General features: G+C 42.9%; 4 protein-coding genes and 1 pseudogene across 5 annotated transcripts in view; all 5 read right to left on the reverse strand.

The window, feature by feature from the left end:
• Window positions 1–27,095: 27,095 nt before the first annotated feature.
• LOC311229517 (NAD(P)H dehydrogenase [quinone] 1-like) lies at window positions 27,096–29,755 on the reverse strand (the record flags this gene model as incomplete). Its single annotated transcript, XM_084315594.1, has 5 exons — window positions 27,096–27,395; window positions 28,253–28,354; window positions 28,878–28,991; window positions 29,205–29,335; window positions 29,572–29,755. 5 exons carry the CDS (start codon window positions 29,753–29,755, stop codon window positions 27,096–27,098), a joined length of 831 nt encoding a protein of 276 aa, XP_084171720.1.
• Window positions 29,756–40,557: 10,802 nt separating this feature from the next.
• On the reverse strand, window positions 40,558–50,032 carry LOC311229519 (NAD(P)H dehydrogenase [quinone] 1-like; the record flags this gene model as incomplete). The annotated part of the gene is made up of 7 exons (XM_084315596.1): window positions 40,558–40,857; window positions 41,704–41,805; window positions 42,331–42,444; window positions 42,657–42,787; window positions 43,472–43,639; window positions 46,180–46,330; window positions 50,024–50,032. The coding sequence occupies 7 exons, from the start codon at window positions 50,030–50,032 to the stop codon at window positions 40,558–40,560; spliced, it is 975 nt and encodes a 324-aa protein (XP_084171722.1).
• Window positions 50,033–50,710: 678 nt separating this feature from the next.
• LOC311229520 (NAD(P)H dehydrogenase [quinone] 1-like) lies at window positions 50,711–53,528 on the reverse strand (the record flags this gene model as incomplete). Its single annotated transcript, XM_084315597.1, has 5 exons — window positions 50,711–51,010; window positions 51,744–51,845; window positions 52,662–52,775; window positions 52,986–53,116; window positions 53,333–53,528. 5 exons carry the CDS (start codon window positions 53,526–53,528, stop codon window positions 50,711–50,713), a joined length of 843 nt encoding a protein of 280 aa, XP_084171723.1.
• Window positions 53,529–60,141: 6,613 nt separating this feature from the next.
• Window positions 60,142–64,776, reverse strand: LOC311229521 (NAD(P)H dehydrogenase [quinone] 1-like; annotated as a pseudogene). Its single transcript has 5 exons — window positions 64,593–64,776; window positions 63,767–63,897; window positions 63,453–63,566; window positions 62,797–62,898; window positions 60,142–60,440 (listed from the first exon to the last, which is right to left on the reverse strand). The product of its transcript is annotated as an NAD(P)H dehydrogenase [quinone] 1-like (transcript).
• Window positions 64,777–69,755: 4,979 nt separating this feature from the next.
• The window catches only part of LOC311229522 (NAD(P)H dehydrogenase [quinone] 1-like), a gene marked incomplete at both ends in the record, with an annotated part of 7,036 nt that continues 4,702 nt past the window's right edge, over window positions 69,756–72,089 (reverse strand). The window contains 3 exons of the mRNA XM_084315598.1: window positions 69,756–70,055; window positions 70,877–70,978; window positions 71,939–72,052. Of these exons, the coding sequence (XP_084171724.1) occupies window positions 69,756–70,055; window positions 70,877–70,978; window positions 71,939–72,052 (516 nt within the window). The remainder of the gene's footprint in view (window positions 70,056–70,876; window positions 70,979–71,938; window positions 72,053–72,089) is intronic.

A 72,089-nucleotide genomic window follows, 5' to 3' on the forward strand; every position in this document is an offset into this window, starting at 1 on the left:
ATATTTAGTTAACCATAGTCTTCACTTAAAGATATCCATCAAAATGTGTTATTCTAAATATATATAAATAAATGAATAAATAGATAGATAGATAGATAGATAGATAGATAGATAGATAGATAGATAGATAGATAGATAGATAGATAGATAGATAGATAGATAGATAGATAGATAGATAGATAGATAGATAGATAGATAGATAGATAGATAGATAGATAGATAGATAGATAGATAGATAGATAGATAGATAGATAGATAGATAGATAGATAGATAGATAGATAGATAGATAGATAGATAGATAGATAGATAGATAGATAGATAGATAGATAGATAGATAGATAGATAGATAGATAGATAGATAGATAGATAGATAGATAGATAGATAGATAGATAGATAGATAGATAGATAGATAGATAGATAGATAGATAGATAGATAGATAGATAGATAGATAGATAGATAGATAGATAGATAGATAGATAGATAGATAGATAGATAGATAGATAGATAGATAGATAGATAGATAGATAGATAGATAGATAGATAGATAGATAGATAGATAGATAGATAGATAGATAGATAGATAGATAGATAGATAGATAGATAGATAGATAGATAGATAGATAGATAGATAGATAGATAGATAGATAGATAGATAGATAGATAGATAGATAGATAGATAGATAGATAGATAGATAGATAGATAGATAGATAGATAGATAGATAGATAGATAGATAGATAGATAGATAGATAGATAGATAGATAGATAGATAGATAGATAGATAGATAGATAGATAGATAGATAGATAGATAGATAGATAGATAGATAGATAGATAGATAGATAGATAGATAGATAGATAGATAGATAGATAGATAGATAGATAGATAGATAGATAGATAGATAGATAGATAGATAGATAGATAGATAGATAGATAGATAGATAGATAGATAGATAGATAGATAGATAGATAGATAGATAGATAGATAGATAGATAGATAGATAGATAGATAGATAGATAGATAGATAGATAGATAGATAGATAGATAGATAGATAGATAGATAGATAGATAGATAGATAGATAGATAGATAGATAGATAGATAGATAGATAGATAGATAGATAGATAGATAGATAGATAGATAGATAGATAGATAGATAGATAGATAGATAGATAGTAGTACACTAGACGAAAGGTCATGGGGGTCACCAATTGGGGTCATGAATGTTCATGAACTGCCCTCGCATCACTGTCCCGGTGGAGGGCTGTTCCATTTGTTTTGTTTTGTTTATTAATGTACTTTTAGTTTTTTACTGTCTGGGTATGCCCAGCTGCACGACAATGTTCAACTTGTGAGATAATAAAGATGACATTGGACCTTGATGAAGGACTACAGATGGGCATTGCATTCTGGAGCTTGTCCCTGACCAATGGTCGTCTGAAGCAACTGGTGCACGCTGCAGTCAACCACGTCTGTGTGTGTGTGTGTGTGTGTGTGTGTGTGTGTGTGTGTGTGTGTGTGTGTGTGTGTGTGTGTGTGTGTGTGTGTGTGTGTGTGTGTGTGTGTGTGTGTGTGTGTGTGTGTGTGTGTGTGTGTGTGTGTGTGTGTGTGTGTGTGTGTGTGTTTAATCATGCTAGTGGAAGTCAACAGTGGGTGTGACCTTCTAAACTCTGTACTAAGCAATATTCACGGTGATGCTAACAAAAATAATCACTGATGCTTTTTGAATTTATTTTGCACCTTATACTACCAAATGGTTAACCCTTTCACGGCGACAATACAGAAGGTTAACCCTTTCACTGCCACACGACAAAGGCTTAACCCTTTCACTACCACACTACAGAAGGTTAACCCTTTCACTACCACACTACAGACGGTTAACCCTTACCTACTCTTACTAGTTATGCTGCTGGCCAGTATGACTTACTACCATAGTGTCTTTATACCTGTATCACTGTACATAATAATACTACAACTCTGTACATACATCTGATTAGCACTATACTCAGTAGAACTAATTTACATATTTCATACCCAGTTTAATCACCTTTACATTGTGTAAATATTACTATTGCATTTTACTATTACATTTACCAAATGTATTTTCATTGTACTAGTAATAATAATAATAATAATAATAATAATAATAATAATAATAATAATAATAATAATAATAATAATAATAATAATAATATAATAATAATAATAATAATAATAATAATAATAATAATAATAATAATAATAATAATAATAATAATAATAATAATAATAATAATAATAATAAACTGTATTTGTAGAGCCCCTTTCATGCAGGGGATTGCAGTTCAAAGTGCTTTACATCAGTAAGAAATAAGACATCAAATCTATGTAAAACAAGCAGCAAGGGCAAAGCATAAAGTGGGATAAAATAATCCAGATATATTAATCAACATCATATCAGAACCTCACGTTCCAATAGGCTGTATACTGCTGTATAATGACAATGAATTTGAATCTAATCTAATTTAGTCTGGTGACAAATCAGATCAGGCTGTTCAAAATGTGGACTATTCCTTTAAACCGCACCGGACATTTAGGAAGCATCGCACGTCCGTCCTCCCACTCTCACAACCGCTCTCGTACAACCCTCATGTGACCAGGGATTACCCTCGTGGGAGGGGGGCTCGTGTCTCCGCAGATGGCAGGATGACTGACAAGATGGTATGAGTTTGGTATCATGAGAATGTTGCCAACATTTAGCGAAGTCCAAGCTTTAAAAATAGAGCTTCTTCCTGTGAAATCACTAATGTCAAGACCATCTAGTACACTCTGTGCTTTTGTGAGAATGAGATACAGTAGGTAGCTAACGGGTCAGACAGATGTGCGTTGCTCATGGGACGAGGTTGCACGCCAGAGGCATTTTTAGGGTTAGAAAACATTGGGGGCTTCAGCCCCCCCTTTTATTTTATTTTTCTTCACAGAAATACGCAATTTTAGAGTAATTAGAGATGAATACTGAAGAACTAGATTAGAGGTTTTTAAAGTGAGGTCCAGGTCCATGAGAGGGATCTGGGCAGTCCCCATAGAAAATTCAAAGTTAACAGGAACAAATCATCAGTTTCTTATTTATTTATTTAACCTTTATTTAGCCAGATAAAACATTGATCTGCCTTACCCCTCTACATTTCAACAATTGTCTCTCTGAGCGGCTGGGTGGCGTAGCGGAGATTGCGCTCGTCACCAATGCAAGAGACTCCGGTATCGAATCCCAGTCTCAGCATTGCCTTCGGCTTGGGCCGGCCGTCGTACTGGCTCATTTGGCAGAGTCAGCGGGTGGAAGTCGATGGGTGGGGATTGGACGTTGTGGACAGCGACCCCTACGGATCGGTTGGGAGACGCCTGCACAGCAGAGACAGGAAGTGGCGAGGGTATAGTATGAGCCTCCCATGCGTTACACCTCGCCAATGAGAGTCCGCGCTGGCAGGTGAAAAGATGTGACAGGCTGCCTCCTCGTGTGCCGGAGGGAACACGTGATGCAAGGCTTCTATCCTCTCTACAACCGACCAGTGGGGGGCATAGTCGAGCAACGTTCAAGACAGGGGAGGGGAGAATTGGATACACGAAATTGGGATGGGAGAAAAATAGAAAATAAGGAGAAAAAGTGGATAAAAAAAACAATTATCTCTCTGAGTTCTGTAAGAGTGATTGGTCTCCCCAATTGTCTAAGTATGGAGTTTAACTTTTTTAACTATCATCAGTTGTATGTTCATTTGTTCATTGTAATTAGTCTGCAGTGCAGCGTATTGGTCAGCGTATAGTGTTTCAAGTTTAAAAAATAGTTTTTAAATGAGATTGGAAGCGAAGAGTGTGACCTGACTTCTAACAAAGCCCTTTATTGCATTCCATAGGATTCTAGGGTCCTCCACCGTGCCGATGTTAATCCTCAAAAATTCAGCTAGTTTTTCTCTGAATTCCGTACAGAAGTCTTCGTTTTTTAACAAGGATGAGTTAAAACGCCGTCTGGGAGCTTTTGTGGACAGTTTGCCAAACGAAGCTGTAAAAACAATCCCTTTGTGATCCGAGAGAGCTAAGGGAATCAGTGAAACATCAAAGTTGTCAATAAATTTAGGGGAATTGAATAAGTAGTCGATCCGAGAGAACGTTTTGTGTCTGGCTGACAGGCAAGAGTCGTCCTTTAAAGTAGGATTGATTATGCACCATATAGGTCAGTGAGCCCAGTGTCATGGGCCCACTTCCTAAGGGCATTAGAGGATTGTTTTGGTCATGTTTCCGAGGAGCCGGATCTAACCATCATGGAGTCCCAGCATGTATTGAAATCACCACCTACTATGAAAGCGTATTCATGAAGTTCTAACATAATTTTGGTGATTGTTTTGTAAAACTCAGCATCAAATGTGTTAGGGGCGTACAACACGATTAGTGCAATTTTCCGGTGAGAATATTCAAGCTTTGCCATTGTTATCCTCCCCTCCGTATCCGACCACACGTCCAACACTTTGATATCTAGATTACGTCTCGTCACTATAGCGATACCTTTTGTCTTGTTGCTGGCAGAGGATGAGGAAATTATGTGGTATTGTCGGTTCGCCAGTCTTGCTACATCGGCCATCAATAAATGAGTTTCACTAAGAAGAGCTATGTACATTTTCTTTCTCTTTAGTAAACAGAGGACACTGGTACTTTTATGAGGTGTGTTAAGCCCCCCTGTATTCCATATGAATGTGTTCAGTTTAGCCATTGTCGTAATTGTCTGTGTGTATAAAAACATACCAATGCAGCCAAGCTAGGGTCGGGGAATGCTGATCTCGAGAAATCCGGTCGGAGGAGGGACAATCACAGACACAAAACAACAATACAAAAAACATAGAAATATACATCAACTGGACCCCCCCCTCCTAATCTATATACTAATCTGTCAACCACATTGGTCGCCAAAATCGCTTTTCAGCGTTATTGCCCGCCATGCGTTGACCGCCAACATCGCTGTACAGCGTTTTTGAGATTAATATTTAATTTTTTCGCCATGGCATTCATAATTCATCCAGCCAACCTCCGGACTCCAGCGGGACCCTAGATGTGACTGCAACAGCTCAATACAGCCGCCTGGTGGATGGTCGGGCGAGTTACACTCTCGCAAAAACCGGAAGTGTCATCGGTGCATCGAGGAAATTCCTCCGGCAGTCACATCTCGCTACGGGACTCCGACAGACACTATAGTACATATGGATCGCTGCCATAACGCAATAATCGATATGATTTAGGCGTTTATTGTGCCATACAAACCGGAAATGGATGTAGGTGATCGGTGTCGAATAATTGGGATCTTTTTCCGCCAGTCTCATCGGCCCACGGTAAGAGAACAGTAACGTTATTTTCAACCCGATTGTGCGTTTCCTTGTTTGCAATCAGTCTGATCAATATATCCACCCATACTACATAAAGCCGTTACTGATGATCAAGGAATTATAAACGACCCCCCCCCCCCTTTCCTCCACGCATGATGAAGCATAATGTATACCGATCATATACATTTGAATTTTTTAATATAGCGTGTATGGGAAAGAAACGCCAATCGATAATCTATCATATGCGTTTGGGCCTATAACTAGCGTTTTTGGAATTACAGCAGAAAAGCTTAAAAACATACTTATATTCTCGAAGGTATTAACACAACAATGTATGAATGAAAAAGTATAACGTTCCCACATCCTGAACGATAGATAATCGATGTTGAATGGGCCAGAGTAATGTCAATATAGCAATACAATTTAAAAAGTTATAGCCCTGCAAAGAAGGTAAACATCTCCATAGGCTTTTAACGGTGGCAAAGAGGGTACAAAGATGGGCATAACCCCCGGCGGTCAATGGATTTATACTTACCCCATATACTGACCCCACTGATCCATCCGCTACGGATAGTCAGATTTATCCTGATTCCCACTAGAGTCATAGATACCTAAAGACGTTCCCATCCGCTCCCCCCTTATTCAAAAAGTCAATTAAACCCCCATTAGTCTTAAAGTGACCTCAATTGTTAATACAGTCATTGGTTAACCTCTTAAACCCAAGCGGTCCAGTACCAGACCGACAATGACATCACACCATAAATCCATCTCTACAGAATGTATGAATTAAGGTTGCGCTTGAGGCGGCAGAAGATTACATGAAGAATATAAAAAGTGGATGACAAGATTCATCTTTTTTGGATAACTTCACAATCGCATGGGCATCAAAAACAGCATCATACAAGCTTTTGACAACATTGAGGGATAAGTAATTTAATATAAAACGCTAAACACCATAAAGCTAAAAATCTCCTTGTCATTTAGATGTGTAAACATGCAAAGTTATTTAAAAAAGAAAAAAAGGGACATTTTAAGTAGTTATTCCCTGACTTTATGGGTTTTGATATCTAATCCTAAACATCATTATTTCTTATTCTTTATTTCTTTATTCTGAAATGTTCTAACCAATACATGTTAGTAGAAGGTTTAAAAAAAAATACAAATAAAAAAGAGGTTTAAATGAGTATACTAATTGAGGTATATTTTTCATTTTGTTTAATTACATTAACGGGAGAGTGGCTTGGCCACAGGTGACATTCTATTAAATTTGAATTAAAAGTATAGATTCTATGGTATACATAGGAAAGTTTAGGATAAATTGCTCATTCTGGGCTGACCGGAGGTGCAGGATAGGAAGAAGTTGTACGCGAAGGAGGTATCAAATAGGTACCTTGTACGGCTCTGTAAGGGAGGGGGGGGATCAGGGGTTTATTTGTATATATGTATGTTTTTATGCTCGGCTCTCAACGGGACCTCAATAGTAGGATGTAAATCCATTGTGAATTCGCACTCCAGAAGTATTACCAACAACTACAAAACAATATGTATAGATTATGGCTAGTTTGAATATAATGATCTGGAATACTGGGGGAATAAATAATCAACATAAATGCAAAAGCGTGCTCACATTGATGAAAAACAAACAGGTTGATGTGGCTCTTTTAAGCGAAACGCACATTTTAGTGGAAGACAAAGCTACGTTAGCGGACAACATATACCATAACATTAGTCACTCTTCCTTTGGAACGAGAACCCGTGGAGTTGCTATAGTCGTGAAACGGAAGTTGAATATTGAATTGAAGGGAGTATGGTCTGATGCAGATGGTCGGATAACCATAGCTAAGATTGTACACAGGAATAGGAAAATAGCGTTGGTAGCGGTATATGCCCCAAATCTATACGAAGCTAATTTCTACACTACACTTACCAGAACAATGTTAGACCTTCCAGAATACTCATTTATAATTGGTGCAGATTTTAATGCCATTTGGGATCCTGGGTTGGATAAATCGTATCCCACCTTTTCCAACGAACAAAAAAATTCATCTAATGCGTTAAAGGATTGGTCGAAGAATACAGGTGTAAATGATCTATGGCGATCACTCAACCCCACGACCCGGAAGTACTCTTGTCGATCTGCAAGACATAACACACTTTCCAGAATAGATTATGTTTTTGCAATCCCGAGACTATTTGATAACTATGATGTGGAAATGGTACCCAATGCATTATCAGATCACTGTTATTTACTCCTAAAAGGATAATTTGGTATACTGTCATCCCGAGCCCCAAGATGACGATTTAACACGATACTGCTGAATAACAAGGAATTCATTACACAACTCAAAGAAGCTCTTTCAGTATTCCTACTAGAGAATGCGAAATCGGTGCCGGACCCCAGAATATTATGGATGTCGGTAAAGGGATTGATCAAGGATTTTACCAAGTGCTTTTCCTCCAAAATACGCAAGAATCGTTGCTCAAAACTGGCAGGGCTGGAAACGCTTTACTCTACGTTATTTTCTTCCTTACAATACAACTACTCGGTTCGACTGGAAACTCAAATGAATGTGGTAAAAAAAGAGATTAATGCTATTTATAAACAACAATCTGAAGTACAAATACGTAGCACAAGACAACAGCATTATTCTCAAGGTTCTAAACCAAGTCACCTACTAGCTATGCGATTAAGAGTCAACGCAAAATTTGCAGATATAACTACAATTAAAGCACAACAAGGACTTGTTACAGACCCTAAAAAAATCAACAAGACATTCAAAGAGTTCAATTATTTAACCAGGAAAGTTATTTAACCAGGAACCAGTGAACACATTAATTATTATGTGTAGCAACTGCCTGGGGGAGTAATTGACCTATCTCAAACCCTGACCCTTTTTCTTGACACTCCAATCACAACTGTTGCTTGAGGAAGGCAACAGTTGTGATTGGAGCATCAAGAAAAGAGGGCAGGTTTAAGATTGTCAGTTGCAGGTGGAGGGGAAGGCTGGCCAGTACAACCAGTACAACCACAAGCCTCTACTGTTGCCCACTGAGCAGCTCCAGTGCATACGTTGGGCGTTAAGTGCCTTGCTCAAGGGGATCTCTGCAGTAGTTTTTACAGGTTGGGAAAATTACACAGATTGACCTCCTAGCTGGTGCAGGGATTCAAACTGGGATTCACCTTTGAGCCAAAGATTATCTTTAGATTAGATTAAAATGTATTGTCATCATTCAGCACAAGTACAGTAGGCCTACAACGAAAATGTTGGCATCCAACCAGAGTGCAAATGTAACAGTAAAGTGCAATAGTAATATACAATGTACAGGTGATTGAACTGGGTATAAAATATATAGATTAGTACCACTGAGTGTAGATGTATGTACTGTACAGTGTTGTACTATTAATATGTACAGTGATACAGGTATAAAGACACAAGCCTGCTTCTCTAACCTCTAGCCCGACCGTCTTCAAATTACTGTTCAATCGTTCTTGGTGCGGGACACATAATACATTGCAATAAGTATCAGAATTTATTTTAGTAACATTAATCCCCAAATTAATCAAATCACATTAACTGGGAGATGGTGATGTAAGCATGATCCTCCTGCCCTCCAATCAACATGAGTTGTGTAGGTTGAATTGAATTGCTTTCAACTTGAGTGGCACTGCACTTTTTAATTTATGTAATCGGTCCTGTCTGTGTTTGTGTGTGTGTGTGTGTGTGTGTGTGTGTGTGTGTGTGTGAGTGAGTGAGTGAGTGAGTGAGTGAGTGAGTGAGTGAGTGAGTGAGTGAGTGAGTGAGTGAGTGAGTGAGTGAGTGAGTGAGTGAGTGTGTGTGTGTGTGTGTGTGTGTGTGTGTGTGTGTGTGTGTGTGCGCGCGAGTGTGTTTTGTGTATGTGTTTGTGTGAGTGTGTATTTATAAGTCTGTTGTGTGATTACTGATTGAACAAGATATCTTGAATATTAATGGCCGGATTGCCATGACATTTGCTGTGCATATTCATGACCCCAAGAGGAGGAAATGTGTTCATCGTTAGTTAGTCAACACTAGACCTTTCCTCTAGCGCTGCCATCAGGCCAAACTGAGAGCAAGATATCTCGAAAAGAAATAGTCGGATTGCCATAGGATTTGCTGTGCCCATTCATGACCCCTAGATTGATTTTGTTGACCCTGTGACCTTTCCTCTTGTGCCACTATCAGGCCAAACTTTCCATTTTCAAATAAGCGTATCTCCTGACCCGTTAGTGACATAGCCACAAAATCTTTTGTGAACATTCATGGCCCCCAGAGGGAGACACCTGTTGATGAACCTGTGACCCTGTGACCTTTCCTCTAGCACCATCATATGGATTTATAGTCTGGGTCTATTGAGACTGGTAATTAAAAACTAGGGGTGTTTTTGGCCAACAGCTAGGCTGGCTGATCCGTATCTGCTCCCATTCTGACTAATGTGTCTCCATTTTTCAAGATGGCGGCTTGCCCATAAGATCTTTTCTTTCTCTTTTTCCATCTAAATGGTTTACTAACATGTGTTTCTGACAACATTCTAGGCAAAGAATAAGATAACATTTATTGCAATCGCTGGATCTGATCTGCAACACCTAGTTTTACAGTTTGATCTGAATTTTGTGAACCAGGAAGTGCAGCAGCACAGGGAAGAAGGCGTGATTACCAAACCAAGCCGCATTTCTCGGAGACGCTCTCTGATTGAGGATTCGTACCTCTATTCAACGATGAAGCATAACCAGACAGAAGAGGAGAGAAGAGCAAAAATAGAAAAGGAGGTACACAGCGACTTTTATTTCCAAAACGGCACGGAACATAAGCACCTGGCCGTGGGGACAGCGACCGTTCACGCAACATTAACGGCCAATCCTGAAAGAAAGAACAGACCCCCGAATGGCAGAATGGACCGAAAGACCTTTTTGTCCCTTATCCTGCTACTCTCGGGAGACATTCATCTAAACCCAGGCCCGGTCTTGACCAGAACTCAGGCGAGAAGACTTGGTCTGGCAGCGCAAGAAGCGAGGGAGGTTACCATCGCGACCAATATCAACAACTCAACCTGTGGCTACATCCACTGCGCGGACGGCAACTCTTCCCAAATGACGCCGCAGCAGACGAGCACACGTGAGGCAGAGACGAGAGGAGGTGAACCGAGGGTCGAAACCATGACGACCATCCCGACGCGGGATTTAAACATCTCGACGCCCGATAGCCGGCTAGCCAGCGGAGCTAACGGCGAAAACATCCAGGAACAAAGGACTCTGGACCGAGTCCTTTGTTGTACCAGCACGGCGCGGGTCCCGACCCCCCCCTCCCCCCTTCCCACCCACGTCAACAAAGCCCCCCCAACCGGCAACCCCACGGACAAATCGCCTGATAAACTAGCCAACCTAGCCAGGCTGGCTATGTTTACCAGCCCAGGAGAACAAAAGGTTGCCGCCAGAAAAGACAGGACAAAGGACTCCCCCTCCCCACACACCAACACACAGACCTCACGGAGACAACAACAAAGCCCCCCCCCTCCCTCCCCCACAGCAGCACCAGAAGACCATTACCTGGAACTCGAAGACATCAATAACACAGCTAATAAAAACGGACTACACATCTTTCACCTTAATGTAAACAGCATTAAGCATAAGCTGGACGAATTAAGAAACCTGTTTATGAGCGGTAAGGTAGACATAATATGCTTTACTGAAACTAAACTTGATCCATCTGTAACAGACCCTGAAATAGAAATAGAGAACTATACTATAGTCCGTAATGACAGAAACCAGTATGGAGGTGGTGTTTGTATGTACATACATAAGGACACCAAATTCATTACCCGTACTGACCTTCATCATGAGACAATTGAAACCGTATGGGTGGACATTTTATTTGAAAGGGCAAAATCTGTTCTAGTCGGCACAATATACAGACCGCCAGATCAAACTGGCTTTTATGATACTCTGGATGTGTGCTTAGCTGGAGCTGAGGATGCGGAAAAAATTCTTATTGGGGATTGGAACACGGATATGCAACAAAAAAATGCACCCGTCTTCAAATCCTTCAATAGGTTTTGTGATCTGCACGGCCTCAGCCAACTAATCACCCAACCCATAAGGATATGTGAATCAACTCAGACTACCATTGACCTCATACTGACCTCTGACAAGTCCAAGATCTCCAGTAAAGGGGTTATAGCATGCGGGTTAAGTGATCATTACATGATATTCTGTACCCGCAAAAAGCTAAAACTAAAGGCTGGCTGTCACAAAACAGTCACATCTAGAGACCTCAAAACCTACTCTAGCGAGGCCTTTAACCTTGAACTGGAGAGTCTGGACTGGTCAGATGAACTCAATGGTACACTGGTTGAAGAAACTTGGCTTGGCTTCAAAACCAAATTTTCATCAATACTAAACAAAATGGCCCCCCTAAGAACCACCAGGGTAAAAAATCGCGCTGAGCCATGGATGCACACTGAAATACTGACCGCTATGAAAGCCAGAGACAAAAAATGCTCTGAGTTTCGTAAAAGTCAGTCAAAGCTTACCAAAAGCACGAGCAGTGAACTCCAAGACCACGTGACTGAACTCAAACTAGAAAGAAACAGACTAAGAAATGACGTAAACTCCATGATCAAAACTGCAAAAAAAAATTTCATCAATGACAAAACCGAGGAAAACAAAAATAAACCACGTGAACTTTGGAAATTACTCAACAATCAACTAGGCTGCAGTAAAAAACTCAAAACCAGGTTCTCAAACATAAACATAAAGACGGACAACACGCTCATCACAGACAAGCTGGATGTAGCCAATTACTTAAACACTTTCTTCACAAACATAGCCACAACACTGGTAAACAAACTACCCTCCCACTCAGGGCAGTATGGGGTAGAACACATAGTAGCATACTACATGAACCTAGGCGTCCACAAAGACGACTTCAAACTGGAAATAGTAACTACAGATGAGGTACTCAAAAAACTGAGCGCCCTCCAACCAAACAAGGCCACTGGCCATGACAACATCCCCTCCAAATTCCTCAGAGACTCAGCAGCAGCCATCACCCCAGTCATCACACACATAATAAACCTCTCCATAAAACAGGGACACGTCCCCAAGGACTTCAAAATTGCGAGAGTAACACCCCTGCACAAAAAGGGCAGCAAATTAGACCCGGGTAACTACCGCCCTGTTTCTATCCTTACATCCATCTCGAAAGTCATGGAAAAAATAGTATACGAACAGATCGAAAAGTACCTCGCGGAAAAAAATCTAATCTACGAATTCCAATCTGGCTTCAGAACATCCCACTCCACTGACACATGCCTTTTCTACTTGAACGACCACATCAAACAAGAGGTGGACGCGGGCAAATACTGCGGCATGGTCATGCTGGACCTACAAAAGGCCTTCGACACTGTCAATCACACCATTCTGATTGACAAGCTAAAAGCAATTGGTTTTGATAGTTTATCAGTGAGCTGGATACAATCCTACCTGGAGGGGAGGGAACAGATGGTGGAAGTAAACGGTACCCTATCCCCCCCCCTCACAGTGAGCTGTGGTGTTCCACAAGGAAGCATACTAGGACCGCTACTATTCCTAATTTATGCAAATGACATGTCGTCAGCTTGTGACTGCAACTTGTTCCTGTTTGCGGACGACTCAGCCCTGCTGGTCTCTGACAAGAACAAGTTACAGGTTGAAAAAGCCCTCAGCTCGGAACTAGGCAAAATCTGCATATGGCTCGCCGACAACAAACTATCATTACACATGGGCAAAACAGAGTCCATTCTCTTCGGTTCAAATAACAAACTCAGCAAGACCGACGGCTTCTCGGTTACAGTGGGTGACAATATTATCACAAGGAAAGATGAAATTACCTACCTGGGTTCCATCCTAGAGGCTAATCTTTCCTGTGACAAAATGGCATCCAATGTAATAAAAAAAGTCAACCAACGAACGCGATTCTTGTACCGGATCTCCTCTCTGGTAAACAAGAATACCCTGAAGACTCTAGCAGGAGCACTCATTCAAGGGTACTACGACTATGCTTGCACCTCATGGTACCAAAGCACCTCAAAGGCACTAAAAAACAAATTACAAACATCTCAAAACAAGCTAGTCAGACTACTACTTGACCTGACTCCTAGAACCCACCTCACCCCTGCCCACTTTGACAACCTAGGATGGCTTAGAGTAGACGACAGAGTACAGCAACTTGCAATGGGCCTGGTCTACAAGATACACTACGCGACCAAGGTACCCATGTACATGTCAAAATACTTCCCAAAGGTCAGTGAATACCACGATCACAACACCAGAGGGAGCTCCACAAATCATGTAAAACCCAGATTCGGCTCAAACAAGGGACTAAACACGTTTCGCAATTATGCCACATCAATGTGGAACGCCCTGCCTAAAGCTGTAAAGGAATGTGAATCACTACCCACCTTCAAAAACACTCTCAAAAAACACCTACGTGAGACTGCAATTCGAAACTGGCCCCTACAAATGTCCTAACCTAGTTGTACAGTAAATGACCAAGTAAGGCTTTGTCAACATTCCAATGTACAGTGTAAAATGTGTGTGTGTCCCCTACCCAACCCCCCCCCCCCCACCTCCAATGTACAGCCCTCACCCAACCCACCCAACCCCACCCCACCAACCTCCTCCAATGTACAGTTTCTACGCCAAATGTATATACACTCCTTTTCTGGACACTTTTGTATCACAAACAGTACTGTATTTGCAAATCTGATATGTCATAAATGTATAGATGTAGCAGTACTGTCTATCTGTATGTCATGTATGTCATATATGTTATGATGAATTGAAAATGGGGGACCCTGGTGTAAACAAGACGAAAGTCTTTCTCTGGTCTGCATCCCCTTAACAATTGTATGTATTGAGATGTACTGTACTGTACCCATTCTGCAATCTGTTAATAAACTTTTCAATCAATCAATCAATCAATTGGCCGACGCCTGTTTCTACACTGGTTAAGCTTAGGCACTCTTCGAAGTTGGTTAAGGTTAGAGTTTGTCTTAGAGTGTGACGGCAAGTTCTTTCGACAGTTAAGCTTAGGCACTCTTTCGAAGTTGGTTAAGGTTAGAGTTTGTCTTAGAGCATGGCGATAGAACACCAGGTAGTTTGCAGGCTGTTTGACGTGGAAAGGGGCAAAGACACAGCTCATCACGGATTGGGCAAACGCGTCAGTGGCCAATCAGAGAGCGTCAGTCAGTGCCAATCAGAGAGCGTCTCCGAGAAATGCGGCTTGGTTTGGTAATCACGCGGGAAGAAGTGCCCCACTTTCATTTAAAGAGACAGGAGCCAAAAATGTGAGGCTGACTGACTGTTGAGTGTTGAGTGCAGACCACGTGAGCGGATCGGCGCGGGCGAGAAATCCGCTCTTCGCTCTTTAAAGCTTGGTCCGCCATCTGTTGCTTTGGCATTGTACTACATGTATATTACATCAGTGTTAAACCACTGTGAGCGGCCTGGAGTGGATTGGAGCGGAGGAGAACTCTCGCTCCGGACGTCGCGCCGACCCATTTTAAAACCCACTCCTCGCTCGCGTCAAAACCGCCCGCTCCGCTCCCCGCGCCGCTCACATGGCCTGGTTGAGTGACACCTATACTGTACAGCTTCTTTTTTTTTATCATAAAAAACATGCAAATATCTGTAAATAGACCAGGAAAATGTAAATATTAAACAGGGAAATTATTAATATTAATATGGGATCTTCAATGTCGTTTTTGCATATAGATTATATATATATATATAGTTTACCGTCATCTCCACTTAAAATGGGACCGGATGTTTGGTGGTACCCTTACTAAAAAAAAACAAAGCTTGATGTTGTCAGCACCCACCCCCCCCCCCCCCCCCCCCCCCCCCCCCCCAGATGCCTGTGAGATCCTGGTATTGGGACTGGGTTGTGCCATGGCCTCAGCTGTCCATTCAGCTCAGAGATTTACTAGACACACTTTACACCCACGGGATACTCTGCCAAAACTGAAAACACTGGTAACAATAACACTGGGCTTGATCTTCTCTATTATTATTAGCATCTCACTTCCTGGCTCTCAGGAGGCACCTGTTATGCTCATGACATGACATTTAGTTAGTTATTTCCGTGGTATCACGTGTCAAACATAATTTATTAGTAATCATTTGGTTATGTCTACCCAGCAACTGCCCGATTTCCCCATGGAAATTAAGCTTCTCTTCTCTTCTCTTCTCTTCTCTTCTCTTCTCTTCTCTTCTCTTCACTTCTCTTCTCTTCTATTCTTTTCTCTTCTCTTCTCCTCTCTTGTCCTCTCTTCTCTTCTTTTCTCTTCTCTTCTCTTCTCACAAGTGTTCCTTCCTTTCATCTTTACTTTCTACTTTTACTTTTAGTGAACTATACCTCCAAACATGGCAGAAGCTGAAAAATTGGCTAACTGGTAATGAAACTCTTGCGAATACAGGGTGTGTAACTCCTCCTCCGTCATCCGTCTCAGATTTATTTTTCTTAAAAAAAAGAAATATACATACTGTAATGTTATATACATCTTAAATATCGTTTTATCGTTATTGTCACCAACGCATGAGACACTGGTATCGAATCCGGCTGTCAGCGTTGCCTCCGGCTTGGCCGGCCGTCATACTGGCTCAATTGGCAGAGTCAGCGGGAGGGAAGCCGGTGGGTGGTAATCTGGTCGTTGTAAACAGCGACCCCTACAGGTCGGTCAGGGCGCCTGCACAGCGAGGAAGGGAGATGGTGAGGGTAGTGTGAGCCTCCCACACGTTACACCTCACCAATGAGAGTCCGCGCTGGCAGGTGAAAAGAAGTGGCTGGCTGACTCCGCATGTATCGGAGGGGACATGTGATAGTATCTATCAACCCTCCCTAGACCGACCAGTGGGGGGCACATGCGAGCAACGACCAGGAAGGGAAGGGGGGAATTGGCACGACTAAATTGGGATGGGAGAAAAACACAGAAAAACAGGAGGATAAAAAAGTTGATAAAAAAAAGCACCCTTCTCATCCAGAATCTGAGTTGAATGGGAAGACATGTACTAACCTTGAGGCGTCCACCAGAGAGGGTTCAAATATACCTGATGCCATCGCTAGAACCTAGTTAGAACTTCTCACTTCAGTAAAACAGGGGTGCTACAGTATATAGTTTGACAAGACAGCAGATGGTGCTGTTTTCAAAGTACACTGTGTGTGTGTGTGTGTGTGTGTGTGTGTGTGTGTGTGTGTGTGTGTGTGTGTGTGTGTGTGTGTGTGTGTGTGTGTGTGTGTGTGTGTGTGTGTGTGTGTGTGTGTGTGTGTGTGTTTCAAGTTCAAGTTCAAGTTTCTTTATTAGTTGTCAATGCATACAGAAGTACATAATACTTTTATACAAAATGCTTCTTTCTGTTACGCTCCAGAGACTGTGCTAGACAAAAATAGATAAGTATAAAATAAGTATAGCAAGTATAAAATAGAAGTCAAGTACGTAGACAAAAGTGTTCAGTATATACATATATACAATGCAGAGTAGAAGTAACTGAGTTACCATACAATATACTATACAGTGCAAAGCAGAGATGGGATGAGATACAATTTACAGTAAGGTGTAATGAGGTATGGGTTGTAGTGCAAATTCTTTACCAATAAATATAAAGTGTGTTTAGGTGTTCTAAAGTGGGTAAAATGGGTGCTGCAGTGAGCTGTTTGTTTAAAGTGAGTGTGTGCATGTGGATGTGTGTGCTGTGAGTGCATTTGATGGTTGTTACATAGTGTTATTGTTCGTTGAGCATCCTGATGGCCTGGGGATAGAAGCTTCTTCTGAGTCTCTCTGTGCTTGCCATGAGACTCCGGTATCGCTTGCCTGACAGCAGCAGTTCAAAGAGGCAGTTGTTTGGGTGGCTGGAGTCTTTGATAATTATCTTAGCCTTACCCATGCACCGCTTGTTGTAAATGTCCTGGAGAGTGGGAAGCCCCCCTCCAATTGTGCGTTCGGCTGAACGGGCCACTCTCTGTAGTCTGCTACGGTCTTGTGCGGTGCTATTCCCAAACCAGGAGGTGATATTGCCAGTCAGGATGCTCTCTATTGTGCATGAGTAGAAGTTCTTAAGGATCTTCTGACTGACTTGGAACTTCCTTAGGCGCCTGAGGAAGTAGAGGCGTTGCCGTGCCTTCTTCACAACACTGTCAATGTGTGTGGTCCATGTCAAGTCCTCGGATATGTGGACTCCGAGGTACTTAAAACTGTTCACTCTCTCAACCGGTGCCCCGTCGATGCTGAGGGGGCTGTAGACCCTGACCCCCGACCTCCTCAAGTCCACAATCATCTCCTTTGTTTTGCTGACATTCAGGGAGAGGCTGTTCTCTTGACACCATCCCGCTAGAACCTTGACCTCCTCCAAGTAGGCCCTCTCGTTGTTTGCAGAGATCAGGCCCACCACTACTGTGTCGTCAGCAAATTTGATGTTTGTGTTGTTGTTCCGCTGTGCCACACAGTCATGTGTGTACAGGGAGTAGAGGAGGGGACTCAGAACACAGCCCTGGGGGGCCCCTATGTTGAGAGTGATGGATGAGGAGGTGCAGTTGCCTGCTTTCACCACCTGGGGTCTGCCCCTCAGGAAGTCCAAGACCCACTGGCAGAGGTCATAGTTCAAGCCCAGGTCCCTGAGCTTGGCTATGAGTTTGGAGGGGACTATGGTATTGAATGCTGAGCTGTAGTCGATGAATGGCATTCTCACATAGTTCCCTTGCCTCTTGTCCAGGTGTGATGTTGCTGTGTGCAGCACATGGGCTATGGCGTCCTCCGTGGACCTGTTGGGGCGGTATGCAAATTGCAGGGGGTCCAGGTTGATGGGGAGGGAGGAGCAGATGTAGCCCTTTACTAGCTTCTCAAAGCACTTCATGGCTATGGAGGTGAGAGCTACAGGGCGGTAGTCGTTGAGGCAAGCAGGTTTGGATTTTTTGGGTACAGGGATAATAGTGGACTTCTTCAGACAGGTGGGGATGACAGCCTGTTCCAAGGACAGGTTAAATATGTCAGTGAATACCGGGGCCAGTTGGTCGGCACAGACTTTTAGGACGCGGCCGGGGATACCGTCCTGATATTCACTTTCTTAAGGTCCTCCTCACCTCATGTTCTGTTATCAGCAGTGTGTGTGTGTGTGTGTGTGTGTGTGTGTGTGTGTGTGTGTGTGTGTGTGTGTGGGGGGGTGGGGGGGGGGGGGTGGGGGGGGGGGGGGATGTGGAACCAGAGAAGCGGTAGCTCAGCAGTAGCAAAGTGTTAATTTTAGCAGTGTTTTTCATGTATATGAAATGCAGGTAGTATTGTCATAGGTGACTACCCTGTATGTCTTTTTTTAATATGTTTTCATGTGAATATCTGTATCTGTTTGTGTATTGTATTGTCCCAGTAACAGCAAGGACCATGATGGAAATAAGTCCTAGACACTAGACTTTATCATGTTATCCTTGACACTGAATGAAAGTAGTTTTTTTATGACTCATGCTTTTGTCAAATAAACTGAAGCAGACTAAAAACTCTTATAAAGGAAGAAGCTGTTCCATGGAAATGTAACACTTCCTGTCTCCTAAGTGCGCTTTCACACAGACAGACACTGTCGCTAACGCTGTGAGTGTGTGTTAGTCTCAAACAAAAGGCTTTTGTGCTGCATCTACAGGTCAGAAACTGTTCAGACACCTGCGACTTGTAAGATAAGGCCCAGTGTTTACTTCTATTCCTTTGGTAAAGAAAGATGAACAGCCACATCTGGCCAAAGGCTCTACATGTACATCTCTCACTGGGGCGAGTGGAGCTTCTGTTGCTCTAGTCGGGGGAGTAAGCCTGCAGATGATGCAACCTGTGCAGGTCACATGATGCATTACACACCACACACACACACCTACACACACATATAAATATGGATAAACTCAGTCTCCTCATCTCTTTATGTGTGAAATATAGTTTCCTCAACAATTTTTACAGTGATATAAATGTATAAATTTAGATGATTTTTTTGTATAAGTTATTATAGTAAGCACCTGTATAATCAGATGACCTGAAATGAGGGTCCTTTGAGGGAAAAAAACGATATTATTGTGAAAAATAAATTGTCTTTATTTGACCACTGCTTCATACGAGCGTCTGCGACACATGACGTATATCATGCCAGTTAGGCTACCTTGTGTACAGTATACTGCACCTTGTGTATACTGTTTACTTTTACTCATAGTATATATTCAGATTCAAATTATTTATTGCCTATATTTATTGTAATGTATAATTATAACCGATAGGGTATACAGACCCTCATCTGCATATTTGTTTACACTGTTTATCTTGTATATTTTTCTCATATTTTTATATTCAGAGTTAATTATATTGTTTTTTCCCCCTCATATTTTTATATTCAGATCAAATATTTGATTGCCTATATTTATGTTTTTCTACTATTACCTTGCCCATACCTGTACCTCCCCTCCCCCCTCCCCCATGCTGCTATGCTGCCTGAATTTCCCCAAGGGGATCAATAAAGGAATATCTTATCTTATTATTTTATCTCTCATACAGGCCCAGTCCATGGTGAGTGGCGGCTAGGTCCTGGATCAGCATGCACATACCTGCTACGTGATTGACTGCTTACTAAAGCTTTGGCATCTTTGAATCATGAATCTAAAGTGAATCTCTAGTTTAGATTATAAGCTAACATAGCTGACAATGCACCCACTGTTATTCACTGGTACCTAAATGGAAGTTGACTCCACAGAGATATTTTGACTCCAAAGTGATCCTGTCTTGGCTCCTCTTGTGGAGGTTACAGTGGCTCTCTCCACTTAGCTCCTCCTCCTATGCAGGGGGGGGGGGGGTCTCAGCGTTTGCCCAAATATGGACTTCCGGATTGTGTTTCCTCTCTATGGAGTAAATGAATACATAATCATACATACACACTGTGAGGTTAACAAAGGCTTTTTAAACATGGATGTTTTGAAATAAATACATCTCTCTCTCAGTTAAAATTTTTTTTAAAGAAATTAAAATAAGCAGTTGACAACCGGGTCTGAAGCCATTTTGACATACAGTATATCATGCCATTTAGGATAAATCAAATCAAATCAAATCTGTATCTGCACCTTGTGTATACTGTTTACTGTTACTCATAGTATACATTGAATGAATGAATGAAAACTTTATTTAACAGATTGCAGAATGGGTACAATACAGTACGGCTCAATACACACAATTGTTATGGGGATGCAGACCAGAGAAAGACGTTTATCTTGTTTATATCAGGGTCCCCCATTTTCAATTCATAGTGACATTTATGACATAAACAACATACTGTATGACATCATGACATTTATGGCATAGGGACATACATGACATACAGATACAGGTATATAGTACTGTTACATTTGTGACATATACGATATGCAAATATACAGTACTGTTACCCATAGATCCTAACAGAGAATATATAGATAGCAATCAATCAATCAATCAATCAAATTTATTTATATAGCACGTTTAAACATGACGCTTGTCAACCAAAGTGTTTCACATAGCTAAGCTAAGAACAAAGAAAAGTATAAAATAAACAGAAAAATAAAATAAAATCAACGGATAGACAAAGGAAAAACAGAACAACACGTCAACGAGTACGGCAAGAGTCAAAGTGAGTCAGGGAAGGCCAGGCGATATAGGTGGGTTTTGAGTTTTGATTTAAAAGACTCGATGGAGGGGGCAGATTTGATGGACATGGGGATGCTGTTCCAGAGGTCAGGGGCTGCGACCGCAAAAGCACGTCCCCCCCTAGACTTGAAGTTAGACCTACGGGTGGTTAGGAGACCCTTATCAGCCGATCTGAGGGCCCTGGCGTTGGTATAGGGGGTGAGGAGGTCTGCTAGGTAAGCAGGGGCCTTACCATTTAGGGCTTTGAAAACCAATAAAAGGACCTTGAAGTCTATTCTAAAGCGCACCGGGATGGGGAGGAGACTGTACATTAGGAGTGGTGGGTGGGTGGGAGAAAATATATACATACGGTGGGGAGGAGACTGTCTATTAGGAGGGGGTGGGGGGGGGTTTGGACATTTACGGTGGCCAGTTTCGAATTGCAGCCTCCCGTAGGTGCTCTTTAAGAGCGGTTTTGAATGTGGGTAGGGATTCACATCTTTTTACGGCTGTGGGTAGGGCGTTCCACATTGTTGTGGCATAATTGCAAAATGTATTTAGTCCCTTGTTTGTGCCGAATCTGGGTTGCACATGATTTGTGGAACTCCCTCTGGTGTTGTTGACGTGGTATTCACTGACCTTTGGGAAGTATTTTGACATGTACATGGGTACCTGTGTGGTGTAGTGTATCTTGTAGACCAGGCCCATTGCAAGTTGCTGTACTCTGTCGTCTACTCTAAGCCATCCTAGGTAGTCAAAGTGGGCATGGGTGAGGTGGGTTGTAGGAGTAAGGTCAAGCAGTAGTTTGACCAGTTTGTTTTGTGATGTTTGTAATCTTGTTTTTAGCACCTTTGAGGTGCTTTGGTACCATGAGGTGCAAGCATAGTCGTAGTACCCTTGAATGAGTGCTCCTGCCAGAGTCTTCAGGGTATTCTTGTTTACCAGTGAGGAGATCCGGTACAAGAATCTAGTTTGTTGGTTGACTTTTTCTATTACATTGGATGCCATTTTGTCACTAGGATGGAACCTACAGTAGGTATGTCATTTCATCTTTCCTTGTGACAATATTGTCACCCACTGTAACTGAGAAGCCGTCGGTCTTGCTGAGTTTGTTATTTGATCCGAAGAGAATGGACTCTGTTTTACCCAGGTGTAAATTCAGATTCAAATTCTTTATTGCCTATATTTATTGTAATGTATAATATAACCGATAGGGCATACAGACCCATATCTGTACCTTTGTTTACACTGTACATTTTTCTCATATTTTATATTCAGATCAAATTGTATTGCCTATGTTTATGTCTTTCTACTATTACCCTGCCCATACCTGTACCTCCCCTCCCCCCTCCCCATGCTGCTACAACGAATTTCCCCAAGGGGATCAATAAAGGAATATCTTATCTTATCTTATCTAAGTTACCTCTCATGCAGGCTGAGTCCATGGTGAGTGGCGCTAAATCCTGGAGCAGCAGCACATACTTGTGTAGATGCTGGTAATGATAATGATAAACAGCTTGGACATGTCCTCCAGGGTACTGTTGTCTCTGGGACCCAACCAGGACACAACACAAGGCTCATATATTGGAGGCTAAGCCTCCCAATGGGAGATGGCAGTATACGGTACGGCAGTATACGGTTGAGATTGTGCTGGTGAACTGTTGGGGGACCATGCTGAATGGAAATGCAGACTAATTTTTACTGTGCCATGTGTTATATAACACACTTTTTCCACAGGATATAACGATGAAATGACGGCAGCGACATCTCCTCCGTTTTACCCTCCTGGCACACAACCGACAAAGAGAGTTTGAATCATCCCGTTGGAGCCATTCATTTCCTTTCATTTAATTTCAAACCTTTATTTAAACTTGAAAGGCAAATGAGTGACTAATTTACAGTCACCTCTAGTGTACATACATAGTTCAAGGAACACGCCAACATTTTGGGAAATTAGCTTATCGTCTTCTCCAGAGAGAGACAAGAAGATAGATACCAATGAATGGAAGCGGACAGTGACGGGTATGAATGAATGAATGAAAACTTTATTAACAGATTGCAGAATGGGTACAGTACAGTACAGCTCAATACATACAATTGTTAAGGGGATGCAGACCAGAGAAAGACTTTCGTCTTGTTTACATCAGGGTCCCCCATTTTCAATTCATCGTAACATATATGACATACATGACATACAGATAGACAGTACTGCTACATCTATACATTTATGACATACCAGATTTGCAATTACAGTACTGTTTGTGATACAAAAAGAGTCCAGAAAGAAAAGAGTATATACATTAGGCGTAGAAACTGTACATTGGATTGGGTAGGTGGGGGTGGGACTGTACATTGGAGGTGGTTGGGGGGGGGGGGGGGGGGGGTTGGGTAGGAGTGGGGGAGGGGGGGGGTTGGGTAGGAGTGGGGGGGGGGGGGTTGGGTAGGAGGGGTGGGTGGGGGACACTGTACAACTGTACAAACAACACTGTACATTGGATTATTGACAAGACCATACTTGGTAATTTACTGTACATTGGAGGGGGTTGTGTTCGGACATTTACAGGGGCCAGTTTCGAGTTGCAGTCTCCCTTAGGTGTTTTTTGAGAGTGTTTTTGAAAGTGGGTAGTGATTCACATTCCTTTACAGCTTTGGGTAGGGCGTTCCACATTGATGTGGCATAATTGCGAAACGTGTTTAGTCCCTTGTTTGAGCCGAATCTGGGTTTAACATGATTTGTGGAGCTCCCTCTGGTGTTGTGATCGTGGTATTCACTGACCTTTGGGAAGTATTTAGTCATGTACATGGGTACCTTGGTCGTGTAGTGTATCTTGTAGACCAGGCCCATTGCAAGTTGCTGTACTCTGTTGTCTACTCTAAGCCATCCTAGGTTGTCAAAGTGGGCAGGGGTGAGGTGGGTTCTAGGAGTAAGGTCAAGCAGTAGTCTGACCAGTTTGTTTTGAGATGTTTGTAATTTTGTTTTTAGCGCCTTTGAGGTGCTTTGGTACCATGAGGTGCAAGCATAGTCGTAGTACCCTTGAATGAGTGCTCCTGCTAGAGTCTTCAGGGTATTCTTGTTTACCAGTGAGGAGATCCGGTACAAGAAACGAGTTCGTTGGTTGACTTTTTTTATTACATTGGATGCCATTTTGTCACAGGAAAGATTTGCCTCTAGGATGGAACCCAGGTAGGTAATATCTTCTTTCCTTGTGACAATATTGTCACCCACTGGGTAGCCTAGGCATTGTCCAACTAACACCTCTCCCGAAGGCTCCCCGTCACTCTCCGCTTCCATTCATTGTGCTAAGCTAGGCTAACATGCAGACAGATAGATTTCTACTGAACGCACAGAGAGGAAACTGGTATCTATCTTCTTGTCTCTCTCTGGACGGTAAGCTAATTTCCCCAAATGTTGGCGTGTTCCTTTACGCAAAGAAAAAAGGCATATAAAATCACACAGCATATAAAATCATAAAAAGAAGTAAGTAAGGATAACAATCAATTAAAAAATGTACAACTTGATTGACAATGGTTGGAGAAATTCCGCAACAGAGGGGAGAATCTCAAGCTTTAAGGACTGTTGGAGTTCATTCCATGGGCTAGGCCCGGCATCATAGCAAAATGCAGATTTACCCAGGTAGAGGAGGCCTCATGGTCACATGTTTTGTTAGAATCAGCACCCAAGTTTAAGCACTGTTTGATGAACATTGTTACTCAGATGTAAGAGTTGTTGCTTGGGTACATAACCTGTAAGTCGCTTTGGATAAAAGCGTCAGCTAAATGACAACATTTATATGTCAAATGTAAATGTGTGGTTAATGACTATGTAGAGACATTAGTATTAATGTATTAATATCATATTGTCCATAATGATGAGGAATCACATATTTTTGGGGACAGTACCTCCCAATAATTCTTGAGTTAGTTGCTGTCCCCCAAATGGTGGCAGTCTTCATCACAGAGACAGTCAGAGTTTGAGCGAGGGGTTGTAGAGATGCCCCTCTACATTTCAAAACACCACAGTCTTCATCACAGAGACAGTCAGAGTTTGAGCGAAGGGTTGTAGAGGTGCCTCTTTACCTTTCAAAACACCACAGTCTTCATCACAGAGACAGTCAGAGTTTGAGCGAGGGGTTGTAGAGGTGCCTCTTTACCTTTCAAAACACCACAGTCTTCATCACAGAGACAGTCAGAGTTTGAGCGAGGGGTTGTAGAGGTGCCTCTTTACCTTTCAAAACACCACAGTCTTCATCACAGAGACAGTCACGAGTTTGAGCGAGGGGTTGTAGAGGTGCCTCTTTACCTTTCAAAACACCACAGTCTTCATCACAGAGACAGTCAGAGTTTAAGCGAGGGGTTGTAGAGGTGCCTCTTTACCTTTCAAAACGCCACAGCTTTCTCACAGCTCTCCTTGACCTTAACGTAGAGTGAGCCGTTTCACAGTTGACTCATTAAAAAGGACTCAAGCAGTTGGAGAATACGTTGGGGGGCATCATACGTTATACTGGCAAACAGCCAACTGCTTTTTACTGTGTGTGTGTGTGAGAGGGAGAGAAAATATCTGTATAGACAATCTACTAGGTAATTTTGAGTCAGGTCACTGTTGAGTAATTTAACTCATTGACTGCCAAAAACAAGTATAGTTTTTGGTGCCCATGCGTTGAACGCCAAAAATTAGTATATTCGTTTTATGTTTTTCTTTTTTTATTATGATACTAGACACTCTTCCCACACCTTGTGTATGCATTTGGTAACACTGATAACGATCGAATCCCGATAGGTGGCAGTGTCGCCTACCTTGAGTACATCTGGGCCAGTTTCTTGTCCCCCATATGAACTCTGAACAGCAAACTGTTTGTCAGAGACTCTGTAGTGATTGTGTATGGCGAATGATGGAGATTATTATGAAGAGGAAAATCAAGGCGACAATCCATCCAGGTGGTGAGTTTTCACCAGACTACATTGGAGTCGGCATTTCTGGTAAATCATAAAAATACTAAAGCCAAACCGGCCGAGGATGTAATGCCATCTGTTCACCGCGCCACAGTAGTCGCAAGAGCACACCAGATCCCGAATATTTCACTGAAATGTTCGGCGATAGCAACACAGACAACGAGATTACCGTGTCAGACCCAGATGAGACAGAATGGATGCCATGTCGAGAAGCAGGTAAGATTACCCATGGTGGTTTTGTGAATAGAACAATCATATGTTTCAACATGAGCCCTTTGACCTGGAAATGTATAAGTGTTGAGCAACAAGCACGAACTGCGCATGCTTCACAAAAGACGCAATATCTCTCTTCATAGAAAATTAGCAGGGATTTGGGGGGGAAATGGCCACTCTTTAGCCTGGGATTGCACCGGAACGGATGTATGTAGAACTAAACGGTTTGTTCCCTGTTAGAGTATAAATATTGCCTTTCAAATGAGCCATAGTATGTCTCCATAGCTATAATATAGAATATACGATGGGTCTGCTGAAATTCTTTTATGAAGGTGCAAATACTATATTTGACCAGGATGGTCGGTCCATGCAAGCCTGGATGACGCAGAGGCACTAGTGATCCATCATAATCATTCCCCCGAAACTAAAGGAATCCAGGGTTCCACTAGCAGTGAACCCAATGAGACTACGTTAACCCACTTATCTTCAATTCAGATACAGTGCAAGCGATGCTGGAAAACCTGGTTCCTCTTGACCCAATGCTATGAGAGGCCGTTTCTACATGTAGGGGATATTAAGTACACCCCTAGAGGCTTCCTATTCGTTAAAGAGGTCAGACCCCAATTGCTATTTTCACAAAGTGGCAGCAATTCAGAAAAGTCAGGCAACCCACCAAATAATACAAGAAGTGTTGTTCTCTTGGCCGCTAATGGCAAAGTAAACATGGCTGCATTATGTAGATAAGTGCCAACTGCCCTCTACAGTTTATACCATTATGGAATAAAATAATCTTCCTGGGACAAAATCTCCAAGACATGAATTTGGGGGTTGTTGGCAAATACACACACCTAGGAAATTATGTGCAATCAAGAGACAAACCCAAATTAGAATCTCAAGGCGGCATTTTATTTGACAGACTCAGACACCAGCTTTGATCTGGTTGTTGGGGGGGATGCGTTTCCCCAGGTGGGTGCCGACCGTCAGACCAAACTCCTTGTCGGCTTGCTTCTCCTGGACCTCAGGCTTCAGCAGGAAGCCCTTCTCCCCATCGAAGCACTCTGAGGGGGTGAAGGAGAGGGGCGCCTCTCCCAGCAGGCCCGGCAGGCGTGTTCGCCAGGCGTCCAGCATGACGGTGCGGGCCTCCAGGGGAACGTTGGATGGAGCCCAGAAGATCTGGGGAGGCAACACCTGGAAACCACAGTAGTGCAGGATGCCGTTCTGGAGAGGAGAAAATGTATAGCTTTAGGGACTTTATAGTAGCGGTTCTAAGCAATGTAAAAAATAAAGACAAGTTAGCAATTTAGTCCACAGCTTACATCCTACAATACAACCATCATATGGGAGGGATATGGACAACATTTATCAAATATAGACCACTGCACTTCCGCATTACATTTACACAGCGGGCCAAGCAATAGTAACTTTTCCACACCTACTCCCGAACTACGCATGCACAGATTGCCCATGGAGTCTCTGGATTTCTAGGTTTATCAATCTGCGCATGCGGAGTTGATGCGGAAAAGTGAGTATAGCTCAGCAGAGAAAGTGCTGATTGACTTGGGATTGGTCTCTCCCGTGTTCAGGAGACTCCCGGCATATAAAAGTATATTGGATCATGTCTCCCGCACCCATACCTACAACCACTTACTGCATGTCAAGGCTCTCATCCACATTTTCTCCCCACGCTCCCTCCCATGATTTCAGAATACCGGGAGTGTTGTGGTGTATGGCCTTGTGTTGCAACTGGCATTTAAGAAAAGTTATAATTATTTTGTCTCGTCTTGTTTTCAACATACATGAGAAATTCTCCTGGTTTTTGTAAATTACATTGTGTCCTCAGTTGTAGTCAACAATATTTAATTAACTATTTATTAGTCACGTTAGTGTCACATGGCCTTCAATAACGTGACGTCTCGTTGTAGTCATGAAAAAAAAGCTTCGTTGACGAACATCTTTAGTCATAATTTTCGTTGACAAAATTAACACTGGTTGCAAAGTGGGGTGGGGGTCATAATGCCAGAATGTGCGCATGAAGAAGTTGATCTACAGTATGAAAACTGAGGGTACTGAAATACCTGGATTGGCCACAGGGTGACATTCATGTCTCCATTGATTCCATCAGCACTGAACATAGACTCATGGGACCCCGTGGTAAAGGACAGGATGGCCTTCTTATCCTGGTTGAGAGAACATTACACATTTGAACCCTTATAGTACCATAAGAAATTACAGGAGTTTTGCTAAAACCCAAAGCAAAGACATTACAATCTGACAATTCCAACTGCCGAGACGATTATAATCCAGTAAAGACCTTGTAACAGTCAAATGTGCCCATTATATTTGTCATTATTTAGTTGCAGTGCCATGTTTAGTCACCAAGTGGTGCTCCATTGTTTGTACCTGATGTAGCAACAGGTCATTTGATTTAACTTGAGCCAGTGACTTCACTTCCTGTCCACCTGCCATCTAGTAACGATGTGGCTAGAGTCTGAAACCATTATTTGATCCATGTACATTGAATTAATATAACGCTGTATGACCAGGCACCATATGGTCATAAGCCCAACCTTATAAGTATGTACTAAGTCCCAAAAGAGACAACATCCGATTAGCTACTTGCCAAGATATGCTGGTGCAGTCATTTTCATGCCGACAAGTTGACATCACACAGCCAGACACGTTACAACCTCTTGCCCGTACCTTGAAGATGCCTAGACTGTATCGCTTCTCCAGTGTGAAGGCAAAGCCCAGTGTGAGCACCCGATCAATCCAGCCCTTCAGAATGGCGGGGACGGTGAACCAGTACATGGGGAACTGAAAAAAAAAAGTCAGGTCACCATGATGTGGGCAGCTACCCACTTTCTGCGGTTTAGAAAACATTTCAGTATCAGAGTCATTGAGGTTTAAAAAAATAAAAATGGAACCAAGACTAGAATGTAGAGCATTAGATATAGTTGTGGTTCACCTTGTATTACCTCATAGTCGTAAGTAGGCAGTGTCAACTTCATTCCACTAGGATTCACCCACCTGGAACATGATGAGGTCAGCCTCTGTGATTTTGCGGTGTTCTTCAGTGATGTCAGCTGAAAGCCTTCCTTCCTCCAGAGCCAGCCTGGTCTCTTCTCCATACCGGAAATGATCCGGGTTCTCCGGCGCTCCTGGTGAGAGATCAGATATTAGGATTTCAAGATGTCAAGAGAAGGTCCGGCTGACTGTTTAGAATAAAAAATACCATTTACATTTTCGGCAGCAAACGGTTGGCTTTGAGAAACTAGTATACTTGTTTTTGGTGTTCATTGAGTTAAGAGCAGTAGGCAGCCGTGCCGATTTGTTCCTCCTAAGCAGATACGTCTTGAACCAGCAGTGGTTGTGAAGCGCTTTGTGGCGCTCTTACCTGTGATGTCTTCAGCAGTAGCCGTGGCTTTAAACTTCATGGCGTACAGGTCAGACACCTCCACTGAGCAGCCCTGAGCGGTCAGGAGTTCAACTGCAGCGTCTTTAGCAGCGGCGCTGAAGGAGCCGGTGCTCTGGTGGGCGTACACGATCAACACCTTCTTTGCCGCTGCAAAAAGTACCATTTTAATATCATGCACCCAAGGTGCCTAGCCTTCGACTACAGAGACGAGAAGGAACAGACGGATGGAACTCCCTGGCTACTTCAGTCACAAGCTCTGGGAGAATAAGCAGACAAGGGACAATACCATTAAAAAATGTTGCCATGTTTAGTTTTAGAACCCTTGACATTTAAAATGTTTTAGGAGTTTCTCAAATTCTCCCAAACCACACCAAACAAATGGTTCCACCTCTGGGGGGGGGGGGGTGTTACCATTGAATCTTCCAGTAATGTAGCGGAATGTAAAAACACACCAATTACAGTCTACTGCTACCATTATGTTGGTAGAATTAACATGAATCTATATCACAAGACCGGCCAAAAACAAAAGGCACATTCTTGGCTTCCAAGTAAACCTAATTATACCAAGAAAAGATCAACCAACAAGGTAAATACTAGTAGTGATACAATGTTGCTACCAAGAAATACAACTGATTACATTATTATTTTTTTTTTTTAACTCACCCATTCTGAGTCCTGTTATGACAAAGACTAAGCTACAGATTGAGAAAGGATGTTGATGGTGGGAGAAGCACAAATGTTAAAGCTCAAGCTGCCGTTCTTATACTGCTCTCCTCCATGTCACTCCCAATCACACAGCTGTCTGCCAATCAGCTGTCTGCCAATCAGCAATCAACCCCACCCCTGCCTGGGTCTACTTGCCATAGCCCATGGGCTTCAACATGATACTGAGCTACATACTCGTTCCAACCAGGGCCCTCATTTATCAATTTTTCTCAGAAAGTATTCTATTTTCATACGTAAGCACAGAATTTAGAATGTGTGCACGCACAAAAAAAACGGGACTTATCACACGTGCGTACACAGGTCCTACGCACACCTGTCTTGATAAATATGACTTTGATCCTACGTTTGAGCTCGTGCACTGTTTTAAGTATTTGCATACCAGAACCGCCCCGATTAACCATATACGGTAATGGAACACCCCCATGAAATGTGGAAAAGTGGACTAACCCGAGCGAACTCTGAGAGACTTCACTGAGAGCGAGATTTATCACCGAGGTCCAACCAACAAATTGAACGTATACAGCATTTCCCGTTGTGAACAATCTTATTTGGAAACATGACACACAGAATAATAGTATTTAGCGTTTTATTTTAAACAATATTTAATCGTATGATTATAGATATTTTTAGAGAATAAATAAATCCAATGAAGTTGCCAAGTTCACAGACAACTCTGCGCTCTAATGCCTATTATGTGCGCTTGTCATGAGCCCGTTCTGGTCAGAGTCATATGGCTTCAGTGGATAACTATGATCTGCATGTAAGTGAATATGAATGAGACTCCGGCCACCGGCACATTATCAGCCAAAATGCGCATTGCAGATTATCTGTACATTGACCAAGTGGAATCCCTTTCACATTACTGATTACTGATGGAGCAAACTCTGAGAGATTGTTCACAGAGGCGCTGCCGAACCAAGATATAATATGATGTGTATAATATAATGTGTGTAGAGGCATATGATACAATCTATTTTGTTGTTGGTATTAGGCAGCCTATATGAAGTACATATAATAGCAGCCAGCCCATAGCCTACATTATGCAACAGTAACTTGCGCATATAATAACACACAGCCCTGCGAAGCCTGCATACAGTAAACTAACTTGATCATTAATCTAGCTGTTGTATCTTTACGCTTATGAAAACATTAAATAATATGTATAGGCTATAGGCCGTCGCTTTAGGCTATATTCTCAAATTGCATTTAATGGCTGAATGAATGAATGAATGAATGAAAACTTTATTTAACAGATTGCAGAATGGGTACAATACAGTACGGCTCAATACACACAATTGTTAAGGGGATGCAGACCAGAGAAAGACTTTTGTCTTGTTTACCTCAGGGTCCCCCAACTCGAGTCCTCGATATCCTCGCGGACGGACCAGTATACCTTTCATATCATATTCATATCATAGTTTACTCTATCAGCCTACCAGCATGTAATACGTTCTTTGTTAGAACTCAACTCGTTATTATTTTGCGCATAGATTGCAGAAATACAGGAACGTTTTGATTTAGGCTTTGACACAGAATACAAGTCATGATATCACCCACACGATATATGCTCTGTGTCCAGAGCATGTATGCTTTTCATTCATTTAAGACACATTTATTGCAAGGGTTTTGTATACACATACACTCAACAAATAACCTCTGTCTGTTCTCGTTGCAATGCGTTTATATCGTGGGTGTTCATATGACTTGTATTCTGCTTACAGCTTCGGGGTTCCACTTATTACGTTTAACAATGGCAAAGCCTTTTAAATATAATCAAAACGTTCCCGTATTTCTGCAATATATGCGCAAAATAATAACGAGTTGAGTTACGCGGAGCGCAGTCAGTGCTTATTTCCGCGTTGTAAAAATATTCTACCACCGGGCGCCAACTACGCATGGTCCGACCTGTGCTTAAATATACGCACAAAGTCAAGCACAAGTTCAAATAGATAAATCCTACACTTTGCTTAGAAATGATCGTACGCACGGGTTACGCACATTTCTGTGCGTAAGTCACGTTGATAAATGAGGGCCCAGGTCTGATTTTATAAGTCTCATTTGTATGCTTGTAGTAGAGCTATATCATCATACATGGAGCAGAGAGCTCCTATGCTCCACATCCTTACAATCAACATCCCTGCACATAATTGCATCTCTAGGTAGATGATTACTTAAGTACTTGTCTGTATGAACATAATGTGGCAGATCTCACCCCCCCTCTCATGGATATGTGAAGGATGGGAGATATTGCCACGGAAGGAGTAGACAATTAGGTAGCTGATTTAGCACTGATAGAACACACCTGCGCATCATTAGTTCACCCAGATCTCACATGCACACGCCCAGACCCACACACTAAAAAAACCCTAGGTTAGTCAGGAGTAAGGGGGGGTTTTGAGCCTTTGACACTGGAGAGAGGGAGTAGCAGGCCATGCCAGGGGTTCGTGGGGGGCGGCTGTTTGGAGAGGAAGACAAAAGTGCGGTTTGTTCATGTGGGAGGGTGGATTTTGAGAGGTGCGCCGAGTGGCGGCGTCTGCGTCCGTCGGAACTGTGCAGCGAAGACTTGCGTGGGAGTGGTAGTAGTCGGTGGTGGGAGGCGGAGGATGTGGCTGTGAGGGATCAGAAACAGCAGAAACCTATCGATTGGTGGCCCCGGCCTGTGAACGGCTATCCAGGGTATTGGGAGGATCGTGATGGAAGTAAATGGTGTGAGGAGGGCGAGGAAGATAGCGGTAGGGATGAGAATGGCGATGACGACGGGAAGGGGACGGGTGGGGCCAGTATGGAGTGTAGTGGGGAAGAGAGTGGGGGAGAGGAGTGGAAAGAGGTGGGGAAGAAGAGTAGGGAAAGTGAGGGGAAGGGGAGTAAGAGGAAGAAAGAGAGGGGAGATAGCTTGAGTGGGTCAGAGGATGAGGGTAGAGGAAAGGGTTTTGTTTTTTTGTATTTTATTTTTTTATTATTTTTTAAACAAACACATAAACAAACATGACAACACACGATAAGATATACAAGCATTAGTTGACAGTGCACATCCAATGAAATCACATTTTGGTTAATTGTCTTATATAGGATATACCCTTAATACCTGTTATCTAAAAACCTACACACATACTCTAGCTCGTACCCCCCCCCCTCCCGGACCCCCCATTGGATAATCCATCCATTTTCCCTCGCTCCTAACCAGACATTACCATTATATGCTAGCTTTTATTTTCTCCACCACTTCTAACCACAATGTCATTTTGGATTCATTGAGACCCAAAATTCTTGCTGTAGATATTTCTTGATAGCTCACATCGAGATATGTAATAATCCAGACCTTTCGGCACATTTTTTCCGGTTGGAACCATCGTGATGCTATCAGCTTTTTAGCCACTGTGATACCCGATAAAACCAATCTCTTTAGCTGCACACTCAAAAACATCATTCAGCAGTAATACAGAGGGGTGTACAGGTATATTCCAAGTTAAGAGATTTGATAATTGCTGGGTCACCTCTTTCCAGAATATCTTAACTGGTGGGCGGTCCCAGTACATGTGCATAAATGTCCCCTCGTCCCCATTTGTACATAAGGAGCATTTGGAGTCTTGTATAAGACCCATTTTTTTCAGTCTTATAGGAGTCAAGTATGTCCTGTGAATATAGTTAAGATTGATTTGTTGATGGTCCGGGTTCCTTGATGCGAGTCGAACATTTGCCCAGGCTTCTTGCCAATCAAAATCACTTTCCAGGTCTGGTATATCCCTCCTCCAGACGGAGTCTAGGTGGAGGGTTTCATACGAGGACGTTAGTAATTGATGGTAAAAATCTGAAACAAAACCTCTCGATGTCTCTCTTTCATAGAAGAATTTGTGGTATCTGTGGTGTTCAATTGGTTTCTTTAATGGAACACCTTGAGTCTTCAAACATAACAATAACTGTATGTAAAAAAGATGTGTGGACTTGGTGAGATACATTTTTTTGCGTATTTCTTCATAACTACAAAAACCCTGTTTGTTAAAAACATCCCCTAATGAGTGTATGCCTTGCTTTTCCCATATAGGGAATCTTATAGTTCGTTTTCCAATCAAGAGTGCATTGTTATTGAATAAGGGAGTATGATTGTGCCATTTATGTGAGTTAGGATATTTTTTTTGTGTTTCACGCCATATCCGGATCGCATGAGTAATTATGGGGCCAAATTTCCGTTCGCAATGCTTAATTGATAGTTTAGTGCAGGGGTAGGCAACCCTAGGCACACGTGCCTGCATAGGCACGCGGGGGCATTTGCATAGGCACAGGGGGCAGCAGTAAAAAAAAAATATATATATATACTTTTTTTTTTTTGCTTTGAAATATTATAGTGAAATATTTTGCACTGTTGTCGCATTTATCTTGTTGAAATCCTCCCACAGGTTCTTTTTACTACCACATATTTAATTGAGACCCTTTATTTGTTTATTATTTCAATTTAGCTGGAAATACATTGCTACATCATTCAGTAACATTTGCAGAGCCTTATAACAAAAACATTATTACGGTCACCGTTGTGACCAGTGGGATTAATCAACAAATTGTATTATTTATTTTTCTATTTCATTGAACATTGCACATGTTAAAAGCCATTTTTTTTACTCAAAATGTGAGTATTACCAAGTCAACTTGTGTTCTTAAAACAATGACAATAAACATAGTTTTATTAGGTTGAAATAATGTGGTTGTGTACTTATTTTTCTGTTAACTTATTATGGATTGAAAACTGAAACCCTTAATGCACAGTAACTGAACTCAATATTTTTAAGTTCTGGTAACTTATTATTATTATTATTATTTTTACAGTGTAGTCTTGCGATCAATCAAAACTTATTTACACGATATACCTCACATTCACCCTCCATTTACATCCTGGTGTTCTCCTGGTGTTCTCCATTAGGCCTGTAGGTGGAGCTATGACAGCACACGTACAGTACACACACAGATGGTGTGTGATGTGTCCAAAAATGAATGGGCAAATGTGAGTGAAATGGTTGCACTGTATGCAGCTGTTTGTCTGCATTGCATCCCCCCCCCCCAACTCAGATTTAGGGTTGATACAACCATCATAATAATATTGTTAATAATAACAATAACAATAATGATGTAATAATGTAAAAATTATCATTAAAAATACCTGATTATGAGAAAAAAAATTACGATGCATGGAATATTGTTTAGGCACACTAGTTACAACTATATTTCAAACAGGCACTCCATGTCAAAAAGGTTGCTGACCCCTGGTTTAGTGTATGCTATGTCCTTCAGTCTATGTGGGGCTACTATGTTTTCTTCTAATTTTCTCCAGGATACTAATGCTTGGGGATCAAACCATGTTGTCAATGATCTTAAAGTGTACGCCTTAAAATTGTGGAAAAAATCTGGAAATGCCATGCCACCGTCTGCTTTATTTCTCTGTGCGGTGGATCTTTTTATACGTGGTGGTTTGTTATTCCAAATAAATTTGTATGTGGAGGAGTGTAATTTTTTCAAGTAACCCTCTGGAGGGGGTAACGGTAGCATTGAGCTGAAGAAGTTGATTCTAGGTAGTACGTCCATCTTAATTGATATCCGTGCCTGTACTGAGTTTTTAAGTTTTGCCCACCTATCAAGGTCGTCTTTGATTTTGTTTTGGATTTTTGTGTAATTGTGCTTCACCGTTTGTCTTATGGTGGGGAATATTTCCACTCCCAAACATCTAAAGTGTTTTACCATAGGTATCTCTCCTGGGAGGGTTATATCTTTTTTTGCAGGGGCGTTAAGTGGAAGGAAAGCCGACTTCTGCCAATTTATCTTGAATCCCGATAAATCTCCAAAGTTCTCAATCAACTTGAGCAGATGAGGCAGTGTGGTGTTGGGGTTTTGCATGAACAGTATTACGTTGTCCGCATATAAACTAATTTTATGTTGTGTGCCCTTGATTACGATTGGTTCTATGGATTGGGATTGTCTTATATATTGTGCTAAAGGCTCTAATGATAGATCGAATAGTCCGGGACTAAGAGGGCAACCCTGTCTAGCTGAGCGTGATACCGGAAAGATTCCGGAGGTGATTATACCTGTTGTAATCATGGCCGATGGGTCTTTGTATACTACTTTAATCATATCAATGAAACCTTTACCTAACCCCATCTTCTCTAATACTGCCCATAGATACGACCATTCCAGTCTGTCAAAAGCTTTCATTGCATCCAGGGACAGCATCGCCTTAGGTATGGTGTCGTCCTTATCGGCATCTAGTACGTGCAGTAATCGTCTTATGTTATCAGTGATCAGGCGGCCTCTTATGAAGCCAGTTTGGTCCGGATGAACTAAAGACGTCATATGTTTTTGTAATCTGATGGCTAATACCTTAGACTTAGAGTACAGTTTGATATCGGTTCCGAGGAGGCTTAAGGGTCTGTAACTGCCGCACTCGGTGGGGTCTTTGTCTTTTTTGAGAAGGACTGTTATGAGTGCAATATTGTCGTTCTTATGGAAGTTCCCCTCCTTGACTGAGTATAAGATCATATTTAGTAATAAGGGTCCAATTATGTCCCAACAAGAGAGGTACATTTCTGGTGGGATACCGTCTCTTCCAGGAGCCTTACCACTTTGCATTTCGGATATGGCCTTCTTGAGTTCCTCTAGTGTGATCGGTGTTTCTAACTGTTTAGCGTCATCTTCTGAAAGTTTAGGGAGAATAATTTGATTAAGATATGTGTCCATTTTGTTTTGTTTTCTGATTTATATAAGTTGGAGTAGAATTCTTTGAATGTCACGTTTATTTTTTCAGGGTCTGTAACAAGTACTTGTTGAGCTCTAATGGTAGTTATATCTGCAAATTCTGCATTAATTCTTAATCGCATGGCTAATAGGTGACTAGGTTTAGAACCTTGGGAGCACTGCTGTTGTCTTGTGCTACGTATTTGTATTTCCGATTGTTGTCTGTATATGGCATTGATCTCTTTTTTTAGTACATTAACTTGATTTTCTAGTCGAGTTGAGTTGTTGTATTGTAAAGAATTAAATAACGTTGAGTAAAGCGTTTCCAGTTCAGCCAGTTTTGTGCATCGATTCTTGCGCATTTTGGAGGAAAAGCTATCAGTGAAATTCTTGATCGTTCCCTTTACCGACATCCATATTATTCTGGGGTCCTGCACCGAGTTTGCATTCTCCCGTAGGAATACTGTAAGAGCTTCTTTGAGTTGTGTAATGAATTCCTTGTTATTAAGCAGCATCGAGTTAAATCGCCATCTTGGGGCTCGGGAAGATAGTATACCAAATGTTCCTTTTAGGAGTAAATAACAATGATCTGATAATGCATTGGGTATCATTTCCACTTCATAGTTATCAAATAGTCTCGGGGATGCAAAGACATAATCTATTCTGGATAATGTGTTATGTCTCGCAGATCGACAAGAGTACTTTCGGGTTGTGGGGTTAAGTGATCGCCATAAGTCATTTACACCTGTAATCTTCGACCAATCCTTTAATGCAAAGGAAAGGGTTTTGTAGGGTTGAATGTAGTGGTGCGATTTGAGGGAGAAGGTGGAGTTAGGGATATAGAGCCGAAACAGCTGTCAAAGCTCATTAAAGCGCAGTTAGGTGAGGTAAGGTACGGGAAGGTGTTGGGGGATGGGAACTTGTTTATAGGGTGTGTAAGTGTAGTGCAGGTAGAGAGGGCAAGGGAAATGAAGAGCATAGTAGGGGAGAAAAGGGATGGTGGGTGCAAGGGGGTGATTGGTGGAATTCCAATTAAGGTTAGTATGGATCAGCTGTTAGGGGATTTGAGGAGTGACGAACGTAATGGGAAAGTTAAGAGTGTAGAGAGGATGAAGAGAGGGGCAGAGAAGGAGGAGACAGGGACGATAGTCGTTCAGTTTGAGGGTGAGGTTAGTCCGAAAGTGGTATTTTTAGGGTATTTGGCATATAGGGTTAGGGAGTTTGTGCCGAATCCGTTGAGGTGTTACAGGTGCCAGGAGTTTGGACATATAGCTAAGTGGTGTAGGAAGGGACAGAGATGTGGTAGATGTAGTGGGGAGCATAAGTATGGGGAGTGTGAACAGGGAGTGGAGCCAAGGTGTTGTAGTTGTGGTGTGAAGCATAGTGTAGCGTATTGGGGTTGTGAGGCGATGAAACTAGAGGTAATGGTCCAGCAGGTGCGAAGGGAAGGTAGGATTTCATATGCGGAGGCAGCTAGGAAGGTAGGACAGGGACAGCAAGACAAGGGACAGGGGTTTAGAGAAGGGCAGTTGGCAGTAAGGATAGTGCAGGAGGATCAGGGAAAGCAAGATGGGGGGCAGGGTTTTAGGGCAGGGCATCTGTCGGTAGAGGAAGTTCAGGCGGAGAAAGAGAGGGTGTTTAGGGAGAAGTTGGATATGGTGGCCTTTGTGGCAGGAGTGGTGAATACAACAGCGACGGTTAGCAGTAGGACAGAGAGGACTAGGTTGATAGTTCTAGCAGCAGTGGGACACTTGGGGATGAAGGGGTTGACAGTGGAGGATGTTATGAGGGAGTTAAACAGGGTGGCTGATCAAGTAGCGTTAGAGAAGGGGGGTGTGAGTGAGCGAGTAGGTCAGAGTCAGGCCACAGGGGGCGAAGCATGTATCGTAGAGGGGGAATCAGTCAGGAGGAAGCAGTGTTAGCTGCACGCCATTGGACTGTGTGGGGGATGGATTCCAGTAGGTGGCGGTAGAGTAGAAGGAGAAGAGAATTTGTGAGAAGATCAATCAGTTAGGCAGCAATACGCCGAAAGGTGTCTAGTCTGCCGGAAATCACACGAAGAAGAAGAAGAAGGAGGAGTAAGGGGAGCGGAGGTGAGGTTGGAGTTTTATTGAGAGAGAGATATTGAGTTATTCGGAGTTGTGTAAGGTGAGCGGTAGTGAGAGGTGAAGGCGAGAAGGTGTTCTTTGTGTACTGGACCCTGGACTGGCTGAGAAACCCCCTTGTGTACTGACCCTGGACCGGACGACTACCCTGAGTATTGAACAATCCCTTTTTGTCGGCGAGCCCGTTTTGTGTTTGTGACCATCAGACTGCATTACGACCACTCTGCCTATCAAACTGGATTCTGCCTTATTTCAATAACTATTCTTATTGATTGATATTGCTCGTGTGGACATGTGAATTTGAACCGTGGCGAGTACAATAAGTACAGATTTCCTCCTTTGTGAGGGTTAAACAGTCCAGTTTTTCTGTGTTGACACAAATAGATAATGCAGACGACTCTTCCATTTATTGACATAGCAAAAAGGGATATCAGTTGTTGCTGCCACATACAAAATGTGTAAGACTGGTTCTTATACTAAATATGCATTTAAATCAAGTATTGAGATATTGAATATTTAAAAAAAAGATAAATTTGTTCCATCAAAGTTATAGCAAATATTTTGATATTTAAACTGCTGATGGCTAATCTGTGGAAATCTACTTTTTAAATTCACCTGGTTGTTGTAAAAAAAGAGACCATGTGTGACAGTGAACTCTTCCTGAACTTTACGTCTCTACATGGGAGTGCAGGGCCATTACCTCTACCCTGGCTGAGGCCTGGGCATCTCACCCCCCTTTCCCTGCATACCCGAACAAAGATGCTGAGACAAGAGCTGGGCAAACTTGACGGGGGTGACCGTAGAGTGCTGCAATTCTTTTATGAAGGTGCAAATACTATATTTGACCAGGATGATCCATGCAAGCCTGGATGAGGCAGAGGCACTAGTGATCCATCATAATCATTCCCCCGAAACAATAAAGGAATCCAGGGTTCCACTAGCAGTGAACCCAATGAGACTACGTTCTTGATCATAGTTTAACCCACTTATTCATGCAGTGCAAGAGATGCTAGAAAACCTGGTTCCTCTTGACCCAATGCTATGAGAGGCCATTTCTACATGTAGGGGATATTAAGTACACCCCTAGAGGCTTCCTATTCTTTAAAGAGGTCAGACCCCAATTGCTATTTTCACAAAGTGGCAGCAATTGAGAAAAGTCAGGCCACCCACCAAATATAGCAAGAAGTGTTGTTCTCTTGGTCGCTAATGGCAAAGTAAACACGGCTGCATTATGTAGATAAGTGCCAACTGCCCTCTACAGTTTATACCATTATGGAATAAAATAATCTTCCTGGGACAAAATCTCCAAGACATGAATTTGGGGGTTGTTGGCAAATACATACACCTTTAAGAATTATGTGCAATCAAGAGACGAACCCCAAATTAGAATCTCAAGGCGGCATTTTATTTGACAGACTCAGACACCAGCTTTGATCTGGTTGTTGGGGGGGATGCGTTTCCCCAGGTGGGTGCCGACCGTCAGACCAAACTCCTTGTCGGCTTGCTTCTCCTGGACCTCCGGCTTCAGCAGGAAGCCCTTCTCCCCATCGAAGCACTCCGAGGGGGTGAAGGAGAGGGGCGCCTCTCCCAGCAGGCCCGGCAGGCGTGTTCGCCAGGCGTCCAGCATGACGGTGCGGGCCTCCAGGGGAACGTGGGATGGAGCCCAGAAGATCTGGGGAGCCAACACCTGGAAACCACAGTAGTGCAGGATGCCGTTCTGGAGAGGAGAAAATGTATAGCTTTAGGGACTTTATAGTAGCGGTTCTAAGCAATGTAAAAAATAAAGACAAGTTAGCAATTTAGTCCACAGCTTACATCCTACAATACAACCATCATCTGGGAGGGATATGGACAACATTTATCAAAATAGTCATCTATAGACCACTGCACTTGCGTTACATTTACACAGCGGGCCAAGCAATAGTAACTTTTCCACACCTACTCCCGAACTACGCATGCAGATTGCCCATGGAGTCTCTGGATTTCTAGGTTTATCAATCTGCGCATGCGGAGTAGATGCGGAAAAGTGAGTATAGCTCAGCAGAGAAAGTGCTGATTGACTTGGGATTAGTCTCTCCCGTGTTCAGGAGACTACCGGCATATAAAAGTATATTGGATCATGTCTCCCGCACCCCCACAGCTATACCTACAACCACATCGATTAATTCTCCCCATGCTCCCTCCCATGATTTCAGAATACCGGAAGTGTTGTGTGGTGTATGGCCTTGTGTTGCAACGATGGCATTTAAGAAAAGTTACAATTATTTTGTCTCGTCTTGTTTTAGTCAACAATATCAACATACATTTTCGTCCTGGTTTTTGTAAATTACATTTGTGGTCAACGATATTTAATTAATTATTTAGTCACGTTAGTGTCACATGGCCTTCAATAACGTGACGTCTCGTTGTCGTCATGAAAAAAAGCTTTGTTGACGAACATCTTTAGTCATAATTTCCGTTGACAAAATTAACACTGGTTGCAAAGTGGGGTGGGGGTCATAATGCCAGAATGTGCGCATGAAGAAGTTGATCTACAGTATGAAAACGGAGGGTACTGCAATACCTGGATTGGCCACAGGGTGACATTCATGTCTCCATTGATTCCATCAGCACTGAACATAGACTCATGGGACCCCGTGGTAAAGGACAGGATGGCCTTCTTATCCTGGTTGAGAGAACATTACACATTTGAACCCTTATAGTACCATAAGAAGTTCCAGGAGTTTTGCTAAAACCCAAAGCAAAGACATTAAAATCTGACAATTCCAACTGCCGAGACGATTATAATCCAGTAAAGACCTTGTAACAGTCAAATGTGGCCATTATATATTTGTCATCATTTAGTTGCAGTGCCATGTTTAGTCACCAAGTGGTGCTCCATTGTTTGTACCTGATGTAGCAAGAGGTCATTTGATTTAACTTGAGCCAGTGACTTAACTTCCTGTCCACCTGCCATCTAGTAACGATGTGGCTAGAGTCTGAAACCATTATTTGATCCATGTACATGGAATTAATATAATGCTGTATGACCAGGCACCATATGTTCATAAGCCCAACCTTATAAGTATGTACCAAATCCCAAAAGAGACAACATCCAATTAGCTACTTGCCAAGATATCCTGGTGCAGTAATTTTCATGCCGACAAGTTGACATCACACAGCCAGACACGTTACAACCTCTTGCCCGTACCTTGAAGATGCCTAGACTGTATCTCTTCTCCAGTGTGAAGGCAAAGCCCAGTGTGAGCACCCGATCAATCCAGCCCTTCAGAATGGCGGGGACGGTGAACCAGTACATGGGGAACTGAAAAGAAAAGTCAGGTCACCATGATGTGGGCAGCTACCCACTTTCTGCGGTTTAGAAAACATTACAGTAGCCGAGTCATTGAGGTTTAAAAAAATAAAAATGGAACCAAGACTAGAATGTAGAGCATTATATCTAGTTGGGGTTCACCTTGTACTACCTCATAGTCATAAGTAGGCAGTGTCAACTTCATTCCACTAGGATTCACCCACCTGGAACATGATGAGATCAGCCTCTGTGATTTTGCGGTGTTCTTCAGTGATGTCAGCTGAAAGCCTTCCTTCCTCCAGAGCCAGCCTGGTCTCCTCTCCATACCGGAAGTGATCCGGGTTCTTCGGCGCTCCTGGTGAGAGATCAGATATTAGGATGTCAAGAGTAGAAGGATTTGTTATTCTACCAATTCGCCAGGAGTTTAAAAATAAAAAAAGGATTCACAATATAGAAAATATGACACATTTTTCAATAAATAAATACATCAGTAGAGGAGCACCCGATTAGAAATAATGACATCACCATAGTGCAGATGAGTCCCAAGTCATATTGAACGGGGCTAATCCTTCTAACATTTTGCACCGACTTACTAGATCTGTAAAGCACCCCATTCATGTACCAAGGTTTGATGGTGCCATACGTGACGGGCCCAGCGGTAAGAAAATCGTGTCTGGAAGTCAGATCTCCATATTATCACTTTGAATGTTTTAAGATATTTACTGTAACAGCCAACAGTTACAGTATCTCTAAATAGTAAAAACCTTTGCAGTTTTGACACCTAGTACCCGACTGCCAAGGTGTTACTTTCACAATCTTGAAAGATTATGAGTTCACATAATGTGGCTGCCAATGCCAAGTAATGAACAACCTTGACCAGAGACTAGTTTAATGTTGCATTTCATCCAATTAATTTCTTAAATATGTCTTAACTCTGACTGCCACTGTTTTTCCATCTGTACTCCCTGGTGGGAGCGTTTTGACCATTTTCACAGTGTTTGAACCAGCAGTGGTTGGCAGCGCTTTGTGGCGCTCTTACCTGTGATGTCTTCAGCAGTAGCCGTGGCTTTAAACTTCATGGCGTACAGGTCAGACACCTCCACTGAGCAGCCCTGAGCGGTCAGGAGTTCAACTGCAGCGTCTTTAGCAGCGGCGCTGAAGGAGCCGGTGCTCTGGTGGGCGTACACGATCAACACCTTCTTTGCCGCTGCAAAAAGTACCATTTTAATAGCATCATGCACCCAAGGTGCCTAGCCTTCGACTACAGAAACGAGAAGGAACAGACGCATGGAACTCCCTGGCTACTTCGGTCACAAGCTCTGGGAGAATAAGCAGACAAGGGACAATACCATTTAATATGTTTGCCATGTTTAGTTTTAGAACCCTTGACATTTTAAATGTTTTAGGAGTTTCTCAAATTCTCCCAATCCACACCAAACAAATGGTTCCACCTCTGGGGGGGGGGGGGGGTTACCATTGAATCTTCCAGTAATGTAGCGGAATGTAAAAACACACCTATTACAGTAATCTACTGCCACCATTATGTTGGTAGAATTAACATTAATCTATATCACAAGACTGGCCAAAAACAAAAAGCACATTCTTGGCTTCCAAGTAAACCTAATTGTACGAAGATCAACCAACAAGGTAAATAGTGATACAATGTTGCTGCCAAGAAATACAACTGATTACATATATATATATATATATATATATTTCTTTTTTTACTCACCCATTCTGAGTCCGGTTGTGATAAAGACTAAGCTACAGATTGAGAAAGGATGTTGATGGTGGGAGAAGCGCAAACGTTAAAGCTCAAGCTGCCGTTCTTATACTGCTCTCCTCCATGTCACTCCCAATCACACAGCTGTCTGCCAATCAGCAATCACCCCCCCCCCCCCCATTCAATCAGCTAATCTGATGGTCGGATGGATTTTGCCCTACATCTCACACATGGGTATATTTGAGTTTTCTGGCACTGTGGACCAGTGATGCCAGTAACTAGTTACTGTAATCTGATTTTTTCAGTAAATAGTAATCTAACTTGTTACTTTTTACAAGCCAGTAATCTGATTACAGTTACTTTTCCAAGTGGCTGTGAGTTACTATTTAGTTACTATCTCATAATGCTGATGATAAGAGAGCCAGGTGTACAGTCAGCTAGACCGGAGTATGGCCTGATGGCTGATGACGTCTCATGATGACCTGTCTGAGCAGCCAATCATGATTTATGACATTATGCACTTTCAATAAAGCATTATTTAAAAAAAATAAAAACTGTTGTCATTCTTGTGGCAGCAGCAGGGACGACGACGACGACATCGTCACCTAGTTACTTTTACCTAGTTACTAAGTAATCAAGATCAAAGTAAGATTACTTTTTAAAGGGGTAAGGACTCGGAGTAAGGAGTAATCAGTAATCAGATTCTTTTTACAAGTAATCTGTGGCATCACTGCTGTGGACACAACGTCCTTGTTTTATTATTTTGATTTGGACTCATTATAGAACTTTACAAAGCAAATGTATCCAGAGGCTTTAGAGGTTTGGTGGAAAGGTTCAAATTGTCCCTAGATAGTTCCCTTCACAGACTCCTTGACAATTAGAACATAGCAATTCTCTCTCCTCTCACATCCACACATCTGTGGGGCTTAATGTGCATGTTGTCATGTTGTTTCAGTTCTATTTTTATTTAGATCGAGGCTGATAAAATGAGCAGGTGCTTATATATACTCGTTCCAGTGTTAGTAGAAAAGCCAAAACACTATCGACAGCTATCATTATACGGTTTAATAAAGATAATTCTGTCTGACTGATAATAGTAACATTGTTTATATCGAGTGTTTTCGGCCTCTTCTCGTGTAGATGTAGATTCTGCAATCTGTTAATAAACTTTTCAATCAATCAATCAATCAACAACAAACATTTCGCACAAGGCATGGTCATATCCTCCTTCGTTATCTGTGCAACACTGCCACCCAGCGGTTACTGATTGATAGAAATTCTTATTAACAGATTGCAGAATGGGTACAATAGGGCGGACCTAGCACATTTGGCGCCCTAGGCGAGATTCACCACTGCGCCCCCCCCCCCCCCCCCTCCCCGCCCCAAAAAAAGAAAAGATTTTAATTTTTTTTTTGTAATTTTTTTTTGTTCTTTTTTTTTTTTATGGCTTTTGCCTCTTCATAGTTCTCTAACGTTAGTCTTTCTTTCCTCAACGCTCAATTCTATAAACACTTGACCGATACCCATCAATGCACAGCGCTCTAGCATGTTCTGACTGTGAACACCTGAAGCTGAGGCTCAGACCAACTGACCGTTTTAGATTTTTGGCTCATTTTCCCTTATGTTAGAATTTTTTGTATGTAAAAATAATGGTTGCAGATATAGAGGGGGGCGCCAAAACTAAAAAAAAAAAAAAAAAAAAATTAAATACTTTTTTTTTTTTTTTTTTTTTTTTTTGCGCCCTTCTCTGGGTGGCGCTCTAGGCGACCGCCTATATCGCCTGTAGCAAGGTCCGCCCTCAATACAGTACAGCTCAATACACACAATTGTTAAGGGGATGCAGACCAGAGAAAGACTTTCGTCTTGTTTAATTGGGTCCCCCATTTTCAATTCATCATAATGGTAATAATCGATAGATAAACAGATATGTGGATAATAGAAGTACTGCGTGGTTATCTATAGCGTAATTTTGACAAAATGCGGATCTCTTCCAAGTTCCCCTTTCCTTACGTGACCTACAGTACAGTGCAGCGGGCTGTGTTGATGTGGACACTCTTCCAGTTGTCGAGCTTTATCAGGACTCCGACTGCAGGAGGAAGGCTGCTTGGGGAAACGTGAGGAACTCGGGAGACGAGACGCGTCCAGGTGGGATTCGATCCCAGGCCAGCATGGGGTCTACATTGATTGATTGATTGATTGAAAACTTTATTAACAGATTGCAGAATGGGTACAATACAGTACAGCTCAATACACACAATTGTTAAGAGGATGCAGACCAGAGAAAGACTTTCGTCTTGTTTACATCAGGGTCCCCCATTTTCAATTCATCAGGACATATATGACATACATGACATACAGATAGTCAGTACTGCTACATCTATACATTTATGACATACCAGATTTGCAAATACAGTACTGTTTGTGATGAATATGGTTCCAATGGGCACTATCTGGGCACAGTGAGTATTTCAAGACGGACCCAATTCTATACTAGGCTACTGAAAGTGTTTATCGGGTATTTCTACTTCTCCATTACTTCTGCTCCAACCAGGAAGTTATACCCGGATACAAACTCTGTGTGCTTCATTCTATTACATTGGCTTCATTATCATTGATTGATTGATTGATTGATTGATTGATTGATTGATTGATTGATTGATTGATTGATTGATTGAAAACTTTATTAACAGATTTCAGAATGGGTACAATACAGTACAGTACACACAATTGTTAAGGGGATGCAGACCAGAGAAAGACTTTCGTCTTGTTTACATCAGGGTCCCCCATTTTCAATTAATCAGGAAAAAATTGGTGGTGAGACTTCATGATGACATACTAGCTTGGCTTTAAAATAAGACCTTCTTTCTATCTGTGAAAACAGTTTAGTCAAAGTGTGTTATTATAATAATAATAATAATAATAATAGATCAAATTTATATAGCGCCTTTCATAGAACCCAAGGTCGCTTTACAATCAGGACAAAAAATAGGGCAAGGAAAGTAGGGGGGGAGGGGGAAAAGGGGATGAGGGAAAGTAGGGGATAATGGACCTAATTTAATCTAAAACTAACTGATGGGGAAAGCCTTGGTGAAGAGGTGTGTTTTTAGAGCGGATTTGAAGGTGTCCAGGGTTGGGGCGTTGCGGATTTCGGGGGGGAGAGAGTTCCAGAGGGTAGGGGATGCCACGCTGAAGGCTCTGTCCCCAAAAGTCCGTAACCTGGTGCGAGGGATGGAGAGGAGACCTAGATCAGAGGATCGTAGGTTCCGGGATGGAGTGTACTGGTGGAGGAGATCAGACAGGTACCGGGGGGCGAGGGCATGGAGGGATTTGTAGGTGAGGAGCAGGAGTTTGAAGGTGATGCGGAACCTGACTGGAAGCCAGTGGAGATGGATGAGGGTGGGGGTGATGTGCTGCCAGGGCTTGGTGTGAGTGAGAACCCTGGCAGCTGAGTTCTGGACATACTGGAGCCTGTCCAGGGCTTTGCTGGGTACCCCGAACAGGACTCCATTACAGTAGTCCACTATCTATTACTTGGATAATTTGTCTCTCCTAACTTGATATATGCCTGTACCTCTAACCTGTCAATATATCCTGTAGTGTGTACTCCACTAAATAGCAATGTTTGAACTCTGACAAGCTACGTCTGTTTTCTATTTTCTCTTTCTTGTTTTTTTTCTTTTTGTATTTTTGTTTTGTTTGGTTTTCCTTTCCTTGTAGTTATTGTAAAGGTAGAAAATTGTGATAAAACAAAAGTGGTAAAGCCCCAATCCGTGATTTACTCTTTTATTTTTCTTACCATATTGGCCTGGATTAAAATCGACAATCTGTTTATGTTCAACAACAGGTATTGCACAGTTACATTTTTCTCCTGACTTGAATCAATTAGATTTTTATCTTTGTGTGATTCCTTTTTGGTTTTTATCTTCCTCTAAATTAAAATAACATAAATATGAATTATAGCATATGTGTATTGATGATAGTACACCATAAGTCAATGAGACATTTTTGTATAAAGAATTAAAAAAAAATCTGCAACACTATGTTCCCAAGTTTTAATACATAAATAAAAACAATAATAATAAATAAATAAATACACGCATTATGGCACATACCGTACTGTCCCTATTACTCCAAATATCTCTTATGTATGTGCCTATTTCCAGTGGAATGTCCCTTTATGTGTGTTACTGCAGCTAGCTGCGTTGTTACAATGTAACATATTGGTTCAGATAAAAGAGGGGAACCAGTCTTGATGGTGGGAGAAGCACAAATGTTAAAGCTCAAGCTGCCGTTCTTATACTGCTCTCCTCCATGTCACTCCCAATCACACAGCTGTCTGCCAATCAGCTGTCTGCCAATCAGCAATCAGCAATCAACCCCCCCCCCCCCCCAGGGATTGCACCGGAACGGATGTATGTAGAAATAAACAGTTTGTTCCCTGTTGGAGTATAAATATTGCCTTTCAAATGAGCCATAGTATGTCTCCATAGCTATAATATATAGAATATATGATGGGTCTACAAACATCGTTAAAACAGTCTGAAACGCTGGCGCCAGGGAGTAGAGATGGGAAGACAGCATGGCAGTCAGAGTTAAGAACTCTCACTTCTTTCCAAAAAATCAATAACATTGTTTAACAGCTTCTTAGCCATGGAATCGGCCCTCGTGGCTTGCTCTTATTTTTATTTTTTTTAACAAATGAAGCGAATGACATACTTATATCTTGCATTAGTGAGCTTCTTGTGCTCAAGCACATGCCCTTGCCTGGGTCTACTTGCCATAGCCCATGATTTAAAGGCTTCAACATGATACTGAGCTACATACTCGTTCCAACCAGGTCTGATTTTATAAGTCTCATTTGTATGCTTGTAGGGCTTACTGCCTTCATACAAAGCACCCACTATATCATCATACATGGAGCAGAGAGCTCCTATACTCCACATCCCTGCACATAATTGCATCTCTAGGTAGATGATTACTTAATTACTTGTCTGTATGAACATAATGTGGCAGATCTCACCCCCCCTCTCATGGATATGTGAAGGATGGGAGATATTATTGCCACGGAAGGAGTAGACAATTAGGTAGCTGATTTAGCACTGATAGAACACACCTGTGAATCATTAGTTCACCCAGATCTCACGTGCACACGCCCAGACCCACACACTAAAAAGCCACTAGGTTAGTCAGGAGTAAGGGGAGCGGAGGAGAGGTTGGAGTTGTATTGAGAGAGAAATATTGAGTTATTCGGAGTTGTTTAAGGTGAGAGGTAGTGAGAGGAGAGGTGAAGGCGAGAAGGTGTTCTTTGTGTACTGGACCCTGGACTGGCTGAGAAACCCCCTGGACCGGATGACTACCCTGAGTATTGAACAATCCCTTTTTGTCTGCGAGCCAGTTTTGTGTTTTTGACCATCGGACTGCATTACGACCACTCTTGCCTATCAAACTGGATTCTGCCTTATTTCAATAAATATTCGTATTGATTGATATTGCTCGTGTGGACATATGAATTTGAACCGTGGCGAGTACAATAAGTACAGATTTCCTCCTTTGAGAGGGTTAAACAGGTTTCTGTGTTGACAGAAGTAGATAATGCAGATGAATCTTCCAGTTATTGACATAGCAAAAAGGGATATCAGTTGTTGCTGCCCCATACAAAGTGTAAGACTGAATTATTATACTCAATATATGCATTTAAAAAATACAGATGGTTTTCCATCAAAGTTATAGCAAATATATTTTTTTTGATATTTAAACTGCTGATGGCTAATGTGGAAATCCACCTGGTTCTGTTGTAAACAAAGACCCTGTGTGACAGTGAAATCTTCCTGAACTTTACGTCTCTACATGGGAGTGCAGGGCCATTACCTCTACCATGGCTGAGGCCTGGTCATCTCTCACCCCCCTTTCCCTGCATACCCGAACAAAGATGCTGAGACAAGAGCTGGGCAAACGGGGTGACAGTGCTGCAATTCTTTTATGAATGTGCAAATACTATATTTGACCAGGATGGTCCATGCAAGCCTGGATGACGCAGAGGCACTAGTGATCCATCATAATCATTCCAGGGTTCCACTAGCAGTGAACCCAATGAGACTGTTCTTGATAGTTTAACCCACTTATCTTTAATTCAGATACAGTGCAAGCAATGCTGGAAAACCTGGTTCCTCTTGACCCAATGCTATGAGGCAGTTTCTACATGTAGGGGATATTAAGTACACCCCTAGAGGTTTCCTATTCTTTAAAGAGGTCAGACCCCAATTGCTATTGTCACAAAGTGGCAGCAATTCAGAAAAGTCAGGCCACCCACCAAATATAGCAAGAAGTGTTGTTCTCTTGGCCGCTAATGGCAAAGTAAACACTGCTGCATTATGTAGACGAGTGCCAACTGCCCTCTACAGTTTATACCATTATGGAATAAAATAATCCTGGGACAAAATCTCCAAGACATGAATTTGGGGGTTGTTGGCAAATACACACACCTTTAAGAATTTATGTGCAATCAAGAGACAAACCCAAATTAGAATCTCAAGGCGGCATTTTATTTGACAAGACTCAGACACCAGCTTTGATCTGGTTGTTCGGGGGGAGGCGTTTCCCTAGGTGGGTGCCGACAGTCAGACCAAACTCCTTGTCGGCTTGCTTCTCCTGGACCTCCGGCTTCAGCAGGAAGCCCTTCTCCCCATCGAAGCACTCCGAGGGGGTGAAGGAGAGGGGCGCCTCTCCCAGCAGGCCAGGCAGGCGTGTTCGCCAGGCGTCCAGCATGACGGTGCGGGCCTCCAGGGGAACGTGGGATGGAGCCCAGAAGATCTGGGGAGCCAACACCTGGAAACCACAGTAGTGCAGGATGCCGTTCTGGAGAGGAGAAAATGGTATAGCTTTAGGGACTTTATAGTAGCGGTTCTAAGCAATGTAAAAAAATAAGACAAGTTAGCAATTAAGTCCACAGCTTACATCCTACAATATCTGGAGGGATATGGAGGAGTCACCACGACAACATTTATCAAAATAGTCATCTATAGACCACGGCTCTTCCGCGTTACATTGAGCTCACGGGAGAAAAATGAAGAATGTGGATGAGAGCCTTGACATTAAGTGGTTGTAGGTACGGCTGTGGGGTTTCCTGAATACGGGAGAGACCAATCCCAAGTCGAACAGCACTTTCTCGGCCGAGCAATAGTAACTTTTCCACACCTACTCCCGAACTACGCATACAGATTGCCCATGGAGTCTCTGGATTTCTAGGTTTATCAATCTGCACATGCGGAGTTCGGGAGTAGATGCGGAAAAGTGACTATAGCTCGGCCGAGAAAGTGCCGATTGACTTGGGATTAGTCTCTCCGTGTTCAGGAGACTCCGGCATATAAAAGTATATTGGATCATGTCTCCCGCACTCACACAACCACTTATATGTCAAGGCTCTCATCCACATTAATTTTCTCCCCATGCTCCCTCCCATGATTTCAGAATACCGGAAGTGTTGCATGGCCTTGTGTTGCAAAGTGGGGTGGGGGTCATAATGCCAGAATGTGTGCATGAAGAAGTTGATCTACATTCTACAGTATGAAAACCGAGGGTACTGCAATACCTGGATTGGCCACAGGGTGACGTTCATGTCTCCATTGATTCCATCAGCACTGAACATGGACTCATGGGACCCCGTGGTAAAGGACAGGATGGCCTTCTTATCCTGGTTGAGAGAACATGAAAACACATTTGAACCCTTAAGTACCATAAGCAATTACAGGAGTTTTGCTAAAACCCAAAGCAAAGACATTATAGGACAATTCCAACTGCCGAGACGGGTTTTAATTAAAATAAGAGTAAAGACCTTGTAACAGTCAAATGTGCCCATTATATTTGTCATTTAGTTGCAGTGCCAAGTGGTGCTCCATTGTTTGTACCTGATGTAGCAACAGGTCATTTGATTTAACTTGAGCCAGTGACTTCACTTCCTGTCCACCTGCCATCTAGTAACGATGTGGCTAGAGTCTGAAACCATTATTTGATCCATGTACATTGAATTAATATAACGCTGTATGACCAGGCACCATATAGTCATAAGCCCAACCTTATATTTTGATAAGTATGTACCAAATCCCAAAAGAGACAACATCCGATTAGCTACTTGCCAAGATATCCTGGTGCAGTCATTTTCATGCCGACATCACACAGCCAGACACGTTACAACTAGGGATGTTAGATATTGGCTTTTTTACAGATACCGATATTGTCCAACTCTTAATTTCTGATACGGATATATGCAGGGTTTCCCGCCCAAAAAACTGAATAATTTCAGGTAATTAACATTACATATCTCTTGTCGTGGAATTAACACAACATTATGCATACTTTTGACAATAAATAATCAGAATTTGTTCTTACTTGCTTGGGTAAATAAACGTAAAAAATAAAAAAAAAAATAAAAAATCCGATATCACATATGAATGCCAATATCGGCCGATAATATCAGACATCATACATAGTTACAACCTCTTGCCCGTACCTTGAAGATGCCTAGACTGTATCTCTTCTCCAGTGTGAAGGCAAAGCCCAGTGTGAGCACCCGATCAATCCAGCCCTTCAGAATGGCGGGGACGGTGAACCAGTACATGGGGAACTGAAAAGAAAAGTCAGGTCACCATGATGTGGGCAGAGGCCCACTTTCTGCGGTTTAGAAAACATTACAGTATCCGAGTCATTGAGGTTTAAAAAAAAAAATTGAACCAAGACTAGAATATAGAGCATTAGATCTAGTTGGGGTTCACCTTGTACTACCTCATAGTCGTAAGTAGGCAGTGTCAACTTCATTCCACTAGGATTCACCCACCTGGAACATGATAAGATCAGCCTCTGTGATTTTGCGGTGTTCTTCAGTGATGTCAGCTGAAAGCCTTCCTTCCTCCAGAGCCAGCCTGGTCTCCTCTGCATACCGGAAATGATCCGGGTTCTTCGGCGCTCCTGGTGAGAGATCAGATGTCAAGATGTTGAGAAGGTCCGGCTGACTGTTTAGACTATTTACATTTTTGGCGCCAAACGGTTGGCTTTGAGAAACTAGTATACTTGTTTTTGGTGTTCATTGAGTTAAGAGCAGTAGGCAGCCGTGCCGATTTGTTCCTCCTAAGCAGATAAGTCTTGAACCAGCAGTGGTTGTGAAGCGCTTTGTGGCGCTCTTACCTGTGATGTCTTCAGCAGTAGCCGTGGCTTTAAACTTCATGGCGTACAGGTCAGACACCTCCACTGAGCAGCCCTGAGCGGTCAGGAGTTCAACTGCAGCGTCTTTAGCAGCGGCGCTGAAGGAGCCGGTGCTTTGGTGGGCGTACACGATCAACACCTTCTTTGCCGCTGCAAAAAAGTACCATTTTAATATCATGCACCCAAGGTGCCTAGCCTTCGACTACAGAGACAAGAAGGAACAGACGCATGGAACTCCCTGGCTACTCGGTCACAAGCTCTGGGAGAATAAGCAGACAAGGGACAATACCATTAAAAATGTTTGCCATGTTTAGTTTTAGAACCCTTGACATTTTAAATGTTTTAAGAGTTTCTCAAATTCTCCCAAACCACACCAAACAAATGGTTCCACCTCTGGGGGGGGGGGGGGGGGGTTACCATTGAATCTTCCAGTAATGTAGCGGAATGTAAAAACACACCTATTACAGCAATCTACTGCTACCATTATGTTGGTAGAATTAACATGAATCTATATCACAAGACCAGCCAAAAACAAAAAGCACATTCTTGGCTTCCAAGTAAACCTAATTATACCAAGAAAAGATCAACCAACAAGGTAAATACTAGTAGTGATACAATGTTGCTACCAAGAAATACAACTGATTACATTATTATTTTTTCTTTTTAACTCACCCATTCTGAGTCCTGTTGTGACAAAGACTAAGCTACAGATTGAGAAAGGATGTTGATGGTGGGAGAAGCACAAATGCTAAAGCTCAAGCTGCCGTTCTTATACTGCTCTCCTCCATGTCACTCCCAATCACACAGCTGTCTGCCAATCAGCTGTCTGCCAATCAGCAATCAACCCCCCCCCGCCCCCCATTTATATCTTGTAGTGAGCTTCTTGTGCTCAAGCACATGCCCTTGCCTGGGTCTACTTGCCATAGCCCATGGGCTTCAACATGATACTGAGCTACATACTCGTTCCAACCAGGTCTGATTTTATAAGTCTCATTTGTATGTGTCGTATAATCCTATACAAAACCTAAGGTTTATTTTCAGCACAAGGAGGTTGCTAACTGGAAGGAGGAAAGGAGAGCGATGGAAACATGGTCTTCTCCCCTGACTTAGTCAGATAGATAAATAAACGTGCAGGCCAGACAAAAGGAACTATATTTCAACTCAACTGATTTATTTGCCAAAGGGTCAAGGGTGGATAAGGCATCAGTTGCACACAGGAATTATTCAGCATAATACATGATTGTACAGAAGGTTTGATGAGGTTAATCAAAATAGCCCAAAACACGGTGGCTTCCCTACATCAAGACATTGTTGCAATAAAATAGCAGTCATGTTTATCAATGGAATAGAGAATAGTCTGAGCATTTCCCATGAGAAAACCTGGTCAACAGATCGGAATCTGTACATGTTACTCTAACCAACAATAATGGGTCCATGATTTTACTCACATGAAACGGCACATTTCTCTGGTGGTGTGGTGGGAGGCTCAGCCGGACCCCCCCCTGGGGACGGGTAGGTGGGCTGGCCTCCCAACTAACTGAACTCCTCTGATACTTATAGGTTTGAATGACCTCACTTATTTTTAAACTGGTTGAACCAATCACAAGTATCGGTCTTCTTTCAGTAAACAGAAGGGGGGGCCGCCGGTGGCCCCCGTCGGTGTCTTCAGCCCCAACAGGTCCGTGTCCTCGTGTGGGGGGTGGTGTCAATGGCCCCCTCCTTTGGGCTGTGGCTTCTCATGTTTGGACAGAGAGGGGGTCTGTGTCTCCTCTGAATGCATCAACATTCCTTCATGTACCATTTTTGATTTTCCCATATATATGGTTTGTGTAATGACCTATAGACCTCTCATATCATCCCAGTACAGTCATTGCCTCTAGGCTGATACCAGACATCATATAGGAGACCACACCAACCTTTATTTACCAGATCATATAACTGTGATAAATATACCAGGATTTATAACAAGAGTGTAATAACACTATTACTTTCATACTCGGGTGACATTCTAAATGGTATTCTTCTTTGTAAGTTACCTTCTACATTGATATGGTTAATGTAATAAGTTACATATTTTAATACCAGATTTTCCTATATAAAGTATGCTGACTTGATAGTTCCTTGAATGTGTCTGTTAGTTATCTGCTAGACCGGCTGTTCCTCTGCTAGTTAGAGTGAGCCACTGTTTCCTGTGGGGTGTAACTTCCCCTGCGGCCTTTTATGACCGGCAACTGTTGTTCTCTAATCCCGTTTTACCCTGAGCGGGGGTTTGTTTGGAATGTCTTATCTAACACCAATAATCACTTTTGGCTAAGCCCTGTTTTTACATTATGGATTCTCTTTATTCACACATATTAGTTATGAAATTCAATGTCAAATATCACCACATATGCTTGTAGTAGAGCTATATCATCATACATGGAGCAGAGAGCTCCTATGCTCCACATCCTTACAATCAACATCCCTGCACATAATTGCATCTCTAGGTAGATGACTTAAGTACTTGTCTGTATGAACATAATGTGGCAGATCTCACCCCCCCCCCCCTCTCATGGATATGTGAAGGATGGGAGATATTGCCACGGAAGGAGTAGACAATTAGGTAGCTGATTTAGCACTGATAGAACACACCTGCGCATCATTAGTTCACCCAGATCTCGCATGCACACGCCCAGGCCCACACACTAAAAAGCCACTAGGTTAGTCAGGAGTAAAGGGTTTAGATTGTCAATTGACAAAACAAAAAAATATTTTTCTCAAGGAGTATTCCCCGAGAGTTGAGTATATCAATAGGTGATAAAATATTGGAAAGGGTAGAGCAGTTTAAATATCTTGGTGTGTGGTTTGATAAAAGGCTAACGTGGTCTTTACATATATGTAAGATGGTGGACAAATGCAAGGAAGTACTGAATGTGATGAGATGTTTGAGAGGGCTGGATTGGGGAGCCAGTAGAAATGCTATGAGAACAGTCTATATTAGTCTCATCAGATCATTATTTGATTATGGGTGTATTATTTATAGGTCTGCAGCAAAAACTCATTTAAGTAAGTTGGATGTAATCCAGAGTAAAGCGTTGAGATTGTGTTGTGGGGCTATGAAAACTACGCCAATTGCAGCACTCCAAGTGGAGATGGGAGAAATGCCCCTGAATATTAGAAGAGATCAGTTGGGGTTAGTGTATTGGGCCAATCTTAGAGGTCATAAGGAGGATCATATTAGCAAAGATGTATTAGTGCAGTGTCAGGAAAAAGAGAAGGTGCAGCTAGAAAGTTTTGGGTGGATTATAGAGGCAAAAGCTAGAGAGATGGACATTCTGGAAATGAGTGTGTGTCCAACAGTCTGTTTCCCAGTAGTTCCTCTTTGGTTGATGGGTACCCCTGTTGTTGATATAGAATTATTGGAGTTAAAGGAGAGAGAGGGAATTAGTAGTCATATGGTGGAGAGTTATATTAGGTTAAAATATGGTGAAAGACTGGTGGTTTATACAGATGCATCTAAAATGGAGTCAAGCAGAGTGGGTGCGGCATTTACAATCCCAAGACTTGGAATTTCCAAAAAAGAGAGATTGAGTGACAGTCTAGCAGTGTATACGGCAGAACTAGTAGCTATAATGATAGGGTTATCGTGGATAGAGGAGGATAGGCCTAAGGGTGGGATTTTAATTGCGTCAGACTCATTGTCGTCGTTGGTAAGTATACAAAATGTAGTGTCCCAGTCAAGGATGGATATTGTGCTGGAAATAGTGCAGATGGTAGACAGACTTAGGCGTTCAGGTAGTATGGTTGTCTTTTTGTGGGTGCCGGCCCATATAGGAGTTCGAGGGAATGAATTGGCGGACAAGTTGGCCAAAGGAGCTTGTGGACTCAATAGAGTTACAATGAATGTGCAGATTAGTAAGGCTGAAATCCAGAGTATAGTCAAAATAAAGGTTAAGGACAAATGGAAAGTCATGTGGGATAATGAGAGGTTAGGGAGATGGTTTTATGGGGTGCAAAAGAGGGTGGGTTGGAGTAGGGCTACTAGTAGGAGCAAGCAAGAAGAGGATGTGTTTACAAGGATGAGGTTGGGGCATACAGGGTTGAATAGTACGTTAGTAATGTTAAAAAAGCATATTAATGGACAATGTGAGTGTAGTGTTAGTCTAGAAACGGTAGAACATGTGGTAGAACAGTGTACATTGTATCAAAGGCAAAGGATAGGTCTTATTAGGGATTTGAGGAGGGAAAAGATAGCACTTAAAATAGTTGATATTTTGCAAAGGAATTCTGGAGAAGTTTGTATGGAGAGTTTATTTAATTTTTTGAGAAAAGGTTTATTTTATAGGATTTAGGACATCCAGATCCACACTCCTTTTCAGTAGATGGCGGTAATGCTCGTCCAAAGTGATTGCCAACCGCCAATAAAATAGAAAAGAAGAAGAAGGAGTAAAGGGAGCGGAGGTGAGGTTGGAGTTTTATTGAGAGAGATAGAGTTATTCTGAGTTGTGTAAGGTGAGCGGTAGTGAGAGGTGAAGGCGAGAAGGTGTTCTTTGTGTACTGCACCCTGGACTGGCTGAGAAACCCCCTTGTGTACTGACCCTGGACCGGACGACTACCCCGAGTATTGAACAATCCCTTTTTGTCGGCGAGCCCGTTTTGTGTTTGTGACCATCAGACTGTATTACGACCACTCTTGCCTATCAAACTGGATTCTGCCTTATTTCAATAAATATTCGTATTGATTGATATTGCTCGTGTGGACATGTTAATTTGAACCGTGGCGAGTACAATAAGTACAGATTCTCATTTGTGAGGGTTAAACAGTTTGTGTTGACACAAGTAGATAATGCAGATGAATCTTCCATTTATTGACATAGCAAAAAGGGATATCAGTTGTTGCCCCATACAATGTGTAAGACTGAATTCTTATACTCAATATGCATTTAAAGCAAGTATTGAGATATTTAAAAAAAAAACAGATGATAAATGTTTTCCATCAAAGTTATAGCAAATATATTTTGATATTTAAACTGCTGATGGCTAATCTGTGGAAATCCACCTGGTTCTGTTGTAAACAAAGACCCTGTGTGACAGTGAAATCTTCCTGAACTTTACGTCTCTACATGGGAGTGCAGGGCCATTACCTCTACCCTGGCTGAGGCCTGGTCATCCCTCACCCCACTTTCCCTGCATACCCGAACCAAGATGCTGAGACAAGAGCTGGGCAAACGGGGTGACAAGAGTGCTGCAATTCTTTTATGAAGGTGCAAATACTATATTTGACCAGGATGGTCCATGCAAGCCTGGATGACGCAGAGGCACTAGTGATCCATCATAATCATTCCCCCCGAAACAATAAAGGAATCCAGGGTTCCACTAGCAGTGAACCCAATGAGACTCTTCTTGATAGTTTAACCCACTTATCTTTAATTCAGATACAGTGCAAGCGATGCTGGAAAACCTGGTTCCTCTTGACCCAATGCTATGAGAGGCAGTTTCTAAGGTAGGAGATATTAAGTATGTGGTAAATTCCCACAGAACTTCTACAATAATTTGAGGTTATTGTAGTACAGTACAACGAGATTGATTATCTGGAAGGAGGAGAAAGGGATCATACGTGATAGAATTGTTGATCTCCTCATCTGACTTAAGCAGATGAGGAATAAACGTGTAGGCCAGACAAACCATGAACTATAGTCCAATTCAACATTTATTTGATCAGAGCCAGGAGACCAAGGTGAATAGGACAAAAGATTATCAGAGAACATTAACAGGGCTGTCTGTTGTACAGAAATCACAATCAGGTTTGCATTCTCAAACCTCAATAATGTACATAAACAGTCACTTGGTAACATAATTTGAACATACATAATTTACTGTAGGCCCCCTTTTTATATGAGTAAGCCTGGTTTCTAAGAAGTATCTTTACATTCTATTTTAACCAACCAAGGGTCCATGATTTACTCACATAAAAAGCAGCACAGTCTCTCTGGTGGAAGGAGCGGTGGAGCCCAACAGACCCCTGGGGTCGGTCCGGTCTGAGGGCTCCCGAATTACCAATTTGTCTCCTCCTATATACTACAATTTCTAGCCAATAATAGAATTCAGTTGGTCCGTGGGCGTCTTCTGTGAGCGGTCTCCTGTGGGCGATCTCCTGTGGGGGCTGGCAGCCCCCCCCCCCTGGGTTGTGGCGACGTGATGGGACAGAGATGGAGGGGGCCTGTCGGTGGCCCCCGTCGGTGTGGTCCCCCGCTGAGCACAGAGGGGTTCTGCTGGTGGCCCCCGTCCGTGTGGTCGCTGTGTTGGGTCTTGTCTCACGAGGGGGGGTGTGAATACTCTTTGACCTTTTGGGCCTTTACCATACAGTACTAATCTGGTCACATTAGGTGTGACCTTTATCTATTTAGCCCTGCAACCACTTCTGCTAACCAGTATACAAGGTTATTTATGAAATTCAACTCAATATTTACCACAAGTACACCCCTAGAGGCTTCCTATTCTTTAAAGAGGTCAGACCCCAATTGCTATTTTCACAAAGTGGCAGCAATTCAGAAAAGTCAGGCCACCCACCAAATAGCAAGAAGTGTTGTTCTCTTGGCCGCTAATGGCAAAGTAAACATGGCTGCATTATGTAGATGAGTGCCAACTGCTGTCTACAGTTTATACCATTATGGAATAAAATAATCCTGGGACAAAATCTCCCAAGACATGAATTTGGGAGTTGTTGGCAAATACATACACCTTTAAGAATTATGTGCAATCAAGATACAAACCCAAATTAGAATCTCAAGGTGGCATTTTATTTGACAGACTCAGACACCAGCTTTTATCTGGTTGTTGGGGGGAGGCGTTTCCCCAGGTGGGTGCCGACCGTCAGACCAAACTCCTTGTCGGCTTGCTTCTCCTGGACCTCCGGCTTCAGCAGGAAGCCCTTCTCCCCATCGAAGCACTCCGAGGGGGTGAAGGAGAGGGGTGCCTCTCCCAGCAGGCCCGGCAGGCGTGTTCGCCAGGCGTCCAGCATGACTGTGCGGGCCTCCAGGGGAACGTGGGATGGAGCCCAGAAGATCTGGGGAGCCAACACCTGGAAACCACAGTAGTGCAGGATGCCGTTCTGGAGAGGAGAAAATGGTATAGCTTTAGGGACTTTATAGTAGCGGTTCTAAGCCATGTAAAAAATAAAGACAAGTTAGCAATTTAGTCCACAGCTTACATCCTACAATATCATCTGGAGGGATATGGAGGAGTCACCACGACAACATTTATCAAAATAGTCATCTATAGACTACAGCTCTTCCGCGTTACATTGAGCTCACGGGAGACACAGGGGGGGGGGGGAATGAAGAATGTGGATGAGAGCCTTGACATTAAGTGGTTGTAGGTACGGCTGTGGGGTTTCCCGAATACGGGAGACCAATCCCAAGTCGAACAGCACTTTCTCTGCCGAGCAATAGTAACTTTTCCAAACCTACTCCCGAACTACGCATACACAGATTGCCCATCTAGGTTTATCAATCTGCGCATGCGGAGTAGATGCGGAAAAGTGACTATAGCTCGGCAGAGAAAGTGCCGATTGGTTGGGATTAGCCTCTCCCGTGCATAGGCGGCGCGTATATAAGGCCAGGGGAGGCTATGCCGACCCAGTCTGCGCATTATTAGAGGCAGTCTAGGCTACGATATTGTGTGCGTGTGGGCTGCTGCAGCCCGGTGGTGACAATACGCAAGGGTCGGCCAACCAAGGTGTCAATGGCAGTAGGTGTGGTGGCCGTTTAACATTCCAGACTGCGGGCAGCAGGGACGTGCACAGGACTTTAGAGGGGCAGGTGCTCAAAGGCTGAAAAGGGCACTACACTTGTGTGTATATATAAACCGAGCGCACGTAGCGCGCATGGGCGATTTTCAAGGGCCCTTTCCGGGCGGGGAGCCCCCTTTTTATGCTTTTTGGGGGTTTTTGGTGATCAAATATTGAATATTGAACTATAATAATCAGTGCAGGAGCTCACTTATCCTTGAAAGACACTTTTATCACTGACTTAAAAGGCCCACACATCTCCATAAATGTTCAGGGGGGAGGGAATAAGTGCTTACCCTACAGACCCCAAGAAGTGCTGTATATTCTGTATTGTTTAATATAAATGCATTTTTTATTCCAATCCCGATTTGTATTTGAGATTCCCAAATCCCATCGGACTTGACTTCTTCGTGTCCCTCAATGAGTGTAATACCAGCATTCAACAGTGGTTTCTATCATCATCATCACCACCCACGCTATGCATAAAATATATAGGTCCGCGGAGAGGCACGCTGAGGAGGCCGTGCAAACTGCAATGGAATATGGGGCATCTCTCTCTTTACCTAATATTTTGATTATATCCTGACATTTTTCAGTTGGAAGGGCAGTCTATATGCGTAACGGTAAAAAAAAAAAAAAATCAAAAAGGGCACTTTTTTGATGAGGCTCAAAAAGGCAGGTGCTCAGGCACCCCTTGGCCTCTATGTGTGCACGTGCCTGGCGGGCAGTAACCAATCACGGCGCATCATCAAACTAACCGATGCCAGTCTGGTCTTCAAAACCCTCCACGGTCTAGCCCCACCCCCACTTTCCGATTGTTCACCTCCAGGTTCGTGTGTCGTCTTTTACCAACAAACTTGCAGTTCCGCGTTCAGAACTGTTGTACCGGGTGGCGTCTATTCGCATCCTAACACTAATTTCCATTAAGGACAAGTACATTTAGCAAATCAGCCCTCTCCGTGAGAGCTGCCAAGACCTGGAACTCCATTCCAAGTTACATGCCGCCTGGGCATAACACTGGATCACCTGAGGCCAAGGGCTTGCTCTACGAGGGCATGATGAGACTGAGTCAGAGTTAATCAAACCGTGGAAACTTTTTAGAGCTACTATGTACATTGTTTTCAAAGCATGATGAGATCCAAATTATGGAAACAGTTTCCTTCATTGCCGTCGGCACCGCAACTTGTGAACGGCCTATCCCAATGAGGCGCATCCGAAACTTTTGCTGCATTAAGGTAAGACAATGGTTAATCATATTGGATGCCTTCATTTGAACAATTAATTTGCACTATATGAAATGAGTGGGGCTCGCTGTAGTAGCCTAGATGTGGGTGTGACATCAGAACCTGGACAGCACCGTTTGCGTGCAAGCAAAAAAGAAAAATGCTACGCGCGAGTTTCATCCGATCTATAGCCTACCCTAATGTCCAGCTCACCCGCCGCCTATGCTCCCGTGTTCAGGAGACTCCGGCATATACAAGTATATTGGATCATGTCTCCCACACTCCCACAGCCATGCTACAACCACTTATGTCAAGGCTCCCTCCCATGATTTCAGAATACCGGAAGTGTTGCGTGGTGTATGGCCTTGTGTTGCAAAGTGGGGTGGGGGTCATAATGCCAGAATGTGTGCATGAAGAAGTTGATCGAACTACAGTACGAGAGGGTACTGCAATACCTGGATTGGCCACAGGGTGACGTTCATGTCTCCATTGATTCCATCAGCACTGAACATGGACTCATGGGACCCCGTGGTAAAGGACAGGATGGCCTTCTTATCCTGGTTGAGAGAACATGAACACATTGAACCCTTAGTACCATAGGAAATTACAGGAGTTTTGCTAAAACCCAAAGCAAAGACATTAAAATAGGACAATTCCAACTGCAGAGACAGTTTAATTAAAATAATCCAGTAAATACCTTGTAACAGTCAAATGTGCCCATTATATTTGTCATTATTTAGTTGCAGTGCCATGTTTAGTCACCAAGTGGTGTTCCATTGTTTGTACCCGATGTAGCAACAGGTCATTTGATTTAACTTGAGCCAGTGGCTTCACTTCTTGTCCACCTGCCATCTAGTAACGATGTGGCTAGAGTCTGAAACCATTATTTGATCCATGTACATGGAATTAATATAACACTGTATGACCAGGCACCATATGACACTGTATGACCAGGCACCATATGGTCATAAGCCCAACCTTATAAGTATGTACCAAATCCGAAAAGAGACAACATCCGATTAGCTACTTGCCAAGATATCCTGGTGCAGTAATTTTCATGCCGACAAGTTGACATCGCACAGCCAGACACGTTACAACCTCTTGCCCGTACCTTGAAGATGCCTAGACTGTATCTCTTTTCCAGTGTGAAGGCAAAGCCCAGTGTGAGCACCCGATCAATCCAGCCCTTCAGAATGGCGGGGACGGTGAACCAGTACATGGGGAACTGAAAAGAAAAGTCAGGTCACCATGATGTGGGCAGCTACCCACTTTCTGCAGTTTAGAAAACATTATAGTATCCGAGTCATTGAGGTTTAAAAAGAAAAAGAAAAGAGATAGAGCATTAGATATAGTTGGGGTTCACCTTGTACTACCTCATAGTCGTAAGTAGGCAGTGTCAACTTCATTCCACTAGGATTCACCCACCTGGAACATGATGAGGTCAGCCTCTGTGATTTTGCGGTGTTCTTCAGTGATGTCAGCTGAAAGCCTTCCTTCCTCCAGAGCCAGCCTGGTCTCCTCTCCATACCGGAAATGATCCGGGTTCTTCGGCGCTCCTGGTGAGAGATCAGATATTAGGATGTCAAGAGTAGAAGGATTTGTTATTCTACCAATTCGCCAGGAGTTTAAAAATAAAAAAAGGATTCACAATATAGAAAATATGACACATTTGTCAATAAATAAATAAATACATCAGTAGAGGAGCACCCGATTAGAAATAATGACATCACGCCCTCACCATAGTGCAGATGAGTCCCAAGTCATATTGAACGGGGCTAATCCTTCTAGCATTTTGCACCGACTTACTAGATCTGTAAAGCACCCCATTCATGTACCAAGGTTTGATTTTGGTGCCATACGTGACCGGGCCCAGCGGTAAGAAAATCATGTCTGGAAGTCAGATGTCCATATTATCACTTTGAATGTTTTAACACATTTACTGTAACAGCCAACAGTTACAGTATCTCTAAATAGTAAAAACCTTTGCAGTTTTGACACCTAGTACCCGACTGCCAAGGTGTTAAATCTGAAAGATTATGAGTCTTCACATAATGTGGCTGCCAATGCCAAGTAATGATCAAACTTGACCAGAGACTAGTTTAATGTTGCATTTCATCCAATTAATTTCTTAAATATGTCTTAACTCTGACTGCCACTGTTTTTCCATCTGTACTCCCTGGTGAGAGCGTTTTGACCATTTTCACGATGTTTGAACCAGCAGTGGTTGTGAAGCGCTTTGTGGCGCTCTTACCTGTGATGTCTTCAGCAGTAGCCGTGGCTTTAAACTTCATGGCGTACAGGTCAGACACCTCCACTGAGCAGCCCTGAGCGGTCAGGAGTTCAACTGCAGCGTCTTAAGCAGCGGCGCTGAAGGAGCCGGTGCTCTGGTGGGCGTACACGATCAACACCTTCTTTGCCGCTGCAAAAAGTACCATTTTAATAGCATCATGCACCAAAGGTGCCTAGCCTTAGACTACAGAGACGAGAAGGAACAGACGCATGGAACTCCCTGGCTACTTCAGTCACAAGCTCTGGGAGAATAAGCAGACAAGGGACAATACCATTAAAAATGTTTGCCATGTTTAGTTTTAGAACCCATTTTAAAAATTTTATGAGTTTTTTCCCCATCAAATTCTCCCAAACCACACCAAACAAATGGTTCCACCTCTGGGGAGGGGGGGGGGGGGGGGGGGGGGGGTTACCATTGAATCTTCCAGTAATGTAGCGGAATGTAAAAACACACCTATTACAGTAATCTACTGCTACCATTATGTTGGTAGAATTAACATGAATCTATATCCCAAGACCGGCCAAAAACAAAAAGCACATTCTTGGCTTCCAAGTAAACCTAATTATACCAATAAAAGATCAAACAACAAGGTAAATAAATACTAGTAGGGATACAATGTTGCTGCCAAGAAATACAACTGATTTTATAATTTTTTTTAACTCACCCATTCTGAGTCCGGTTGTGACAAAGACTAAGCTACAGATTGAGAAAGGATGTTGATGGTGGGAGAAGCACAAAATGTTAACGCTCAAGCTGCCGTTCTTATACTGCTCTCCTCCATGTCACTCCCAATCACACAGCTGTCTGCCAATCAGCAATCAACCCCCCCCCCCCCCCCCCCAGGGATTGCACCGGATGTAGAAATAAACGGTTTGTTCCCTGTTGGAGTATAAATATTGCCTTTCAAATGAGCCATAGTATGTCTCCATAGCTATAATATATAGAATATACGATGGGTCTACAAACATCGTTAAAACGGTCTGAAACGCTGGCGCCAGGGAGTAGAGATGGGAAAACAGCGTGGCAGTCAGAGTTAAGAACTCTCACTTCTTTCCAAAAAATCAATAACATTGTTTAACAGCTTCTTAGCCATGGAATCGGCCCTCATGGCTTGCTAATTTTTTACAAATGAAGCGAATGGCAATACTTATATCTTGCATTAGTGAGCTTCTTGTGCTCAAGCACATGCCCTTGCCTGGGTCTACTTGCCATAGCCCATGATTTAAAGGCTTCAACATGATACTGAGCTACATACTCGTTCCAACCAGGTCTGATTTTATAAGTCTCATTTGTATGCTTGTAGTAGGGCTTACTGCCTTCATACAAAGCACCCACTATATCATCATACATGGAGCAGAGAGCTCCTATGCTCCACATCCTTACAATCAACATCCCTGCACATAATTGCATCTCTATGTAGACACCTGAATATGTCTAACAATAATTCAATGTGTCTAATTCCAATTCCTTGTACTCTACTGTGTTCATGATAACGTTGTGTAACTCGCTGACCCGTCTTGATTCTCCACATCCTAATATTGACATTTAGTAGTGGGACATGGCACTGGACTGCCGCCAGGGGGAGCTGGTGCGATGTTGTGCTGGCGACAGCAGGTGAGGAAGAGGCTGGCTGAAGGAGGGGCTCAGACAACGAGATGCTCTCTTCGTCGTTTTCCATTGAAGCAAGCAGACGTGTGGAGCAGGAGCTCCCGACACTAAAGACATGCGGAATACGACTCCTGCCACGGTGTGGGATAGTAACGTTGTATGCGACAGTTTAGCTTCCCAGTATAGTACTTAGGGTATGTTTGAACCAAAAAGAAGACGTTCTACTGCCGGAGTGTGCTGTGGATATTCCACGAGCTGCGTTTAGTAAAGTATAGGCGAAAGGCTAGGGGGTCGCACTGACCCAAAGCTTAGCTTCAAGTATAGGCCTGTTAGCACAGTTAGCTCGCGCGTCGCTCCACCGTCTCCACAGCGGACACCGCAACAGACGTCCCAGCATTCTCCTAGCCGACAGCCAGCCCAGCTTTCGCCTGCCTAACTTCAGCCCAGCCAGCCCCTCGCTATCACAGGTGACAACCACAGGGCCGTTCGACGGCCATCTCGCGTCACAGACATTCGTTGCGGGAGCAGGCCAGCACTCGGTTGGTACACTCAAGCCAGGTACTGTTAGCGCTCCGAGCGCTGGAACTTTATCGGCGAACATTCTCCTTTTCGAGAGCATGCCCTCTAAGGGCGAAGAGCATAAATACATTGAACTGGCACGTGCACCAGTGACTAGGGGCACCCCGACGTTTGTTGTTTTAGGTAAATGCCGGCTTAGATAGGCTTTTTGTTTCAACTGTGGGCCCACTGTATTTTCTGGTTACATGTGTTGTGTGGTTAAGTTGTGCAGACCGCATGTGTGTATATTAATAATCATTCCCATTGAGTAGCTTGCGGAGCTCGCCATTACTCTCTCTCTCTCTCTCTCTCTCTCTCTCCCTACGGACGAGTGAAATGTATATTAACCCTTACGGGGACCTGTTTCATTACCGTAGCATGTAAGATCTAAGTGCCATGCATTGTGCCTTGTATTGATTAACCCCTTCTAATCCACGGCCTGTGTACCATTGGGGCAGGTGTTCTGGACAGGTCTCCGCTCGTCAACAAGGAACGGTACTGCTTTGGGGAGAAATTATATCATCTATCACTACTGCCACCGGGTGTGAGAGGGTGTGGGGAAGTATTAGGGGAAGTATGGGTGTGTGGGGAATTACTGTAGGTTGCCCGGAGGGCAAGAAGGACCAGCGCAGACCCCTAGGTTAGTAAACCCTAGGCCCCATCCGCTCTCTCTGCTAAATCCCAATTCTAAATACCCCTACACTACAGTCGGGGACTCAGCCGGACCCAGATCTGCTGTGCTCCCACTACCTGGTGACCGTTTATATATACTCTCATAAAGTAGGGATAATTCACCCTTCTACATCTAGGTAGATGATTACTTAAGTACTTGTCTGTATGAACATAATGTGGCAGATCTCACCCCCCCTCTCATGGATATGTGAAGGATGGGAGATATTATTGCCACGGAAGGTGTAGACAATTAGGTAGCTGATAGCACTGATAGAACACACCTGCGCATCATTAGTTCACCCAGATCTCACATGCACACACCCAGACCCACACACTAAAAAGCCACTAGGTTAGTCAGGAGTAAGGGGAGCGGAGGTGAGGTTGGAGTTTTATTGAGAGAGAGATAGTTATTCGGAGTTGTGTAAGGTGAGCGGTAGTGAGAGGTGAAGGCGAGAAGGTGTTCTTAGTGTACTGGACCCTAGACTGGCTGAGAAACCCCCTTGTGTACTGACCCTGGACCGGACGACTACCCTGAGTATTGAACAATCCCTTTTTGTCGGCGAGCCCGTTTTGTGTTTGACCATCAGACTGTATTACGACCACTCTGCCTATCAAACTGGATTCTGCCTTATTTCAATAAATATTCTTATTGATTGATATTGCTCGTGTGGACATGTGAATTTGAACCGTGGCGAGTACAATAAGTACAGATTTCCTCCTTTGTGAGGGTTAAACAGTCCAGTTTTTCTGTGTTGACACAAATACCGGTAGATAATGCAGATGACTTCCATTTATTGACATAGCAAAAAGGGATATAAGTTGTTGCTGCCCCATACAAAGTGTGTAAGACTGAAACTCTTATACTCAATATATGCATTTAAATAAGTATTGAGATATTTAAAAAACTAAATTTTTCATCAAAGTTATAGCAAATATATTTTGATATTTAAACTGCTGATGGCTAATCTGTGAAAATCAACTTTTTAAATCCACCTGGTTCTGTTGTAAACAAAGAGACCCTGTGTGACAGTGAACTCTTTTACATCTCTACATGGGAGTGCAGGGCCATTACCTCTACCCTGGCTGAGGCCTGGGCATCTCGCTCCCCTTTCCCTGCATACCTGAACAAAGATGCTGAGACAAGAGCTGGGCAAACTTGACGGGGGTGACAGTAGAGTGCTGCAATTCTTTTATGAAGGTGCAAATACTATATTTGACCAGGATGATCCATGCAAGCCTGGATGATGCAGAGGCACTAGTGATCCATCATAATCATTCCCCCGAAACAATAAAGGAATCCAGGGTTCCACTAGCAGTGAACCCAATGGGACTACGTTCTTGATCATAGTTTAACCCACTTATTCATGCAGTGCAAGAGATGCTGGAAAACCTGGTTCCTCTTGACCCAATGCTATGAGAGGCCGTTTCTACATGTAGGGGATATTATGTACACCCCTAGAGGCTTCCTATTCTTTAAAGAGGTCAGACCCAAATTGCTATTTTCACAAAGTGGCAGCAATTCAGAAAAGTCAGGCCACCCACCAAATATAGCAAGAAGTGTTGTTCTCTTGGCCGTTAATGGCAAAGTAAACACTGCTGCATTATGTAGATGAGTGCCAACTGCCCTCTACAGTTTATACCATTATGGAATAAAATAATCTTCCTGGGACAAAATCGCCAAGACATGAATTTGGGGGTTGTTGGCAAATACATACACCTTTAAGAATTATGTGCAATCAGGGTGGCTACGTGGCGTAGTGGGCAAGGCGCTCACCACGAAATCTGGGGACGCTGGGCTTGCCTGTTCGAGCCCAGCGCTCCACATTTGCTTTCAGTTTAGCTGGTCGTCCACAGTAATACACATTACGGGGAGGGAAACTGAAGGGTGGGGGGATCAGGCGTTGTGGACAGCGACTCCTACAGGTCGGTTGGTGTGCCTGCGCAGTAGAATCAGGAAGTGTCGGGGGCAGCGTGAGCCTCCCACGCGTTACTCCTCGCCACTGAGAGATCGAGCTGCGCAGGTGAAAAGATGAGACTGCTGTTACCTCAAGTACCGGAGGGGACTTGTGCTATGTATGACTTAGTCCACATTGCAGCCGGCTTGTGGGAGGCAAGAAACAGCGTTCGTGACAGGGGAGGGTTGAATTGGATAATACGAAATTGGGATGGGAGAAAATATAGAAAATGGGAGAAAAAGTGGATAAAATAAATTTAAAAAAAATAATTATGTGCAATCAAGAGACAAACCCAAATTAGAATCTCAAGGCGGCATTTTATTTGACAGACTCAGACACCAGCTTTGATCTGGTTGTTGGGGGGGAGGCGTTTCCCCAGGTGGGTGCCGACCGTCAGACCAAACTCCTTGTCGGCTTGCTTCTCCTGGACCTCCGGCTTCAGCAGGAAGCCCTTCTCCCCATCGAAGCACTCCGAGGGGGTGAAGGAGAGGGGCGCCTCTCCCAGCAGGCCCGGCAGGCGTGTTCGCCAGGCGTCCAGCATGACTGTGCGGGCCTCCAGGGGAACGTGGGATGGAGCCCAGAAGATCTGGGGAGCCAACACCTGGAAACCACAGTAGTGCAGGATGCCGTTCTGGAGAGGAGAAAATGTATAGCTTTAGGGACTTTATAGTAGCGGTTCTAAGCAATGTAAAAAATAGACAAGTTAGCAATTTAGTCCACAGCTTACATCCTACAATACAACCATCATCTGGGAGGGATATGGACAACATTTATCAAAATAGTAATCTATAGACCACTGCACTTCTGCGTTACATTTACACAGCTGGCCAAGCAATAGTAACTTTTCCACACCTACTCCCGAACTATGCATGCACAGATTGCCCATGGAGTCTCTGGATTTCTAGGTTTATCAATCTGCGCATGCGGAAAAGTGAGTATAGCTCAGCAGAGAAAGTGCCGATTGACTTGATTGGTCTCTCCCGTGTTCAGGAGACTACCGGCATATAAAAGTATATTGGATCATGTCTCCCGCACCCCCACAGCCATACCTACAACCACATCGATTAATTTTCTCCCCACGCTCCCTCCCATGATTTCAGAATACCGGAAGTGTTGTGTGGTGTATGGCCTTGTGTTGCAACGATGGCATTTAAGAAAAGTTACAATTATTTTGTCTAGTCTTGTTTTAGTCAACAATATCAACATACATGAAGAGAAATTTCATCCTGGTTTTTGTAAATTACATTGTGGTCAACGATATTTAATTAATTATTTATTTAGTCACGTTAGTGACATGGCCTTCAATAACGTGACGTCTCGTTGTAGTCATGAAAAAAAAGCTTCGTTGACGAACATATTTAGTCATAATTTCCGTTGACAAAATTAACACTGGTTGCAAAGTGGGGTGGGGGTCATAATGCCAGAATGTGCGCATGAAGAAGTTGATCTAACCTGGATTGGCCACAGGGTGACATTCATGTCTCCATTGATTCCATCAGCACTGAACATGGACTCATGGGACCCCGTGGTAAAGGACAGGATGGCCTTCTTATCCTGGTTGAGAGAACATTACACATTTGAACCCTTATAGTACCATAAGAAGTTACAGGAGTTTTGCTAAAACCCAAAGCAAAGACATTACAATCTGACAATTCCAACTGCCGAGACGATTATAATCCAGTAAAGACCTTGTAACAGTCAAATGTGGCCCTTGACACAACAACCACCAAACGCACATAGCACACACATCCACACGCACACACTCACTTTAAACAAACACTGTAGCACCCACTCCCCACACTTTATATTTATGGATGAAGGATTGCACTACAACTCGTACACCTTACTGTAAATTGTACCTCATCCCATTTCTGCTTTGCACTAGATAGTACTGTACATTAGTACACTGCATAGTATTGTGTATTGTATATTATATGGTAACTCAGAACATTGTACATATGTCTATACCGAACACTGTGACCTCATTTTCTTCTTCTAAATTCATGCTATATTATGTTATGTTATTTGATACTATCTTGTCTAGCACAGTCTCTGGAGCGTAACAGTAAGAAGCATTTTGTATGAAAGTATTCTGTACTTCTGTATGACAACTATTAAAGAACTTGAACTTGATTATATATTTGTCATTATTTAGTTGCAGTGCCATGTTTAGTCACCAAGTGGTGCTCCATTGTTTGTACCTGATGTAGCAACAGGTCATTTGATTTAACTTGAGCCAGTGACTCACTTCCTGTCCACCTGCCATCTAGTAACGATGTGGCTAGAGTCTGAAACCATTATTCGATCCATGTACATTGACTTGACTTGATTGAATTAATATAACGCTGTATGACCAGGCACCATATGGTCATAAGCCCAACCTTATAAGCATGTACCAAATCCCAAAAGAGACAACATCCGAGTAGCTACTTGCCAAGATATACTGGTGCAGTCATTTTCATGCCGACAAGTTGACATCACACAGCGAGACACGTTACAACCTCTTGCCCGTACCTTGAAGATGCCTAGACTGTATCTCTTCTCCAGTGTGAAAGCAAAGCCCAGTGTGAGCACCCGATCAATCCAGCCCTTCAGAATGGCGGGGACGGTGAACCAGTACATGGGGAACTGAAACGAAAAGTCAGGTCACCATGATGTGGGCAGC

Source organism: Notolepis coatsorum, assembly GCF_963971535.1.
Source record: "Notolepis coatsorum genome assembly, chromosome: 6".
Classification (NCBI taxonomy): Eukaryota; Metazoa; Chordata; class Actinopteri; order Aulopiformes; family Paralepididae; genus Notolepis; species Notolepis coatsorum.